Consider the following 55796-nt stretch of genomic DNA (forward strand, 5'->3'; position numbering starts at 1 on the left):
AGGGTCGTTGTCCTGTTGGAAGGTGAACCTTCGCCCCAGTCTGAGGTCCTGAGCGCTCTAGAGCAGGTTTTCATCAGGGATCTCTCTGTACTTTGCTCCGTTAATCTTTCTCTGGATCCTGACTAGTCTCCCAGTCCCTGACGCTGAAAAACATCCCCACAGCATGATGCTGCCACAATTTTATTTTTTTACATTTTTTTTTTTTATTCACCTTTATTTAACCAGGTAGGCTAGTTGAGAACAAGTTCTCATTTGCAACTGCGACCTGGCCAAGATAAAGCATAGCAATTCGACACATACAACAACACAGAGTTAAACATGGAATAAACAAAGCATACAGTCAATAATACAGTAGAACAGAAGAAAACAAAAAGTCTATATACAGTGAGTGCAAATGAGGTAAGTTAACCTGTTGGGTCTAGGGGGCAGCATTTGCACGTCTGGATAAAAAAAATGTACCCGATTTAATCTGGTTACTAATCCTACCCAGTAACTAGAATATGCATATACTTATTATATATGGATAGAAAACACTCTAAAGTTTCTAAAACTGTTTGAATGGTGTCTGTGAGTATAACAGAACTCATTTGGCAGGCAAAACCCTGAGACATTTTCTGACAGGAAGTGGATACCTGATGTGTTGTATTGACTTTAAACCTATCCCATTGAAAAACACAGGGGCTTAGGAATATTTTGGCACTTCCTATTGCTTCCACTAGATGTCACCAGCCTTTACAAAGTGTTTTGAGTCTTCTGGAGGGAGATCTGACCGAACAAGAGCCATGGAACGATGATGTCCCATTAGACACCTGGCGCGCGAGTTCATGTTGGGTACCCTCGTTCCAATACGTTATAAAAGAGTATGCATTCGTCCACCTTGAATATTATTCATGTTCTGGTTAAAAAAGGCCCTAATGATTTATGCTATACAACGTTTGACATGTTTGAACGAACGGAAATATATTTTTTCCCCTCGTTCATGACGAGAAGTCCGGCTGGCTTACATCATGTGCTAACGAGACGGAGATTTTTGGACATAAATGATGAGCTTTTTTGAACAAAACTACATTCGTTATGGACCTGTGATACCTGGAAGTGACATCTGATGAAGAGAATCAAAGGTAATGGATTATTTACATAGTATTTTCGATTTTAGATCTCCCCAACATGACGTCTAGTCTGTATCGCAAAGCGTATTTTTCTGGGCGCAGTGCTCAGATTATTGCAAAGTGTGATTTCCCAGTAAGGTTATTTTTAAATCTGGCAAGTTGATTGCGTTCAAGAGATGTAAATCTATAATTCTTTAAATGACAATATAATATTTTAGCAATGTTTTCTAATTTTAATTATTTAATTTGTGACGCTGACTTGACTGCCGGTTATTGGAGGGAAACGATTTCCTCAACATCAATGCCATAGTAAAACGCTGTTTTTGGATATAAATATGAACTTGATAGAACTAAAAATGCATGCATTGTCTAACATAATGTCCTAGGAGTGTCATCTGATGGAGATTGTAAAAGGTTAGTGCATCATTTTAGCTGGTTTTATGGTTTTGGTGACCCTGTCTTTGACTTGACAAAACATTACACACAACTCTTGTAAATGCACTGTCCTAACATACTCTAAATTTATGCTTTCGCCGTAAAACCTTTTTGAAATCGTAAAACGTGGTTAGATTAAGGAGATGTTTATCTTTCAAATGGTGTAAAATAGTTGTATTTTTGAAAAATGTGAATTTTGACATTTATTTGGATTCAAATTTGCCGCTCTTGAAATGCACCTGCTGTTGATGGAGTGCACCACGGGTGGCACGCTAGCGTCCCACCTAGCCCCAAGAGGTTAAGGCAATAAATTGGCCACGGTGGCGAAGTAATTACAATATAGCAATTAAACACTGGAATGGTAGATGTGCAGAAGATGAATGTGCAAGTAGAGATACTGGGGTGCAAAGGAGCAAGATAAATAAATAAATACAGTATGGGGATGAGGTAGGTAGATAGATGGGCTGTTTACAGATGGGCTATGTACAGGTGCAGTGATCTGTGAGCTGCTCTGACAGCTGGTGCTTAAAGCTAGTGAGGGAGATATGAGTCTCCAGCTTCACCATAGGGATGGTGCCAGGTTTCCTCCAGACGTTTCCTCCAGGTTTCCTCCAAAGAGTTCAATCTTGGTTTCATCAGACCAGAGAATCTTGTTTCGCATGGTGTGAGTCCTTTAGGTGCCTTTTGGCAAATTCCAAGTGGCCTGTCATGTGCCTTTTACTGAGGAGTGGCTTCCGTCTGGCCACTCTACCATAAAGGCCTGATTGGTGGAGTGCTTCAGAGATGGTTGTCCTTCGGGAAGGTTCTCCCATTTCCGGAGGAACTCTGGAGCTCTGTCAGAGTGACAATGGGATTCTTGGTCACCTCCCTGACCAAGGCCCTTCTCCCCCGATTGCTCAGTTTGGCCAGGCGGCCAGCCCTAGGAAGTGTCTTGGTGGTTCCAAACTTCTTCCATGCTGCAGACATTTTTTGGTACCCTTTCCTAGATCTGTGTCTCGACACATTCCTGCTCAATTGTGGGACCTTATATACACAGGCGTGTGCCTTTCCAAATCATGTCCAATCAATTGAATTTACCACAGGTGGACTCCAATCAAGTTGTAGAAACATCTCAAGGATGATCAATGGAAACAGGATACACCTGAGCTCAATTTCGAGTCTCATAGCAAAGGGTCAGAATACTAATGCAAATAAGGTATTTCCATTTTTTTTTTTTTATCTGTCTTTGCTTTGTCATAATGGGGTATTGGGTGTAGATTGATGAGGAAATGTTTTTATTTTATACATTTTAGAATAAGGCTTTAACGTAACAAAATTTGGAAAATGGGAAGGGGTCTGAATACTTTCCAAATGCATTGTATATAGGTATTATATGTACATAGGCAGGGAGCTCCTGTACATTTTGTAAATATTTGTATAATTAATACATTTTTATGGCTTTTTTGTTTTAAGGATGAACAGTTAATGTCATGGAGTCCACCATTTAAAGACTAAAGCTGGCAAGTAATTTGTTTGTTTGGCTAGCTAGCTAATGTCAGCTGGCTAGCTGGCAATTGTTTTGATTCAAATGCCAGGCATGTGTCCAGAGGTTGAGGATAGATAAATAAATACGGCTGAGGTGTGCAGTGATGAGGATTGTAGGGAGGCTTGAGTTACAAGGCTACTCTTGAATTATTATTGAAATGTGGTGTGCTTTCGGGTGCCACGTGACTGCCGTAGCTTCACCCAAGTGGGTGCTTCATTTTGGTAGTAGTGAAGGACTAGCTAGCTTTACCTACTGTGGAGTCCACGAACTGTGGTGCATGAGTTCAAACTTCATCCAAGTCCTTCTACAGTATGGAGAAGCCACCTTGGTCCTTGATGACACCGTGCTGCCTGCCTGCCCCCAGACTTGCTCCAGAGACCGTATTTGCTTGCTTTCCCCCTTTGACCACCTCCCCCCAATGATCACTCAAGCCATGAACATTCCAACCTTCTTACCTTCCATCTCATGATGTTTTTGATTTCTAAAATGCTTGTCTTTTTGTGTTGCTAAAGTGCTTTTAGATTATTTATGTAATGAATAGCACTATAAAAAGTTGAATAAATTATTATGATTACTTGAAAATGGTGGAAGCCCTCAATGGCAATGTCCATGCAAAAACAGGATCACTTTGGGGTCACATGGTAACAGAATGTGTAATTTTGCCCTATTAAACACAAAAAACTTTGTTCAAATTGAGAATTAGGCAGGTCTGATGCCATAAAAACAAAAGGAATTTATTACCTACTTCGCCCATATTTTTTTTTGGGGGGGGGGGCGGGGTTGCAAAAACAGTGTGTAGTTCCAGTAGTTAGCTGCACCGCTACATGGCAAAAAAGTTATTAAACTACTGAAAACACAAGCAATAATTTAATTTAGTTCAACTACCACCAAGCTACTGCAAACTGTAGTTGAATTAATGGTTGAACTGCATGTAATTCACTACTACCCAACACTGCTTATTATATAAATTGTATTTCTATGGTTGAATTTGCATTGAATCAAATTAATCAGATCCAATCATTTGCCGGGTTGCTGCTAGTAATTATATAATTTCCTAAACTGAACATGTAGACATCAGTGATGTAGCATTGCCCTCTAGTGCATGAATATGGATCTTAAGATATTTTTTATTTTATTTATTTTTATTTAACTAGGCAAGTCAGTTAAGAACAAATTCTTATTTACAATGACGGCCTACCAAAAGGCCTCCTGTGGGGACTGGGGCCTGGGATAAAAAATATATAAAAATACTATATAAATATAGGACAAAACACACATCACAACAAGAGAGACAACACAACACAAAGCAAGACCTAAGACAACAACATAGCAAGGCAGCAACAAATGACAACACAGCATGGTAGCAGCACAACATGGTAGCAGCACAAAACATGGTACAAACATTATTGGGCACAGTCAACAGCACAAAGGTCAAGAAGGTAGAGACAACAATACATCAGACAAAGCAGCCACAACTGTCAGTAAGAGTGTCCATGATGGAGTCTTTGAATGAAGAGCTTGAGATAAAACTGTCCAGTTTGAGTGTTTGTTGCAGCTCGTTCCAGTCGCTAGCTGCAGCGAACTGAAAAGAGGAGCGACCCAGGGATGTGTGTGCTTTGGGGACCTTTAACAGAATGTGACTGGCACAACGGGTGTTGTATGTGGAGGATGAGGCTGCAGTAGATATCTCAGATAGGGGGGAGTGAGGCCTAAGAGGGTTTTATAAATAAGCATAAACCAGTGCGTCTTGCGACGGGTATACAGAGACGACCAGTTTACAGAGGAGTATAGAGTGCAGTGATGTGTCCTATAAGGAACATTGCTGGCAAATCTGATGGCCGAATAGTAAAGAACATCTAGCCACTCGAGAGCACCCTTACATGCCGATCTATAAATGATGTCTTTGTAATCTAGCATGGGTAGGATGGTCATCTGAATCAGGGTTAGTTTGGCAGCTGGGGTGAAAGAGGAGGGATTACAATAGAGGAAACCAAGTCTAGATTTAACTTTAGCCTGCAGCTTTGATATGTGCTGAGAGAAGGACAGTGCACCGTCTAGCCATAGTCCCAAGTACTTGTATGAGGTGGCTACCTCAGATATGACAAGGAATACATATTTTTCCCACTTTTATTGAAGTGGTTTATTCTCTTTCAATCCTAAACAAAACCATTGCAGTTAAAAACTTTAGGTAAAATATTTACATATGAACAAGTGTCTGTGCAAAATGTACACAAACTATGGGAGACATGCTATGCTTCCAATACCCCCTTACTTTTATTTCTTTTTAAAAGACAAATATGAAAAGGTATCGAAAAATCTGCATCTAAAATCAAAGTGATCTGGGAAAGAAATACTACAGAGCTCTAGCTAGGGCTGTCCAATGAGGCATTGGAACAGAAATACTACAGAGCTCTAGCTAGGGCTGTCCAATGGGGCATTGGAACAGAAATACCACAGAGCTCTAGCTCTAGCTAGGGCTGTCCAATGGGGCATTGGAACAGAAATACTACAGAGCTCTAGCTAGGGCTGTCCAATGGGGCATTGGAACAGAAATACTACAGAGCTCTAGCTAGGGCTGTCCAATGGGGCATTGGAACAGAAATACTACAGAGCTCTAGCTCTAGCTAGGGCTGTCCAATGGGGCATTGGAACAGAAATACTACAGAGCTCTAGCTAGGGCTGTCCAATGGGGCATTGGAACAGAAATACTACAGAGCTCTAGCTCTAGCTAGGGCTGTCCAATGGGGCATTGGAACAGAAATACTACAGAGCTCTAGCTCTAGCTAGGGCTGTCCAATGGGGCATTGGAACAGAAATACTACAGAGCTCTAGCTAGGGCTGTCCAATGGGGCATTGGCACAGAAGCACAGATTATTGAGCAGATAAGAAAGCTTTAAATAGCATAACATCCTCGTTCATACTGATATTAAATATCATCAAAATCAGAATCTCACTAGAAAAAGGTACAACGTTTGCATGTTTTGAGGTTTAGAATAGAACATTATCCCTACTAATAAGTTAATTGAGGAAAGGGTAGAAGAATACATGCAATCCTTAAAGACGTCCTCTTGCGATTTTTGAACTTTTCCTGTTGAACAGCGATATCCCATTAGTGTAAATGCAGTAAAAGTACAAACATTAAAAGGTAAAAAAAAATGTTAAGTAAAATAGTGTTGTTTAGACACGACTGCACACTTGAAGGAGCTGCTCTGATGGTGACTTTGTGATGTCATCAGCCTCTGTCCTTATTTGAGGAGCAATAGAAAACGAGAGAGGCCACCCCCCTCACTTGACCCATGTCATGAGGATACCTGGACCACCTATTGAGATGTGCCTTTTGTTAAGTAAATCAGGTGTTAAATGAATTCAAGATAAGCTCAAACAGATAAAACTGATGAGACAAAAATCTACTGCTTCAGATTCAGCAGGAATCACTAGATTAACTGTGGTGCTGTTCAAGATCAGATACAAATATATGGCTTATTTTGTCAGGAAGGAAACTCAGTAGACAAGTGGTTCTGAACATTTTTTGGTTACTGAACCACCAACTGAATTTTGCTCTGCCTTAAGTACCCCTGAAGTACCCCCTCATGTGCATTTTACCAGTAGGCCTATGGTCTCATGAGTCTTCTCAAGTACCCCCTGTGGATAGACCAAGTACATCCTGTGGATAGACCAAGTACCCCCTGTGGATAGACCAAGTACATCCTGTGGATAGACCAAGTACCCCCAGGGGTCCCAGTACCCCTGGTTGGGAACCACTGCAGTAGACAAGCAGAAATCAGAATGTTCAAACTAATTCAGAGGCCAATAAAATAACTATCACAAAACAAAGATAATGTTCTTAACAACCATTAGAAACACAGCTGATTAATTCTTTAAAACATGTTTTCATATAAACAGACGTATAAAATTACTTGAAATGTAACTACAAAATGGCCTTCCAAGTAAAATGTATAATAATATAATGCAAATATTTACTTCTTTACAGTTTAATTAAAAGGGGACTCTAAAAAACGAAGTCACTAAAACCTTTATAAAAACCTAGAACATGTGAGAGAGTCCCAGGAATGCTCTGGGGGAAGATGGAGTGTAGAGGGAGCAGTCTGGCATAGAACTAGATGGAGAACGAAAGGACAACCAGAGTATACAGTGGAGACAAACGTTCCATTCACTGTGACCTGGAGAAGCATGACATCCTTTTATCACTGTCCCATCCCTCTTATCCAATTCTAGGGTAGATACCTTTTTGTCTGGGCTCTCTATTTGAGGGAGTTGCTATAGTGGAGGCGAGAGTGACAGCTCTCCGGTCTGTCTCTATGGGGTGTCTATTTAAGGAAGCTTCTCTAGATGAGGTGGGAGTGACTGGTGTCTCTCTCAATCTCCAGACAGAAGAGCATGTCCCTGGGGTTGACACGAGTGATGCTCTGGTGGGTAAATTGTCTGGACGCTCCTGAACTAGCACTACCCGACGCAGAGGGACTTGACCCCGAGCCCTGAGAGAGATAGGGGAGGGAGAGCGACAGTCAGAGAACAATAGAGGTAGTTTGAGGGGGGCAAGAGACAAAGGGACAGAGAGGTGAGAGGGAGTTTGAGGGCGAAATTGAAATAAAAACAAAGCGAGACAAAGAAGAGATTGTGTAAGGCAGCAAGTAAGTGAGCAAGAATGAAAGACAGCTAATAATGTGAATTAAATACAGAAAGAAACCTCATCACACTGAGGGAAGGAGGATACCATGTTACCTCAGCTTCAGCTCCATTTTCCTCATCTTCCTGGGGCCGACGGTTGCCAGTGCCATCAGGTTAGCTTCCTTCGATCTCAACTGACACAGCTCCTGCATCTGGAGAAACACGTGTGAGATACACACACACACCCCTACTATGGACACTCCAGTCACACACACAGTATTTTGTTATGCCAAGTTCTCATGTCCATCTCTAACCTCTTTGGCTTTCTGTTTCAACCACAGCTGCTCAGGGTCTTCCTGACGAGATCGAGATTGAAAGGACACCCAACAGGAAAGAGATCAGAGTGGATCAAGTGGGTCTCCAGAATAAACTCATTCATTTTCGCTTCTCCCCACTAGTGGCCCTGAAAGTCAAATATAAAAGGGAGTGATAGTGGAATTGGTCTGTGCTTCTGATACAAGTCCAGTACCTTTGCTGCCTTCATCAGAATCTCTCTCTCCTGCTCCTATTTCTCCATCTGACCCATCTGCTCAAAGAACTTGAGCTGGGCAGGCACGTCACTGGTCTGCTGGTACCGACTGTCCTCCTGTCAACACATACATTAAAGCACCACATAGTACCAGACCATAGGAAAAGATGGTCAAGACACCAAATGCTTACTTGGCAATTTCTCACATGAAATAACCTTTATTTCACAGAACAAGAATAGACTGACAAGTTTCAGAAGAAAATTCTTTGTTTCTGGCCATTTTAAGCCTGTAATCACACCCACAAATGCTGACGCTCCAGATACTCTACTAGTCTAAAAGGCCAGTTTTATTGCTTCTTTAATAAGGACAACAGTTTTCAGCTGTGCTAACATAATTGCAAAAGGGTTTTCTAATGATCAATTAGCCTTTTAAAATGATAAACTTGGAATACCTAACACAACGTGCCATTGGAACACAGGAGAAATGGTTGCTGATAATGGGCCTCTGTACGTCTATGCAGATATTCCAATAAAAAATAAAATCTGCCGTTTCCAGCTACAAGTCATTTACAACGTCTACACTGTATTTCTGATCAATTTGATGTTATTTTAATGAAAAATGTTTATAAAATAAGTGCTTTTCTTTCAAAAACAAGGACATTTCTAAGTGACCCCAAACTTCTGAATGGTAGTGTTTATTATTTGTTTCCCTGCATTATCATTACTATCTGCTAGTTGGAATCATTTTTCTATGGTACATTTCTGTACATTAGTGGAAAAATCCAAAGTATCAAAACAACATAAAAAGGTAGAACAAAAACACACAAGAAATAAAATAAGAACACATGAAAGTAAGTAAGCATACTATGTACAGGGTCAGTCAGTTCCAGTAGCATATTCACAATGTGCAGGGATACTGGAGTGATAGAGGTAGATCTGTGTAGGGGTAAGGTCCTTAGGCATCAGAATATACAGTGCATTCGGAAAATATTCAGACCCCTTGACTTTTTTCACATTTTGTTACGTTACAGCCTTATTCTAAAATTGATTACATTGTTTTTCTTTCACTAATCAATCTACACATAATTCCCCTATAATGACAAAGCAAAAAATAGGTTGTACGGCATTTTTGCAAATTCATTAAAAAAAACGGAAATATCACATTTACATAAGTATTCAGACCCTTTCCTCAGTACTTTGTTGAAGCACCTTTGGCAGCGATTACAGCCTTGAGTCTTCTTGGGTATGAGGCCACTGTGTTCTTGGGGACCTTCAATACAGCAGAACTTTTTTGGTACCCTTCTCCAGACCTGTGCCTCGACACAATCCTGTCACGGCGCTCAACGGACAATGCCTCTACGTCATAACTTGGTTTTTGCTCTTACATTCACTGTCAACTGTGGGACCTTATATAGACAGGTGTGTGCCTTTCATGTCCAATCAATTGAATTTACCGCAGGTGGACTCCAATCAAATTGTAGAAACATCTCAAGGATGATCAATGGAAACAGGACGCACCTGAGCTCAATTTCGAGTCACATAGTAATCGGTCTGAATACTTATGGAAATAAGGTATCTGTTTTAGCTTTGTCATTATTGGGTATTGTGTTTAGATTGATGGGGAAAAACATTCATTTAATCCTTTTAAGAATAAGGCTGTAACGTAACAAAATGTGGGGGAAAAAAGTAAAGGGGTCTGAATACTTTCCGAATGCACTGTATGATAAACAGAGTAGCAGGAGTGTATGATGATTGTATGTGAGTGGGTGTGCGTGTGTGTAGAGTCAGTATAAAAGTAGGGGCATATTATGTGAGCAAATGATGGTGTTTGTGTGTGTGAGTGTCAGTGTGTGTGAGTGTGTAGGGCCATGTGAGTATGCATAGAGACAGTGCAAAAATACAAATAAAATACAAAGGTCAACTCAGATATTCCATGCAGCCATTTTGTTAGCTATTTAGTAGTCTTGTGGCTTGGGGATAGAAGCTGTTCAGGAGCCTGTTGGTGTCAGACTTGATGCACCAGTGCCGCTTACCATGCGGAAGCAGAGAGAACAGTCTATGGCTTGGGTGGCTGGAGTCTTTGATTATTTTCTGGCCCTTCCTTCCTGGGTGGCAGGGAGCTCGGCCCCAGTGATGTACTGGGCTGTCCGCAGTACCCTCTGTAGTAGCATGCGATCGAGGGTGGTGCTATAACAAGCAAGGATGCAGCCAGTCAAGATGCTCTCAATAGAACAGCTGTAGAACTTAGAGGATTTGATTAGGGCAGGTTCCCCAACTGGCGGCCCATGGGCCAAAGGTGATTTGATTTATTTTGTGTGTGTGTTTGAGGGACTGTAAAAACACCAGCAAATCAGCTCCAAGTGATTTTAATTTTGGTAATCTGTTCCAAAGTATTCCCACACATAACAGAGATACATGTGATCGTATACAAAACGTAAAGTTTGACATTTTGGTTTTAGTCAAATATTACATCTGTTTGGGCTTCTTGCTGTCATTTTGCAGTCTACAAATGATTTGTAGTTATGTTCCGGCCCCCTTACCATCCACTCAATGGATTTTTTTATATATTTTTTAATCTTGATGACGATCCCTGGACTAAGGTCTGGTAGATATGACAGACTCTTTTGGTAACTTCAGAGGGTTTTAGTGAAGGTAGTTGATGCAAACTAGCCACTTTAGAAATTCATCCATGAAAAAGAACCTCCATGATCACCATCTTGCTAGCTGCTATTATGTTTCAAGAGGATGTGGGCAAGAAGTGAATACAGCAGAGACGTAGGCAGTGATGAGCCTATACTCCGGGAGAAAAAAAGTGTTCTGATTGTATAACATTTTAAAATCCAGTTGCAGGGAGAACACTGCTATCCCATTGTCACAGTTGGAGAGAGGAGATTATCAGCTTTCTGTAGATATACCTTTTATTTCTCAGCTCTCAATTTTGAGCTCAATAGAAACTATTTTACAAACTAGATATTTTATATGGCTATGATCCTTTACTGATGTCACGTGTTAAATCCACTTCAAATAAGTGGAGAAGACAGGTTAAAGAAGCCTTGGGACAACTGAGACATGGATTGTGTATGTGTGCCATTCAGAGATGTAAGTGCCTTTAAACGGGGTATGGCGGTAGGTGCCTACCCTCCATCAACTGCTGTTTTCAGCTCTAGCCATAGGTTATGGATGTGATTCAGATCTGGACTCATCGCTGGCGTTTCTTCTTCAACCATTCCAGGTTGCTTTTGGGTTGTCCTGCTGGAAGATCCATAACCTTCAACAGAGACACAGATCTTGGACACTGGGTTGAACATTGCATTCCAAAATACCTTGATAATCTGCTGATTGCATGATGTCTGGCACACATTCCAGGCTCCCCCAGTACCAGAGGCAGCAAAGCAACCCCACAACATTATCAAACCTCTCCCATGTTTGACTGTAGGGAGGGTGTTATTTTCTTTGAATGCTTCATTTGGTCATTGGTAAACATAGGAAGACCCCACTGCTGAAGGAGACACAAGAGACTGATTTAACTTAAACCCACATAAACGTGCCTAAATCATGGGGGAAATGTTCTGTGGACCAATGAAACAAAATGCCTATCTTTCGCAATACAGATCAGTGCTGCGTTTACTTTCGACCAAATTAATAATTCATTGAAAATACCACCCTCCCTAGAATCAAAGATGCAGAGGTTTGATAAAGCTGCAGGGTTACTTTGATGCCTCTGGTACTTGAACGTGCGCAAGATATGAAATCAACAGATTATCAGGTGTTTTGGAGTCCAATGTTCAACTCAAAAACTGAGTCTCCATTGAAGGCTGTGGGTTTTACAGCAGGACAACAACTCCGAACACACATCAAAAAGCACCCATAAATAGTTCAAGAAGAGATGCTGGACTGTTCTGGTGTGACCAGTTTAGAGTCCAGACCTGAATCCCATCCAAAACCTATGGCAAGAGCTGAAAACAGCTGGGTTGGAACTTCACCCCACAGGGATTCCGGGAATGCAGCGATTGGTGTTTCCTGATAATAAAGGGCAGAACAAATGGCTCCAAATATCATGACAAGGATGTACTGGGTGGAACTACAGGGAATAAAGAGAGTTGGGGAAATGGTGGAATGAACTGGATAGTACACATTGTATTTAGCGTATTTCCATTCATATTCTAGATTTGCTCTATGCTACTGTATATATTCGATTATGAAATTATGGTTAGCGACAGAATTTGGACCATACATTTATGCAAATTCCCCGTTGTTGCGCATCTGGGCCTCGAGCTTCAACAGCTTCCGCTGTTTTTGTTCAGGAAGTTTGGAGCGACACTTTAGAAATGCATTTGAGGGCGCCGTGGCCAAACCTTCTCTGCCAACAACATTTTAGAATGACGTCAAAACCACATGGGGACTGTCAACATATAGGAAAAGTTGTGTTCGGTGTGAAATACATTTATGGAATTGATAAATGATAAACTATTTACAGAATGTTCTGTTTTTGATGGCATAGGCTTGTGTAGGTTTATAGCCTATCCGTTTTTTCAGATTGGCCTACTGACGAAAAATAAAAACGCTTTTAGACGATGGAGAAAAATGTGCTAAATGTATGCCTAAAATAAAAAAATACATTAATACAACAATTGAAACAAATAAAAGCACAAATACTATAACAATAGGGCCAGTTTCCCATACAAATACGAAGATTTTTAGTTCATCGTTTTTTATTTTTGCCCACAAATAGACTATTCAAACATTTTTGGAAAAATACACACAAAAAAACGTAAAAGATTGGTTTGGTTTTTGCCTAACATTACATAGTGCATCGGGCACTAGACGCATGATCCCCATCAATGATAGGCCTATGCAATATGGATAGCCTAAATGTGTAGGTCAATCGAAAAATCAGTTTCTCGAGTTGTCAGAAAACGTTTAGGCTATTCCCCTAAATCCAACTAAAACATTGCTCTATTAAAGGGACTTGTTGTAGTGACACGATAATAATTTCATTTCACTCAAGCAGCAGGCTTGGCTAATGGAGGCTTGTCGCCAATTGGTTTTGTAATATAACGCACCTGTTTTCACAAATTGTCCACCTGCAGATACATTATAAATTCTAGTTTGGTGTCAGCCTTCGGGGAATGCGGAAACAACGGTGGCTTGTTTTGAGAATTCGAAATAAAATACTACTGTAACAGCAACAATGAGCACCGGAACACCTTATATTGGAAGTAAAATAAGTCTTATCTCCAAGGCCGGGATTCGTTATGAGGGCATTTTGTATACAATCGACACGGATAACGCAACGGTGGCTTTGGCAAAGGGTGAGCTTTCCCTCAATTGAGGAGTTTAAGCATTAGGTTTAGCCCCGACGTTTGATGTTCCACGTTTGGAATGAATAACTGGCATGCTGCGTTTGGGTCTACATGCTTTGGGTAACAATCCTACTTCCAAAGGTACAATCTTGTCAATTTCTTTTCAGTTAAATCATTCGGGACAGAACGACGACCTACAGACAGACCAGTGCCACCCAAAGATGACATTTATGAATACATAATTTTCAGAGGGAGTGACATCAAGGACATAACGGTGTGTGAGCCGCTGAAACCACACCATGGTTTACCTCAGGACCCTGCCATTGTACAGGTAGGAGACAAGGGCCAGTACATCAACTTCGTTAAGAAAAAAACATCACAGAATTGGCTTCCATGCCTATGATAAAGCACACATAACCATCAGCTCTAAGCATTCGTTTGCTTTTCCTTTTTGTAGTCGTCCATTGGGAGCTCCTTGTCCACATACCCATCCCAGGCCCCATACAGTCCCTACCGGAGTATGGTGCCTTCCTATAACCAACTGGCTGCCAACTCTCTACTCAACCAGCAGTATGCTGCTTCTCTGGGTCTGGGTGAGTGAAACGGTCGTGGAGACCCTTGTAAACACACAGCCACTTTCATGATGTACTGTATTTCCAGATTGTTTTAATAGCCCCTGAACTGCTGAGGCCCTTATGCTTAACTGCTATTTAGCACATTTTCTTGAACTTTGTCTCCATGTAGTGTCTTATCTCAAGAATTCTGGGAAACTCTCCAGATCTCTTAATGTCTTTCTCCATGTATTCTTGGGCCTTCCTTAGGAGCAGGACTTCACAGCCTTCCAGCAAGAAGAGGCCCGATGGTAGAACAGGCTGTCCAGACTGTACCAGCTGAGAATGCTGCTGAAAAAATAGCCCAGTCAGCCCCCCAGCAGCAAGGCAGAGAGTCTGGTCGGCTTTCCCAGCACTCTGGCAGAGATGGCCCTCCGTCTCAGAGGACTGCTTCCAGTGGTAAGCTCAGACAACCGGGATCAGGGCTTCTTGTACAGCGTGGGACGTAGTTGGAGTACTCAACATGAACTCCTTTGTATTCATTAGTTGGATTCTGTTGTGAAACATTTAATCTCTTGTGAAACATTTTGCAGTGGAAACTGTTTACTATATGAAGCAAACAGAAAATAACCAGCGGGACCTACCTGAATTTGTCATGGAAACAGGTTAGCAACGGTACTCAACTAATGCATACACCCATGTTCTGGAGTGTTTTTACTCCTGCTTTATGCATTCTTATCAATTGAGGGAGCAAGAACTTTCTTGCACTTGTCTTGTGTCATGCCGTCACATTACTCATAGTTGGCAATGCTGTCATGATCTTAAAATGGATGTTGTGATGCCCCCCTCATCCCTTGTCCATTAGATCAAATACTGCGTGGCACAGCCCAGGAACAAAGGCAAGGCAATGATGAGAACCGCAGACCACAGAGACGAAGACAAGGTCATTAGCAATGTCAATGTCTATTGTAGAGATTTGCTGTTATTTTTGTTAATGTCTTAATGTCTCAATGTATCAATATGCTCACAGGCAATCGTAGGGCAAGGAACCGTGGGAGAGGTCAGCTTCTTGTAGGAAACTCAAAAGCCAGAACCTTACAATTTGAGTCTGACTTTGATTTTGAAACTGCCAATGCTCAGTTCAACAAAGATGAACTCGAGAAGGAGCTTCAGGAAAAGTTGACCATTAAAGGTACCTGCATACAAAGTGAATTCTCAACTATTCCAAATTTGAAACCCAACTGATGCTCGGTGAAATACTGCATGTATAACATTGGTTGTCAACCTCAACACTAAGTTGCTAAACTGCAGAGATGGAAATGTAATTTCAATTTAACCACACCTAAAATGATTATAGGATTTTGAGTTGGTAGCCTTGCTCTTTTAATCCCTGTATAAGAATATGACCCTTTGTTTTCATTCAGACCCAGAGGAGAAGGTGGAGTCTGGGGATAGTGAGGGCCAGAACACTGAGGGCACAGTGGAGGATCCTCCTGGGGAGAAGTTCTACTATGACAAAACAAAGTGCTTCTTTGACAATGTCTCATCTGAGATGATGTCTAGGTAAAAAAAATATGTACCTTATTAAAAATGTGAAATGGTAGTGAATTAACAGGCTGTCTGATTCTGTCCCGCCCTGTCTCTCAGTAGGACCACCTGGGCAGAGGAGCGCAAGCTGAATGTGGAGACGTTTGGCGTTCCAGGCCGATTCCTGAGGGGCAGAGGATTCCGAGGGGACAATCGTGGGAGACGAGCAGGGAGGGCCAACCAGCGCCCCATGCCCAAAGTAGACAGTGCAAGGGTGTGAACAGGTGTGCAGTTACCTACCTCTTACTGTAATAATGTTAGCTTTTATTTGCGTTTTAGTTTCCTAGATGCTTTCCTACTACCATCACTTGGCATCAGTCTATTTTTGTTTTATCTTTTACTGGTATTTGTGAGTTGATACTGAAGTGTTCTATGATTCTTCCCTTCCTCTTGAAAGACTTGTTGTTGGCCCTGGAGCCCTTCAATCCAAATGACGGTTAAGATTTTAAGTTGCAGTTTCCTTTCATTTCTCATTTGTGCCTTGTCAAAGTTGTGTACGGAACTTCACTATTTGAGCAGGAATTGCAATTGTGTACATAGTTTGTGTTCAGAATCCATTGTCATTCATGGTAGTGTAGTGCAATATCTGTACATATTAAACATTTTTGATTTTGCCTTGTAAAAAAATAAAATAATCTGCAGGCATATTTCTTTAGGAAATGTTTACTTAGATTGGACCAAGGCGATGTACTTAAATTACTTATTTTCTATTATTTCTTGTAAATAAACTGAGTTGGCATGTCTATTGACTGGCCAAATATGTACACATGGCCCTTAAAGGGTGATTTTTCCCACATGTTAAAATTATGAACATTGGTTAGTTGTACAAAAGCAAATCTTTTTTCTCTCTCTGTACTGAAAATGTAATTGCAACTGGGAAACTTGTATGTTACTAATCCAGTAATAATAAACTACATGAGAAATTGCTTGTGGCCTGATTCAGTGTAATCTACAAATGGTAGACTAAACATTAATCTTTAATTTACATATTTTGATATGCTGTTCCAACTACTGTTGTAGAATTAGCCCTTAGCATGAATCAGAAACAGTCAGTATCTGGTGTCACACTGCACCAGGAAAATGTTTGTCATGTCCTTCACAGAGTTGATCAGGCTGATTGTGGTCTGTGGAATGTTGTCCAACTCTTCAATGGCTGTGCGAAGTTGCATGGATATTGGCGGGCCACACTGTTAAACATGTCAATCCAGAGCATCCCAAGCATGTTCAATGGGTGACATGTCTGGTCAGTATGCAGGTAATGGAACAACTGGGACATTTTCAGCTTTCAGGAATTGTGTACAGATGCTTGCGACATGGGGCCGTGCATTATGCTGAAACAAGTGATGACGGCGGATGAATAGCATGACAATGGGCATCAGGATCTCATCAAGGTATCTCTGTGCGTTCAAATTGCCTTCAGTAAAATGCAATGTTTGTTGCCCATAGTTTATGCCTGCCTATACCATAAACCCACCGTCAGCAAACCGCATACCCACACAACGCCATACACGTGGTCTGCGGTTGTGAGGCCGGTTGGACGTAGTGCAAAACTCTCTAAAACGATGTTGGAGTCAGTTTATGGTGGAGAAATTAACATTCAATGCTCTGGTGGACATTCCAGCAGTCAGCATGCCAATTGCATGCCCCCTCAAACTTGAGACATGTGGCATTTGTGACAACTGCACATTTTAGTGGAAAATCATTGTCCCTGGCACAAGGTGCACCTGTGTACTGTTCATGCAGTTTAATCAGCTTCTTGAGATGCCACACCTGTCAGGTGGATGGCTTATCTTCGCAAAGGAGAAATGCTCATTAAAAGGGATGTAAACACATTTCTGCACAACATTTGAGCGATTGTGTATGAAACATTTCTGAGATTTTATTTCAGCTCATGAAACCAACACTTTTACATGTTTGTATACAGTTGAAGTTAGAAGTTTACATTCACTTAGGTTGGAGTCATTAAAACACATTTTTCAACCACTCCACAAATTTCTTGTTTACAAACTATAGTTTTGGCAAGTTGGATAGGACATCTATTTTGTACATGACACAAGTAATTTTTCCAACAATTGTTTAGACAGATTATTTCACTTATTGCTTGACATGGTAAAATCAAAAGAAATCAGCCAAGACCTCAGAAAAAATTGTAGACCACAAGTCTGGTTCATCCTTGGATCAAAAATAGTACACAAGTATAAACACCATGGGACCATGCAGCCATCATAGTGCTCAGGAAGGAGACGCACGCGTTCTGTCTCCTAGAGATGAACGTACTTTGGTGCGAGAAGTGCAAATCAATCCCAGAACAACAGCAAAGGACCTTGTGAAGATGCTGGAGGAAACAGGTATAAAAGTATCTATATCCACAGTAAAACGAGTCCTATATCTACATAACCTGAAAGGCCGCTCAGCAAGAAAGAAGCCACTGCTCCAAAACCAAAACTACCATAAAAAAGCCAGACTACGGTTTGCAACTGCACAAGGGGACAAAGATTGTACTTTTTGGAGAAATATCCTCTGGTCTGATTAAAGAAAAATAGAACTGTTTGGCCATAATGACCATCGTTATGTTTGGAGGAAAAAGGGGGATGCTTGCAAGCTGAAGAACACCATCCCAACCGTGAAGCACAGGGGTGGCAGCATGATGTTGTGGGGGTGCTTTGCTGCAGGAGGGACTGGTGCACTTCACAAAATAGATGGCATCATGAGGTAGGAAAATTATGTGGATATATTGAAGCAAAATCTCAAGACATCAGTCAGGAAGTTAAAGCTTGGTGACAAATGGGTCTTCCAAATGGACAATGACCCCAAGCATACTTCCAAAGTTGTGGCAAAATTGCTTAAGGACAACAAAGTCAAGGTATTGGAGTGGCCATCACAAAGCCCTGACCTCAATCCTATAGAAAATGTGTGGGCAGAACTGAAAAAGCTTGTGCGAGCAAGGAGGCCTACAAACCTGACTCAGTTACACCAGCTCTGTATGGAGGAATGGGCTAAAATTCACCCAACTTATTGTGGGAAGCTTGTGGAAGGCTACCCGAAACATTTGACCCAGGTTAAACAATTTAAAGGCAATGATACCAAATACTAATTGAGTGTATGTAAACTTCTGACCCACTGGGAATGTTATGAAGGAAATAAAAGCTGAAATAAATAATAAATACTTCGCTCTACCTAAGACAGGGAATTTTTACTCTGATTAAATGTCTGGAATTGTGAAAAACTGAGTTTAAATGTATTTGGCTAAGGTGTATGTAAATTTCCGACTTCAACTGTATATATATACACATTTACATACGGTACACACACAGTGCATTTGGAAAGTATTCAGACCCCTTGACTTTTTCCACATTTTGTTACATTACAGCCTTATTCTAAAATGGGTTAAATCTTTTTTTCCCCCTCATCAACCTACACACAATGCCCCATAATGACAAAGCAAAAATATCTTTAAATACATTTTTGCAAAAACAAAAAAACTGAAATATCACATTTTCATACGTTTTTAGACCCTCTACTCAGTACTTTGATGAAGCACCTTTTGCAGCAAATACATCCTTGAATCTTCTTGGCAGTGTTGGAAAAAGTACTCAATTGTCATATTTGAGTAAAAGTAAAGATACCTTAGTAGAAAATGACTCAAGTAAAAGTGAAAGTCACCCAGTAAAATACTACTTGAGTAAAAGTCTAAAAGTATTTGGTTTGAAGTATACTTAACTATCAAAAGTAAAAGTAATAACCATTTCAAATTCCTTATTTTAAGCAAACCAGCCGGGACAATGTTCTTTTCTTTTTTTATTGACGGATAGCCAGGGGCACACTCTAACACTCAGACATCATTTACAGATAGCCAGGGGCACACTCTAACACTCAGACATCATTTACAAACAAATCATTTGTGTTTAGTGAGTCCACCAGATCAGAGGCAGTAGGGATGACCAGGGATGTTCTCAGCGCAAACTACCTCTAACCAGAATAGAAAGAGGAGTGGGAGGCCCCGGTGCACAACTGAGCAAGAGGACAAGTACATTAGAGTGTCTAATTTGAGAAACAGACGCCTCACAAGTCCTCAACTGCCAGCTTCATTAAATAGTACCTGCAAGTCACAAGTCTCAACGTCAACATTGAAGAGGCGACTCCGGGATGCTGGCCTTCTAGGCAGAGTTCCTCTGTCCAGTGTCTGTGTTCTTTTTCCCATCTTAATCTTTTCTTTTTATTGGCCATTCTGAGATGTGGCTTTTTCTTTGCAACTCTGCCTAAATGGCCAGCATCCCGGAGTCGCCTCTTCATTGTTGACATTGAGACTGGTGTTTCCAGCTACAATAGTCATTTACAACATTAACAATGTATACACTGTATTTCTGTTCAGTTTGATGTTATTTTAATGGACAAAAAAGTGCTTTTCTTTCAAAAACAAGGACATTTCTAAGTGACTGCAAACATTTGAACGGTAGTGTATATTTTTGCATTCATTGAAAGCAGTAAATGAATTCCCCTCAATATACTCTGAACATTTCATGACTCATGGACCAAGAATATTTTCTGAAGTTTCATAATTCTATTTGTTTGTTAATAATGGGAAATTATAGTATTTTTTTATTTCTTGAAAAGTTTATGTTTTGGAGATAATGTGTTTGGGGATGGATGTGTGCTCATGTCAGTTCAGTGTGGTAGTGTGGTGAAAGAAGTTGAACTGCATTCCTTCTTATGCATACATTTTTCAGATAAAATCTGCCTAAGGTAATGCATGTGTGGTGAACAATTAAACTAGCATGCCAAGCTGTCTCACATTCAATGAGTTTGTTTTGTATATGCACATTTGCATTAATTAATGTTTTGTGTGAAAAAGAATGCTTAAAATAAAAAGAGGTAGAAGTATTAAGTCTAACAGGTCCTGGTGGTAGGATGACCTGTGAACAGTGCACATCTAGCCTACAAGCAAGCCCAGTAGCAGGGTTCATAAATTACTTTGCATGCCAAAGTGTCTAGATTCACAGGAGAGCCACTGTTACAAACAGTAAAAATACTTTTGCACAACATTTTCACACAATACTGTAACGTCTGCTTCCAACTCACACCCTCAAACACGTAGATCCCCTGAACGCAGCTCACTTCCAGCTCACCTTCCAGCTCACACTCTCAAACACATAGATCCCCTGAACGCAGCTCACTCTCCAGATCCCATTCACCTGAATTCTGATCACCTGTTCACACACCTGTATGTCATTATCACACACTATTTAGTTCAGTGCTTTGCACCCCATCACTGTGAGGTATTGTTTGATTTGTGACACACATCTTTTGGAGCGCTGGGTTTCCTGTGATGTTATGTCTCACTAATGGTGCTTTATGCCTGTTCCCTGCCTGTACTTTAGCCTATCAGGTTTCCTGTTATCTTCCTATTGCCTGATCTCCCAGACTAGCTTTTTCCTTGCCTGTACTGTTGCCTTTTTAGACCCCCTGTGTATGACCTTCTGCCTGCCCTGGACCCAGCTAGCTTCCTCCTCCTGTGGTCCTTTGCAATAAACACCTGCAGCGCCCTGTGCTTGAAACCAGCTCTCTGTCTCCCCTCGTGTTCATTACAAATACCTCCACACACACACAAAAAAGGAACCAAAATAATTGTTTGCAGGGAAACAAATGTTATTTTTTTATTCCTATTTATAGTTAAAATAAATAAACCTTATGTCAGAGAATAACAGGAGACTAAGAGAAAGATAAAACAAATTAAAGCACCACTAAGCACTATGTACAATATGTCCTTATTTGTGGCAGGTGTTTTGGGTTGGTTGAACATTTTAGGGAATATGGGAACTAAGGGCCAGATTTACAAAGCATGGCAAAGTTGTGCACAGTTTATATGTTTCTCTCTAAAGAAAAAAAAGGTTAACCTGTCTTTATTTACATCTTACATAAAAAAAATATTAATTCTCTACATCTTTATTTTAGAAATTATTCAACCTTTATTTCAACCTGGTTAATACAGAATCGTACTTTTTACTAACACTCAGTTGTTCTGATCTGTAGTATAGTAAAGCATGCTTACACACAAAAATGTCCTTCCCAAAAGAGTACCACACATTGCCAGATCGTAATAGGATGCTAAATGAGGAAATACAAAGAAATGTCCTGTCGTCTACATGCCAGAAGTATAAATGGAGATAAGCAAGCTTGGAGAAGATTTGGCTTTTTATGTACAGTTCAGGCAAAACAAAATGAAGAGTAAAGAAAAGGCTGTGGAAAGTGTCAGTTGCCTTGCCAGTCGATGGAAGACATCTGTTTGTGAGTGTCCAGTTTAAGTGATACTTGTAAGAATCAGTAAGTCCAAAATGTTACTGAATATTGAAAGTGAAGGAAGGCGCCTAAGAAGAGAGGATAGACTGATCCTTCTCCTCATCTTTCCCTGGGGGTGATCCCATCAGCAAGACTGTGTCGACATGCACATCTTCATCATCTGATTGGACGACTTGGGTGTCCCGTCTGTCCTCATTGGTGTTCTGGCTGTTAGTGGAGGAGGTGGAGGACATTCGGAACTTCCCATCACAACCGTCAGTGTAGAGGAGAGAGCGTCCCTGGTTGATTACCTTATCGTTGTTGTTGTTGCCATGAACTACTGTAGGTGAAATGAAGGGGATATTAGACAAAAGATTCTCAGTGCTGCACTCAGTATTGCAGTTAGTGTTGCCAGCTAGTATAGGGAGGGTAAAAGCCTCGACTCTCTGCCAAATACTACACTATCAACATAGGACATCCTCAGACTGGTGTCTCCCTTCCACTCACCTTTACCTGGCAGAGGGGAGGCCAGCACCCCCTCATCCCCCCCAGAGCCGAGGAAGACATCCAGTGCTTCCTGGTCAGAGATGTCCATGAGGTCCATCTGCTCCAGCATGTCCACATTAACCTCCATGGACGAGACACTGCCAATGGGAGCTAACAACAACCCAGGAGACAACCATGAGGTTGATTAGAGGCATATCATGTCAGCTTCACATCTCAAAGGAAATGTTTAGCAACATTTAGAAACGTTCACGTGTGTATATTGAAAAAATATATAAACGCAACATGCAACAAAGATTTTACTGAATTACAGTTCATATAAGCAGATCAGTCAATTGAAATTGATAAGGCCCCAATCTATGGATTTCACATGGCTGGGCAGGTGTACAGGCCCAGCGAATCAGAATGAGTTTTGCCCGACAAAATGGCTTTATTACAGACAGAAATACCACCCCCCTCCCCTCAGACGATCACACAGGTGAAGAAGACAGATGTGGAGGTCCTGAGCTGGCGTGGTTACATGCGGTTGTGAGGCCGGTTGGACGTACTGCCAAATTCTCTAAAACAACATTGGAGGCAGATTATGGTAGAGAAATAAACATTAAATTATCTTGCATCAGTATGCCAATTGCACACTCCCTCAAAACTTGAGACAGCTGCAGCATTGTGTTGTGTAACAAAGATGCACATTTTAGAGTGGCCTTTTATTGTCCCCAGCACAAGGTGCACCTGTATAATTATCATGCTGTTTAATCAGCTTCTTTTTAGGCCACACCTGTCAGGTGGATGGATTATCTCGGCTAATGCTCACTAACAGGGATGTTAACAATTTGTGCACAGAATTTGAGAGAAATAAGCTTTTTGTGCGTATGGAACATTTCTGGGATACTTATTTATTTTTGTTCAGTGTAATATGGCGAGTGATAGAGAGCGAGTACTTGAATTGTGCGGACTTGGATATAAGGATATGGATAGGGTTTGGGTTGAGCTATGGTTTGGACATGAATCTAGTGTTAGTGTTAGGGTTTAGCCAGGGTGTGGACATGAATCTAGTGTTAGTGTTAGGGTTTAGCCAGGGTGTGGATATGAATCTAGTGTTAGTGTTAGGGTTTAGCCAGGGTGTGGACATGAATCTAGTGTTAGTGTTAGGGTTTAGCCAGGGTGTGGATATGAATCTAGTGTTAGTGTTAGGGTTTAGCCAGGGTGTGGATATGAATCTAGGGTTAGTGTTAGGGTTTAGCCAGGGTGTGGACATGAATCTAGTGTTAGTGTTAGGGTTTAGCCAGGGTGTGGACATGAATCTAGGGTTAGTGTTAGGGTTTAGCCAGGGTGTGGACATGAATCTAGGGTTAGTGTTAGGGTTTAGCCAGGGTGTGGACATGAATCTAGGGTTAGGGTAATGGCTAAGGTAAATGTAGAGCTTGGGTATAGATAGACATGTGTGATGTTGACTACGCTCACGTCTCTTATAGTCATGAATCTGCAAGTGGGCAGAGGACAGGTAGACATCCACATCGTGCTGAAAGACCTCCTCAAAGAAGCGCTGTCGCTCTCTCAGTTTCATCTGCTGGGCTACGTCCATTCCTGGGACCCTCTGAGCATGCTCGGTCTCCGCTGGCACAGAGAACAACAGAACATATGTCAGAAACTCTGGTCAAACAGGTCTGCAAGGTCAACACTGCCCAAAGCTGTACAAACAATGTGATGGCCAGAAAGGGGTAACACTGAACCATAGGAACAAGAAATGACAGGAAAAACTCAGCCTTTACTGTAATCTCAGGTTTTGGGGCTGTGAATTTTTGGCTTTTCATATCCTCTTGAAGACTTGGTTTCCTTGGTACCACTCAGTAGCAGACACTTTTAGCATAATGTAGACAGAGCATGCATGTGCAACATTTCTTACTAATGCTATACGGTGAAATATGATTGCATGATTGATCCTGTAAAACATATCATACATTCTCTCCTTTGTTTTATTCATGAAACAACAAGTTTTAGGAACTCAGTTGGGGTATCAACTTACTGTTGAGAGTAAGAATAGTAGAATAAACCGGGTGCAATTTAGAAATGTGGTTTTGCATCAGCAGTTGTGCATTTTCTCATGTTATGTCAGTCACTGACAGTCAATCAATTAGCCATGTCAGCTAAGAATCTTTAGATTGGTAAATTAGTCTCGGCAGCCATCTAAACTTGTAGTTATCATGGCCGAATCCCGACCAAGAACACGAGAAGTAGGCAAGCTACAGTGCATTCGGAAAGTATTCAGACCCCTTCCCTTTTTCCACATTTTGTTACGTTACAGCCTTATTCTAAAATGAATTAAATAAAATGTTTCCTCGTCAATCTACACACTATAACCCATAATTACAAAGCAAAAAATTTATTTTCTTTTCAAATGTATTAAAAATAAAAAACAGAAATACGTTATTTACATGAAGACCCTTTGCTATGAGACTCGATATTGAGCTCAGGTGCATCCTGTTTCCATTGATCAACCTTGAGATGTTTCTACATGTCACGTCCTAACCATAGTAAGATGTTATTTTCTATGGTAGAGTAGGTCAGGGCGTGACAGGGGGTGTTTTTGAATGTTTGTATATCTATGTTTAGGATCTAGTTTTCTATTTCTATGTTGTTTTTTGGGGATGATCTCCAATTAGAGGCAGCTGGTCCTCGTTGTCTCTAATTGGAGATCATACTTAAGTCGTTTTTTTTTTCTTCACCTGTGTTTGTGGGTAGTTGTCTTCTGTTTAGTTTTCTGTACCTGACAGAACTGTGCGCTTTCGTTTTCCCTTTGTTATTTTCTTTAGTGTTCTGAGTTAAAATAAATATTCATCATGAGCACTCAACACGCTGTGCTTTGGTCCCCTCTCTACGACAGCCGTTACACTACAACTTGATTGGAGTCCACCTGTGGTAAATTAAATTGACTGGACATGATTTGGAAAGGCACACACCTGTCTATATAAGGTCCCATAGTTGACAGTGCATGTCAGAGCAAAAACCAAGGCATGAGGTAGAAGGAATTGTCGATAGAGCGCCGAGACAGGATTTTGTCGAGGTACAGATCTGGGGAAGGGTACCAAAGAATGTCTGCAAAATTGAAGGTCCCCAAGAACACAGTGGCCTCCATCATTCTTAAATGGAAGAAGTTTGGAACCAACAAGACACTTCCTAGAGCTGCCGCCTGGCCAAACTGAGTAATCATGGAAGAAGGGCCTTGGTCAGGGAGGTGACAAAGAATCCGATTGTCACTGACAGAGCTCTAGAATTCCTCTGTGGGGATGGGAGAACCTTCCAGAAGGACCACCATATCTGCAGAACTCCACCAGTCAGGCCTTTACAAAAATGTCCAAAATGCACAACTTAATTTTTATGCTGATGATACTGTTATTTATTGTTGTGCCTCGTCTCTTACAAAAGCTTTCCAGAACTTGCTAAATGCTTTTTATACTGTTCAACATGTCAATTGAAGCTTATTGTCACGATATTCTCCTTCGTCTGAGGATATCTCAAAATCACTGTCAGAAAAAGTGGACCAATACGCAGCAGATTGCGTGCTCAACATCATTTTTAATAAATTATGATGTACACGGACAAAACAATAACCACGAATGAACCGGTGACAGTTTTACATGCTGTACATAAATCTAGCAGTGTAAAATAAAACAACCCACAACCCCAAGAGAAAAACACACACCTAATATATGACTCCCAATCAGGAACAACGATATCCAGCTGTTCCTGATCGGGAGTCACAAGACTAACACAGAAACAGAACAACTAGAAACTACATACAACACACAACTTCTGCCACGTCCTGACCAAATACTAAACAACTACTCCCTCTGCTGGTCAGGACGTGACACTTATCCTCAATACTGACTAAACTAAACTAATGGTGTTTTCTAAAGCAAGAAATAGACCTCTGAACTTTTCACCTATTATTACCTGTTCAGGCATTGAGATTGAGACTGTAACCTCATCTAAATATCTTTGAATTCTAATTGATGACGGCCTCTCTTTTATATTGCATATTCAACAACTTACAAAAAATTTGAAGCTGAAATTGAGATTTTATTTTAGGAATAAGGCCTGTTTTTCTTTTGAAGCCAGAAGGAGGCTAGTATCAGATACATTTATGCCTTTACTAGACTATGGGATAGTTTATATATGAATGCTTCCGCTCAGTGTTTGAGATCAATTGACACCCTTTACCATGGCACTTTGAGATTTATTTTAAACTGCAAAACCCTTACGCACCACTGCACTTTGTATACCAGGGTTGGCTGGCCTTCTCTAGTCACTCGTAGGCTCAGTCACTGGTATACTTTTATTTACAAAGCCATTTTGGGTTTACTACCTTTTTATTTGGGCATTTTTATTGTTCAGAAATGTGGTGGGTACTCTGTTCAGAGAGAGGTTTACTTAAGGTTTAGGGTAGGGCTGTTATGGTGACGGTAATATGTGACCTTTTAGTCACGGTAACTAGGCTTCTCCAAAACTGCTCTCTGATGGTGCTTATGGTCATTAGTCGAGTACCAAACTTTCTAACTGCCAGTTGCTTATGTTCTGGTACTCAGCACTCTGTCTCTCTAATCACACTGACATCAATGCAAATGTAATTAAAAATTGAATCAAAGACTTCATGAGTGTCCATGAGCTCATGTTGCGCAACATTTCTATAGGCATGATAAAACTGTTTTTATGGCCTCTTTTAAAAAGAGGATCCAATCAGCTTTCTATAGGCTAGGCCTACTATGTTTATTTCACAACTTTCCAAATATTAAGCACATTGCTTCAATTTACAACAGGAGTATAGCCTACCTGACTGGTATGAAAATGAACCATGGGAAAAGCTCACCTATTCCGACAGGTGCATGAAAATGGTCCATTCTAAATCATAACACATTTCCCACATATATTATTTAGTATATGTAAAGACAAGATTAAAATAGTCTGATGAGTGACAATATTATCACTTGTGAATGATTTATTATCACTTAATGATGCCCTGCATGTGCAGTAAGGTTCACCTTCCAACAGGACAATGACCCTAAGCACACAGCCAAGACAACGCAGAAATCTCTGAATGTCCTTGAGTGGCCCAGCCAGAGCCCGGACTTGAACCCAATCGAACATCTCTGGAGAGACTTGAAAATAGCTGTGCAGCAACGCTCCCCATCCAACCTGACAGAGCTTGAGAGGATCTGCAGAGAAGAATGGGAGAAACTCCCCAAATACAGGTGTGCCAAGATCGTAGCATCATACCCTAGAAGACTCAAGGCTGTAATAGCTGCTTAAGGTGCTTCAACAAAGTACTGAGTAAAGGGTCTGAATACTTATGTAAAAGTGATATTTCAGTTTTTTATTTTTAATAAATAAGCAACAATTTCTAAAAACCTGTTTTTGCTTTGTCTTTATGCAATTTTGTGTGTAGATTGATGAGGGGAAAAACCAATTTAATCAATTTCAGAATAAGGCTGTAACCTAACAAAATGTGGAAAAAGTGAAGGGGTTTGAATTCTTTCCGAAGGCACTGTATATACAGGGTCAGTTCGAACAGCATATTTACAATGTGCAGGGATACTGGAGTGATAGAGGTAGATATGAATGGGGGTAAACAGAGTAGCAGCAGCGTATATGATGATTATATGTGAGTGTGTGTGTAGAGTTATTATAAATGTGTGTGCATGTTGTGTGAGAGCAAATAAAGTGTGTGTGTGTGTGTGTGTGTGTGTGTGTGTGTGTGTGTGTGTGTGTGTGTGTGTGTGTGTGTGTGTTGGAGTATCAGTGTGTTTGAGTGTGTTGAGTCTTGTGAGTGTGCATAGAGAGTGCAAAAATAAAATACAACAGTCAACTCAGATAACCAGTGTAGCCATTTTGTTAATCTATTTAGCAGTCTTGTGGCTTGGGGATAGAAGCTGTTCAGGAGCCTGTTGGTGTCAGACTTGATGCACCGGTAAAGCTTGCTGTGTGGAACCAGAGGGAATACTCTATGGCTTGGGTTTCTGGGGTCTTTAACAAATTTCCCAGGCCTTCCTTTCACACTGTCTGATAAAGGTCCTGGATGGCATGGAGCTCGGCCCAAGTGATGTACTGGGCTGTCCGCACCACCCTCTGTAGCACCATACGATCGAGGGCAGTGCTGTTGCCATACCAAACAGTGCTACAGCCAGTCAAGATGCTCTCATTGGTGCAGCTGTACTTTTTGAGGATTTGAGGGCCTATGCCAAACATTTTCAACCTCCTGAGGGGGAAGAGGTCACGCCTTCTTCACGCCTGTGCGGGAGTGTGTGGATAGTTTTAAGTTCTTGGTGATTTGGACACTGAGGAACCTGTAGCTCTCGGCTCCACTGCAGCCCAGTTGATGTGGATGGGGGCGTGCTCACCCCTCCATTTCCTGTACTCCATGATCAGCTCTTTTGTTTTACTGACATTGAGGAGAGATTGTTGTCCTGGCACTAAGCACACACCCCTGTGGAGTCCCCGTGTTGAGGATCAGCGTTGCAGAGGTAATGTTGCCTACCCTCACCACCTGGGGTCGATCCATCAGAAAGTCCAGGAACCAGTTGCAGAGGGAGGTGTTCAATCCCAGGGTCCTAAGCTTGGTGACGTGCTTGGAGGGGACAATGGTGTTGAATGCTAAGCTGTAGTCAATGAACAGCCTTCGCACATACAGCTGAAGTCGGAAGTTTACATACACTTAGGTTGGAGTCATTAAAACACATTTTTCTACCCCTCCACAAATTTCTTGTTAACAAACTATAGTTTTGGCAAGTCGGTTAGGACATCTACTTTATGCATGACACAAGTCATTTTTCCAACAATTGTTTACAGACAGATTATTTCACTTATAATTCACTGTATCACAATTCCAGTGGGTAAGAAGTGTACATACACTAAGTTGACTGTGCCTTTAAACAGCTTGGAAAATTCCAGAAAATGATGTCATGGCTTTAGCAGCTTCTGATAGGCTAATTGACAGAATTTGAGTCAATTGGAGGTGTACCTGCAGATGTATTTCAAGGCCTACCGTCAGACTCAATGCCTCTTTGGTTGACATCATGGGAAAATCAGAAGAAATCAGCCAAGTCCACAGAAAAAATTGTAGACCTTCACAAGTCTGGTTCATCCTTGGGAGCAATTTCCAAACGCCTGAAGGTACGACGTTCATCTGTACAAACAATAGTGCGCAAGTATAAACACCATGGGACCACGCAGCCGTCAAACCGCTCAGGAAGGGGATGCGCTCTGTCTCCTAGAGATAAACGTACTTTGGTGCGAAAAGTGCAAATCAATCCCAGAACAACAGCAAAGGAACTTGTGAAGATGCTGGAGGAAACAGGTACAAAAGTATCTATATCCAAAGTAAAACGAGTCCTATATCGACATAACCTGGCCATAATGACCATTATCACGTTAGGAGGAAAAAGGGGGAGGCTTGCAAGCCAAAGAACACCATCCCAACCGTGAAGCAAGGGGGTGGCAGCATCATGTTGTGGGGGTGCTTTGCTGAAGGAGGGACTGGTGCACTTCACAAAATAGATGGCATCATGAGGGAGGAAAATTATGTGGATATATTGAAGCAACATCTCAAGATATCAGTCAGGAAGTTAAGGCTTGGTCACAAATGGGTATTCCAAATGGACAATGACCCCAAGCATATTTCCAAAGTTGTGGCAAGGACAACAAAGTCAAGGTATTGGAGTGGCCATCACAAAGCCCTGACCTCAATCCTATAGAAAATTTGTGGGCAGAACTGAAAAAGCATGTGCGAGCAAGGAGCCCTACAAACCTGATTCAGTTACACCAGCACTGTATGGAGGAATGGGCCAAAATTCACCCAACTTATTGTGGGAAGCTTGTGGAAGGCTACCTGAAACGTTTGACCCAAGCTAAACAATTTAAAGGCAATGCTACCAAATACTAATTGAGTGTATGTAAACTTCTGACCCACTGGGAATGTGATGAAAGAAATAAAAGCTGAAACAAATCATTCTCTCTACTATTATTCTGACATTTCACATTCTTAAAACAAAGTGGTGATCCTAACTGACCTAAGACTGGGACTTTTTACTAGGATTAAATGTCAGAAATTGTGAAAAACTGAGTTTGAATGTATTTGGCTAAGGTGTATGTAAACCTCCGACTTCAACTGTAGATATTCCTCTTATCTAGGTGGGTGAGGGCAGTGTGGAGTGCAATTGAGATTGTATATGGATCTGTTGGGGTGGCAAATTGGAGTGGGTCTAGGGTGTCTGGTATGATGGAGTTGATGGGTATCATAGCCAGCCTTTCAGAGCACTTCATGATTACAGATGTGTGCTACAGGGCGCTAGTTATAGTGGCATAAAGCCTTAGAGTTCTCGGGAACAGGAATGATTGTGGTCAGCTAAAGACGTGGGGATTACAGACCCGGACAAATAGAGGTTCAAAATGACTGTGAATATGCCTGCCAGCTGTTCTGTGCGTCCTCTGCGAATGCGGACCTGTATACCATCCAGCCCTGCTGCCTTGTGAGTGTTGACCTAATTAAAGACCTTACTCATATCGGCCTCTGAGAGCGAGATCACTCAGTCCTCTGGCTTGGTGGGGGCTCTCACGCATGGCATGGTGTTGTTATTGTTGAAGCGTGCATACAATGCATTGAGTTCCTCTGGTAGAGAGACATCATTGGGCAGAACCCCACCGTAGGCAGATCTCCACCGTCAATAGGGGGGCCACTAAAATGTTTTTCTGCGAGGTGTGGGGCCACCCAACCAAATCTCGCACAGGGCCTCCAAAATGCTAGAGCCGGCCCATTCAACATAATGCTAATGCTTTTACTGTTGCAGACCCATAAATTACCTGACCAGTGTGGATGGCTTGAGAAATCAAAACATACAATATTCACACAGTACCACAGTGTACTGTATTAATCACTCAACACCCACCAATTGCTTTGCAAATGCCAACTGTCAATTCCCTAAGTTAATCTTGTTTGGGATACAATGCAATCACATTTCCCACCTCATCAGCACCATTGTAATAAAGCAAAGTGCTGCTAGAGCCAGAGGAGGGGACAGCACACAAGTGTGATACACAGGAGACAGGAAAGAGAAATGCAGGAACCCAGAATAACCTGAGGAATGCCAGTGTGTTCATGGCTCAGAGTAATTCAGGTTACACCACCTTTTATGGTGGGCTCCCTTCCTGAACACATCACGTATACAGACTGACAAGACATCTTCTTCCATTGTCAACATAAAACTCAATCTGTAAACACAGTCACTAATGGATTAGCGATGGAATATGGACATCATAAAGTGACATGTACACACATGTGAGCAGACAGCAGATTGATATACATTGGAGACTTCAACACAGCTCTGTAAAAGTGTTGGCCTCGCTCTCTCCTCCCACCACATCCATATATTGACCCCCTACTCTGAAAAAAAGTGTCTGGGGATTTAAGCATAATGAGAAGCTACAGACAGGGATTGGGCTAATTGGATGAGGTTTTTACGCCTGGTCTAAATTGGGAATAATGTAAATATTATCTGGCTTGTGCTGTGAGCACTGATCACACACAGGCAGTGGTGCTATTAGCAGCACAGTACTTAGGCTCTGAGCAGCTGAGGACAGCGAGGGATCAGGATAGAAACAATAACAAGGGAAAGAGGAACTAGGCCTCCGACCACGGGGCTGCAAGCTCCAAATGGGTGTCTGATTGTATTTCCACATCTTCTTCATAAAATGTTTTTTTTTATCCTTGCTTAGTCGTGACAAGGAATCACAAGCAGTGTTGCTTCTGTTTGTGTATGCCCATGCTTCTCAGTAAGCAAACGGTACAGTATAATGATAATACCAATGGTGTTCCTGGTTTTCCTTTGTATGCAGAATGATTCAAGGCCATCTGAAAAGGGCAACAGGCTCCCCACAGTCCAGTCTGCTGTGTCAGCCCCAACCTCCCTGTGGGTCCTGTGGAGTCCTCTGTCTAGTGATAGCAGGAGGCAGGCCTGTCACAGTAACTTCCTGTCTCCTTCAGTCTGACAGCCCTGTCCTGGGGCTTCGAGTCAGCCGGGGAGGAGAGGGGAGACGCCTCACTCATCCCCTGGGCCTGTCTGTCTGTCTGTCTGTCTGTCTGTCTGTCTGTCTGTCTGTCTGTCTGTCTGTCTGTCTGTCTGTCTGTCTGTCTGTCTGTCTGTCTGTCTGTCTGTCTGTCTGTCTGTCTGTCTGTCTGTCTGCACCACTGGGCATCCGTGGGTAAACACTAAGACACTGAGCCGTGTGATGGAGAGCCTCTGACACCAGCCCAAGAAAACTCTCAGAGCTCCAGAGGCACAAAACCAAAATGACACAGCAAAAATACAGAGCTGGTGAGATGTCTGCTGTGTCCTGCCAAACATTAAATGAGTTATGGTGGTTCATAACATTGGTATTCTGTGTGCTCTATGGGTTACACGTTTGCAGTCATGGAATTAGGCCACAACTGTGCTTCATCTTAGATTCTATTGCCCCTGATTTGGTTGCACTTTCTTTGAACCCACCCTCATTTACCCAAAACATATCAGACCTCATTAGCTGTCACAACCGCTATGTGTATGTATATGATGTAACTCGTTACATTGAGCAACATACTTTCATCTGTCACTTCTATTTTCTAACATAACCTGCAATGGTGTGCAGGCTAACAGCTATCTGACCAACTAAGCTAAACTGAGGCATGTAACAAACCGATATAATTAGAGATATGTCTTTCACTCCTGAAGCAGTCTCTACTCTCCTCTCCTTTCTTGTCTTCTCTTCTCTTATCATCCCCTTTTCTCTACCCTCGTGGTCATTGTTAACATCAAGTGATGAAAAATCATTACCCAACCTTTATAACTTTTTTCATTGTCATTTCCAACTCTGTATTTTCTAAAGGTCAAGTCTCCCAGAGCTGCTTTTTATGGAACCAACAGAGAGAGAAGGATAGTGTCACTCTTTTTACTCCCCCACAGAAAGCAAAGCATGGTGTGAGTGATGGAGTTACGATTACGTCATGAAGTCGTACGACTGAGCCCACTGAAACACTCTCGCCATGCAGGCTGCTCTTTTTCAGCCTCAATCTGGGAGATCATGTGAACTCATGGTCTGGGTCTACAGACATATACAATAGAAAACTCAATGGAAATCTAATGCATGATCGGATTTCTCAATTTTCTCAATGCTAGGCTGAAAAATAAGCCTATTGCGATGTTTACTGCATCACTAGTATGTACGGAACCCAAAAGCATCACAATGTGATGTCATAAAGTTATTGCCTGTAATGCATCATTGGTTTCTATGGAGACCTACAGATGTCGGATCTTAACTTGATCACTCTTTTGTTGCTCATTGGGATCAAGGCTTGCAATCAAAATCATTTTCTCTCTCACTTGCTCAAATGCTAGGCCTAGGTCCTATTACTGCAACATTCAAATGTACAAAAATGTATCTGAAATGCAGCCATACACATCGACAACCATCATTTTATATAGCTTAAAACCTCTTCAGCGTCTGATCCCGTTAGCGGGATCAAAATCCAGCGAAAAATCATATCGCCAATTAGCATTAAAAAAAATAATAATTAAAAAAAATATATATATATATAGATACACCTCTCCTGAATCGACCCACGTCGTCCGATTTCAAAAAGGTTTTACAGGAAAAGCAAATCATTAGATTATGTTAGATGAGTCCATCGTAAAAAGCAGCAACATAGCCATTTTCCGACCAACCACTTGCATCACAAATAACCAAAAAACAGCTAAATGCAGCACTAACCTTTTACAAACTTCATCAGATGACACACCTAGGACATCATGTTACACAATGCATGCATTCTTTTGTTCAATAAAGGTCATATTTATATATAAAAACAGCATTTTACATCGGCGCGTAACGTTGACTGACTATTTTCCCCTCAAATGCGTCCCGGGAAACAATGCTACAATTCCCTAAATTACTATTCGAAAACGATTTTTTAAATTTATATTGTCAATCTAACATTTATAGATGAATATCTCTTGAGAACACCTGTCATACCAGATTTTAAATTAACTTTACTGGGTAATCACACTTTGCGATAAAAGGAGATGCGATACACAGAAAATGAGCTAATAAACCGAGCTCGGCGCCATCTTGGAACAATCGCATGTCACATCTCATCTTGTATAATATTGTCAATAATCGCCTACCTTTAGTTGTCTTCATCAGAAAGCACTTCCAGGAATCCCAGGTCCACAACAGATGTATTTTCGGTCGAAAAAGTCCATCATTTATGTTCCATTAGCTTTCTGTTGTTAGCGCATCTGAATGCTGTATCCAAATACTCTGCCGTTTCGAAATAAATTTTTTTTTTCCCATTTAGGTTCGTTCAAACATGTCAAACGTTGTAAAACATTAATCTTCAGGGCCTGTAACACCAAGAGAGCCAATCAGATTCGACGGGGACGGTTGTAGAGTGTTTTGAAACGTTTCCAAAGGTGGGGGTAGACAGGGCCGCCGGCGTCATAATGGTGATGGCCCATCCCCTGTGACCAATTTCCAATGCGTCTCATTCACTGAGTTTCGACTGTATAAGGCTCAAACCACTGTGAAAAGACTGGCGACATCTAGTGGAAGCAATAGGAAGTGCTCACTGAACCATTGTTAACGGTGTGATTAATAGGGAAAGATGAGAAGTCGAGTCCACAATTCAGAATTCCACTTCCTGGTTCAATCGGTCTCGGGGTTTTGACTGCCACTTGAGTTCTGTTATACTCACAGACACCATTCAAACAGTTTTAGAAACTTTAGGGTGTTTTCTATCCATATATAATAAGTATATGCATGTCCTAGCTTCTGAGTTTGATTAGTAGGCCGTTGAAAATGGGAACTAATTTTTTTCAAAATGCGCTGTGGCGCCCCCTATCCTAGGGTATCCTCAAGAGGTTTTAATAACACAAGATAGACATTGGTCTTCACGACATGAAAATATCTAGTGCATCCTAAGGGTTCGAATGGAGTTTAATTGGGTGGTCTAGCGGTTAAGGCCAGCACGCACATATAGGCCTACTGTATCAGTGTGGGTTTGATTCTGGCCCACGCCTTTCTGGCACAAATAACTCAATCCCGTGATTGACTTGATGTAGTTACACATCTCAAATATGGACAGTCCAGGGTTATTGTACCCCCGAGCTTGATAAGAGATGCCCATACCAAACACTTTTGGATAACATAAATAGTAACAATCAGTAGGTTACACCAACATTAGTTCCCATTCAGACAAAGCGTCGGGTAAATTGCAATCGTAGATTTGCCATGATAAACAAGAAAATACTTTATTTCTACTGTACGGAATGCTTGTCAAACAGATAAAAAGCCCTTAGTCTGTTGAAAAAGGAGCAATATGTTGAGATGACAATACCAACTAGAGGGCGAACATATCTTGAAAGACTTTGGTTGCAAGTAGGACACCGACATAGGCGGTGTTCGAGAGGATCAAAACCATAATGTACCATGGGTAAATTATGACTGACTGATTGACCTACAAATAATAATACAAATAATAATGTCCAGTTATTTGTGATGCAAGGTTCTTTGTAGATCAGTCAGTCGGCAGTTGCCTGCACTGTCGGCTGCAATGTCGAACAAGCCCATCATCTTTTAGGAAGCTATAATGAGGTGAACACTAATGGTTGCAACAGCTGTACGGGTGAATTCAGCGCAATATGGTTTAACGAGACATCAGCTGGCAATAATAAAGGGCAGAATTTGTAGGACGTCAAAATAGGCATGTCCCAAATTCAGTGTCCCAATCCTCCTTTGCCGGGGAGGCTATCCCATAACACCTTGCGGTGAATTAATGGTTGACAGAAGTCCCCGCTTGGGATAACATTTTCCAGAACAATAAGGAATAACTTTTGAAATGTAAGTATAACATTTATTTACCAAATGATGTTCAATAAATTGCTTTCATATAAATTTGCAAGTCAAATGTTGAGTAACTGTCGTTTTGCCAAGCAAACTAACTAGCTAACACGTCGGACATGATAGCTAGCTAGCAGGCGATCTCATCCTGCCAGTGGGCTGTTTTAGAGATCAACTAAACTAACTCATTGTAGCATCAGCAATGTGTCAATTGTGACCGTTTTTAAATTATGAATTGGTGAACTTGCTAGTCAGTTAGACTTGTAGGAAATTCGTTTTTCCCCCATTTGTTTTCAGGGACTAAAGTGGGCAACTGATCGCATTTCACTCCATTGCATTGGTTTGGCAGGAAAAAACAGTCCTGCCCAATTCTTTTGGAAGAAAGACATTTTAACAGCTGATGAAAAACATAGGAAATACAGCCAGCGGCGTTCGGGATCAATCTAGGCTTGTTAGCCAGCTGATGAGTCTGTTTTGCTAGCTAGCTAGCATGCAGTGTCTGTCTACCAAGCTGTAAGCAACTTAACCATGACAAAAAATATACAGAACTGTTGACAAAACGATTGCATATTAATAAAGGTAGTTGTACCTTCAGCAACTTGAATCAGCACTGAAATTTGAGTAGTGAGGTTAATTTCTTCCCCCTTGTCTGCTTGTTCCAGGTGGAAGGACATGACACCCTGCAGATGTAAAGAACTTGTGAACCTCCCAGCCACCATGACAGTCACCAATGGATGTAGCTTACATTAAGAGGAAGTAGCCTAGGCCTTCTAATCTAGTTTGCATCATATCACCTTTCAATATTACTTACCAACGAATATAAAAGCAGATCTTCAACATCGGTCTAATTGAATAATATACATGGGTGTGATAGTTGTATGAATTCATCCCAGTGCAAGCCTACTCATTAGAAATAAAACGTTATTAGCTTTAATGCAATATTAGCTTCACAGTGAAACACCACTATTCTGGCTATTAATCATTCTTAAACAGTCACTAAAATAGATTATTTAGCCATCACAAAAAATTGTAGCCTGTATGATATCATGCATGCAAGCTTACCTGTCATGTCTAAAATGATGCAGCAGCAGACCAAGCAATATGCTAGAGGACCCTATACTGTAGGATAATTATTCTGGTAGGTGTCAACATTCATTCATTAGGTACCGAGGAGATCGATATTGTTAGTTGTTTACTTGTTATTCATGTCATATTTCCATTTTGGGATAGTTGTTCACTGAATTGCTCATCCTGCTACAGTGGCTACAAACAATGTGTATGGAGAAGGAAATGCATTGTCAATGACCAAGGTGTACCCTTCTATGCATACTAAATGTTTGGGGGGGGGGGATTCTTATGACTTTGCCAGCAGTAAGATTTGAGTTCAATATCTAAAAATACAAGGGCTGTCACTTTCTATTTCTGACAACACAAAATAGCTGTGCCCAAAACAAGTCCTCAGGCTTTAACAGGGATCCAACATCTGTAACACATGATAATGGTTACATCCATATAAAAGCCCATTGCTTTCAAAGCTTTGCTCACATTGCTTTCAGAGAGCGTCTCAGGAGTTTTTGTCTATTGCTTTTCGTTGTACAAAAACTCAAGACCGACACGATTGATAGCCCAATCTACTAAAATAGGTAAATCCCAGAGTGACCCGACTGCCCCTGAAGGGCAAACTGATCAGGAAAAAGATGGGGTAAAATGAAATAATAAGAAGACCAGTTCATTCATGTCTTCCAGTCTACTGCTGACCTGCTGTGGGGTTGGCTCTGGCAAGAAGGGAAAAACGACCAGGATCAAACTCCTCTGAACATAGAAATCTAAATGACAACCACAGTAGACCAACATCGTCTGTTTCACATGGTAGGTCTATATTTGCCTCAGGAAGATGAAACAGAAAAAAGCCACCCAACCAGACCTCAAGACCCCAGAACCTGACCATGGAAAAAGAAGGAAAGATGCTAAGGACCAAGAATGCTGACCAAACTCCTACAAATCAACCAGATCTGCCTCATCCAGAGGAAGCGGGAAAAGAAAGCTCCAGATCAAGCCTCTACAACCTGCACACCAGACCTTGACTATGACACAGCCAATAACAAAAATCTATGGACTGAAAATCTGCCAGATCTCTGACATCAGATCCTCCCAGTCTCAGCAGATCAAAGACTCCCATCGAGGAGATCAGGAGTCTTTCAGACTGGTCTCCTTGTCCCGTGGTCACTGTCCTCACTATCCTCACTGCCATACGCCAAAGTAACCCAGATTCTTCCAGAGTCAACTACAACTCCAACCTCCTCACGGTCATGGCCTCACAACTGCCAATCCTGCTCCTCAACATCATTCCTGAGGAACAGCAAAGGTCCCCAGGAATCTCTATTGGGCTGGCAGCTGCTTGGTGTGCCATCTCCATCACCTACCCTTTCGGATGAAAAAAGAACCAAGACCACTGAGGAGAAACCATCTGGCAGCCCTGACAGTGTACATGAAGTGGAGAGAGTTTCTTCAGCGAGAAGTTCCATGATGCCTGACATCACAACCAGGGCTGAGACACCTGCGCTTAACAGCAATACAGACAACTGCATCTCTACGGCAACATAAACTCATGATCAGACCCCAATCTCTGTTACGCCTAGTAATTTTAACCTTTGTAATTTATAAATAAATGCATATTATCATAACAATATAAGATAAGTGTAAGATAAAATAGGCACAACAATACAAACTGTATGTTAGCTCAAGCTCTTAACATTTGTCAAAAAAAGAAAATAAAGAAACCTCAATGGATCAGGGTCTCTTTAATATGTCCACCATCAGGTATAGATGGCATTCAACAAGGTCACTGGAGAGGTCTGCATGCTCAGACCAGAGCTGTTCAGTGTAGGCATGGGGAAAGAGTGACTCCTTTTTCTCTTCTCACAGTCTTACACAACCAGATATGCCACTGTGTTCTCTCATAAGGGCACAGTGGAAGCCATGCTGACAAAGCAAGATGCCAGACAAAATTGAGGCCAGGCATCTGAGGAGGATGTCCAACATTAACTTTAATTCGTTTTGATTTCTGGAATATCAAAACACGCCAGGGTGCATCTCAAAATTCTGGTGAAATGTCTGAGGGCTCTTTTTTAAAATGTCTTAGATGTAAAGTCCCCTGTTTTGGGGTCCTGCGTGGTTATGGTTCCGGTTCCAACCGAAATTTCAGTTATATATTGATTTGTTGTCACCATAGATCAAAATGGCTTGCAATGAGCGGTAACCCTAATTCTCACAGGAGTATGTTTCTTCTGCCTTGTGTGAAGGCCATCAACTCCTGGCTGAACCCTACATCACAGCATATGCCTGGAATCCTTACATTGTAATATGGTTTCGCCACTGTAGCACATTCAGAGATCGATTTATAGCCAGTAATCAAAAAAATGTATGGATTTTAAACAAAAAACACTTTCTGTTTGTCATAGACGAACATGATTAATATGAGATGAAAGGCAAGTTCCTAACAAGTTCAGGAAGCCAAGTTCTGTGAGACGTTCACAGCAATGGGGGCAGATGTTTTGATCAAGAGACCTTTAGAAAATATGAATATTTTCTCTCAAACTAAATATACTAGGTGTAATCTAATAGTTAGTAATTTTATGAATTGATTATACTATATTTAGAAGTAATTTTAAGCCTTATTCATAAACTCAGCAAAAAAAGAAACGCCCTCTCACTGTCAACTGTGTTTATTTTCAGCAAACTTACCATGTGTAAATATTTGTATGAACATAACAAGATTCAACAACTGAGACATGCACTGATCATTGGGCTGGCAGGTTCCACAGACATGTGACTAACAGAAATTGAATAATGTGTCCCTGAACAAAGGGGAGGTCAAAATCGAAAGTAACAGTCAGTATCTGGTGTGGCCACCAGCTGCATTAAGTACTGCAGTGCATCTCCTCCTCATGGACTGCACCAGATTTGCCAGTTATTGCTGTGAGATGTTACCCCACTCTTCCACCAAGGCACCTGCAAGTTCCCAGACATTTCTGGGGGTAATGGCCCTAGTCCTCACCCTCCGATCCAACAGGTCCCAGACGTGCTCAATGGGATTGAGATCTGGGCTCTTCGCTGGCCATGGAAGAACACTGGCATTCCTGTCTTGCAGGAAATCACGCACAGAACGAGCAGTATGGCTGGTGGCATTGTCATGCTGGAGGGTCATGTCAGGATGAGCCTGAAGGAAGGGTACCACATGAGGGAGGAAGATGTCTTCCCTGTAACGCACAGCGTTGAGATTGCCTGCAATGACAACAAGCTCAGTCCGATGATGCTGTGACACACCTCCCAGGACCATGACGGACCCTCCACCTCCAAATTGATCCCGCTCCAGAGTACAGGCCTTGGTGTAACGCTCATTCCTTCGACAATAAATGCGAATCCGACCATCACCCCTGGTGAGACAAAACCACAACTCGTCAGTGAAGAGCACTTTTTTGCCAGTCCTGTCTGGTCCAGCAACGGTGGGTTTGTGCCCATAGGCGACGTTGTTGCCGGTGATGTCTGGTGAGGACCTGCCTTACAACAGGCCTACAAGCCCTCAGTCCAGCCTCTCTCAGTCTATTGCGGACAGTCTGAGCACTGATGGAGGGATTGTGCATTCCTGGTGTAACTCGGGAAGTTGTTGTTGCCATGCTGTACCTGTCCCGCAGGTGTGATGTTTGGATGTACTGATCCTGTGCAGGTGTTGTTACATGTAGTCTGCCACTGCGAGGACGATCAGCTGTCCATCCTGTCTACCTGTAGTGCTGTCTTAGGCACGTGCACGCAGATGAGCAGGGACCCTGGGAATCTTTCTTTTGGTGTTTTTCAGAGTCAGTAGAAAGGCCTCTTTAGTGTCCTAAGTTTTCATAACTGTGACCTTAATTGCCTACCGTCTGTAAGCTGCCACTGTCTTAACGACCGTTCCACAGGTGCATGTTCATTAATTGTTTATGGTTCATTGAACAAGCATGGGAAACGGTGTTTAAACCCTTTACAATGAAGATCTGTTAATTCGTAAAAATCCAAATAATTTATCTTTGAAAGACAGGGTCCTGAAAAGGGACGTTTCTTTTTTTGCTGAGTTTAGTTTGTTGAATAGGAAATACATAATATAAAATGTAATATTCTCATATTTTTATCATATTTGTACTGTGTACAAAAGTGACTACACCTCAGCCATTTATAAATATTTTTACCAGAAAGTGAGATTTTAACTTTTCTTGGAGTATGCAGAATTACTAGGTATTGTTTATGGCCCTCTCATAATAAATAATTACTTTTGGGGATTAAATAGATGACATTTTTTATTACATTTATTTAAATTGAAAAGGTTAAAGGTCCAAGGTTAATCACAATATCAAATAATTTCTGGGTAACAATTAAGTACCTTACTGCAAGAATTTTGCTAGGACTGTCTGGGAGTAGTCGGAGTGGGGAAAATATGCTGTTATTGGCAGAGAGGTTTGGAAAAAATGTTATCGGTCTATTAGCTAATTTACAGCCTGGTGATGTCACCAGGCAGACCAAAACTCCATCCCACCAAAACAGGCAGAAATTTCGGGCAATCTTTTCAAACAGCTTTTACACTAAAAGTGCGTTATCATAATTTTCGAAATGTCTGAGTATTATTCCTACCTCATAGCGTGGAAGATATATAAAACAAATGAAAATCAAATATTTGACTGCATAGGCCTTTAAAAACCTAATGCAATGGCAATGGTAAATCTTAGCGCTGGCAATAGCGCTATAGGTCTGGGTGTGTCAAAAATATTTTGGGTAATTTCACAGTGGGGAATTATGGGCGCAATAGCTGATAGCCCAAAAAGGCTGGTTTCTGATGAATAAATAAGTTGTAGGTGTGTTGATGCTTGGCCCTTCACTGGTCAATCAGAACATGCTCCATGGCTAAATATGTGTCTTGCTTGAAATTGTGTATTTACAGTCTTTTGTTATCAACTCCAATTCAAATGTTTCTGTTCTACACTGAGTATACAAAACATTAGAAACACCTTCCTAATATTGAGTTGCGCCCCCTTTTGCCCTCAGAACAGCCTAAATTTGTCGGGGGAGGAACTCTACAAGTTGTCGAAAGTGTGCCACAGGGATGCTGGCCCATGTTGACTCCAATGCTTCCCACAGTTGTGTCAAGTTGGCTGGATTGCCTTTGGGTGGTGGACCATTCTTTATACACACGGGAAACTGTTTAGCGTGAAAACCCAGCAGAGTTGCAGTTCTTGCCACACTCAAACCAGTGCACCTGGCACTTACTACCATACCTCTTTCAAAGGCACTTACATCTGTGTCTTGCCCATTCACACTCTAAATGGCACACATACACAATCCATGTCTCAATTGTCTTAAATCTTTCTTTAACCTGTCTCCTCCCCTTCATCTACGCTGATTGAAGTGGATTTAACAGGTGACATCAATAAAGGACTATAGCCTTCATAGCTTATGTCATGGAAAGAGCAGTTGTTCCTAATGTTTTGTACACCTAGTGGAAATAGCCAACTGAAACAAAATAACAAAATGTAGGCCTATCCCATGTTTGCTAAACATGTTGCAGTCCACATTTGTTATAAGGAAAAACATTTTTTTAAAACACAGCATTAGCACTGATATAGGCCTACTGTACTCTAAATCGCAATTATGTCTGACATGGAACCCAAACCGGCTGTGCGCATGCGCCATCGTGCATAAATGTATTTTGTCCCCCACACCAAACGCGATCACGACACGCAGGTTAAAATATCAAAACAAACTCTGAACCAATCATATTAATTTGGGGACATGTCGAAAAGCATTAAACATGTATGGCAATTTAGCTAGCTAGTTTGCACTTGCTAGCTAATTTGTTCTATTTAGCTAGTTTGCTGTTACTATCTAATTTGTCCTGGGATATAAACATTGAGTTGTTATTTTACCTGAAATGCACAAGGTCCTCAACTCCACCAATTAATCCACACATAAACGGTCAACCGAATCGTTTATAGTCATCTCTCCTCCTTCCAGGCTTTTTCTTCTCTTGACTTTATATTGCGATTGGCAACTTTCATAAATTACATGCATTACCGCCACCGACCTATTTCGTCTTTCAGTCACCCATGTGGGTATAACCAATGAGGAGATGGCACGTGGGTACCTACTTCTAAAAACCAATGAGGAGATGGGAGAGGCAGGACTTGCAGCGCGATCTGCGTCAGAAATAGAACTGACTTTTATTTTAGCCCTTGGCAATGCAGACGCTCGTTGGCACGCGCAATAATTGAATAATATAGATTTCTAAATTTATTTTGCAACGCTCGTGCACGCGACGTGAGCGGCGTAGTCAGCCTGTGAGCCATGGACATGCAAAGCGTTGACATTAAGCATGATTAATTTCACTTATGACAAGACCTAAAAAGATGATGAATAATTATAATAAAATGGAACTTGTTTTAAATAATCTATGTCTAAATACGGTGACAGGCACCAAAATTGCTCCCCATGGGCATATGATATTGAGACAATGTAGGCTATGGAGGGTTTTATGAATATCTAAAAGCTGGAAAAAAGCCAATATAAAGGGCAAAGGGGAAAGTCCACTCACTGTTCGATTGCTTCCAATGGTTTCTGTCGTGGAGACTGCATTCACGGTAAATGCTGCATATGTCGGCTCAATCGTAAATTACCATTCATTTCAATCGCTTCAGCTATACAAATTGAATATCCTGTTATGGCTAGGGGGCAGTATTTTCACGGCTGGATAAAAAACGTACCCGATTTAATCTGGTTACTACTCCTGCCCAGTAACTAGAATATGCATATAATTAATGGCTGTGGATAGAAAACACTCCAAAGTTTCTAAAACTGTTTGAATGGTGTCTGTGAGTATAACAGAACTCAAATGGCAGGTCAAAACCTGAGAGATTCCTTTACAGGAAGTGGCCTGTCTGACCATTTCTTGAACTTCTTTGCCATCTCTATCTTTTACAAAGGATCTCTGCTCTAACGTGACACTTCCTACGTCTTCCATGGGCGCTCAGAGCCCGGGAAAAACCTGAATGTCGTCATCCCAGCCCCCGGCTGAAACACATTATCGCCTTTCTCAAGTGGCCGATCAAGGGACTGTGGGCTTAGGCGCGTGCCCTGGCCGCCCCCGTCTTTGTGATTTTTCCTCTGTTTGCCGAAAAGGAGATTCCCGGTCGGAATATTATCACTTTTTTACGAGATAAATTGCATAAAAATTGATTTTAAACAGCGGTTGACATGCTTCGAAGTACGGTAATGGAATATTTAGACATTTTTTGTCACGAATTGCACCATGCGCACGACCCTTCTTTACCATTCGGATAGTGTCTGGGACGCACGAACAAAACGCCGCTATTCGGATATAACGATGGATTATTTTGGACCAAACCAACATTTGTTATTGAAGTAGCAGTCCTGGGAGTGCATTCTGATGAAGACAACAAAAGGTAATCAAACTTTTATAATAGTAAATCTGATATTGGTGAGTGCTAAACTTGCCGGGTGTCTAAATAGCTAGCCCGTGATGGCTGGGCTATGTACTTAGAATATTGCAAAATGTGCTTTCACCAAAAAGCTATTTTAAAATCGGACATATCGAGTGCATAGAGGAGTTCTGTATCTATAATTCTTAAAATAATTGTTATGCTTTTTGTGAACGTTTATCGTGAGTAATTTAGTAAATTGTTAGCAAATTCCCCGGAAGTTTGCGGGGGTATGCTAGTTCTGAACGTCACATGCTAATGTAAAAAGCTGTTTTTTGATATAAATATGAACTTGATTGAACAAAACATGCATGTATTGTATAACATAATGTCCTAGGTGTGTCATCTGATGAAGATCATCAAAGGTTAGTGCTGCATTTAGCTGTCTTCTGGGTTTTTGTGACATTATATGCTAGCTTGAAAAATGGGTGTCTGATTATTTCTGGCTTGGTACTCTGCTGACATAATCTAATGTTTTGCTTTCGCTGTAAAGCCTTTTTGAAATCGGACAGTGTGGTTAGATAAAGGAGAGTCTTGTCTTTAAAATGCTGTGAAATAGTCATATGTTTGAAAAATTGAAGTTTTTGTATTTTTGAGGAATTTGTCATTCGCGCCACGCCTATCATTGGATATTGGAGCAGGTGTTCCGCTAGCGGAACGTCTAGATGTAAGAGGATATGACCCGTCATGTTAGTGCAATAGATCCTACAACCTGGTTGACATTGATGCATTGTATTTTTCTTAGAGGCCTGGGACCTGGCTTATTCATGAGCTAAAGGGAGAGTAGTTAAAGATGCTTTTCTTCCTATTCCATTTTGTTACCATCTAGTCACCTTAATCAATAAGGTCTGGGAAACTCACAACTGACCTTTTTACCTCTGATCAGTTCCCTAGGTCACACAATGATGTGATCACAAATGTCTTGGCTTGATGAGATCACTTTTCCGGTCAGTCATTCTCCATCCCCTACCCAACCCCCCCCCAGTTCACACCACAAGCGATCTAGTGTGACAGCCAGCAGGCAACACAGAGTGGCTATTCAGGAGGGAGGAAGAGGAGGGAGGGCAATGAGAGAGGACTGGGACAAAAAGGAGGAAGGCAGATTGTCTGACTTTCTTACAGAAAGGTTTTTTCACAGTTTTTACTCACTCCCTCCCTCCCTCTCAGTGAATGTTGTGGGAGGGACAGAGTGTAGGATTAGGGCTCAGTACCAGCTGGATGTGTGAAATGGGTCGGATTCAGACAGAGCCGGACATGTCAGCGTGCCCACTCTACCTTCCCACACAAAGACAAACACAGATCTGACAGTAAAAACAGAAAGAGCCCTTTCAGAAATACGAAAGCAGGGATGTGAGGGAGTGGCCCTGGGCCTGATTCTGAAGACCTGATGTGAGTGAGAGGAAGTTATTTTACTCCATGGGCATGTAGGGAAGGGTAGGAAGGGGTATCCCATTATATAAACAACGCACTGTCCCTCCCTGTATTCATCCTCACCTTAGTGCTAGCCAGATACTAAGACGGTGATGACCGGAAGAGCCTCAGAACAACAAACAGTGTTTGGGAACAAAACATGGATGATTAGCTTTCCAGATGATCCAGATGCTTTTGGGTTTTAGATCTTCACTCGGGCTGCTGGTTTGTGGCCCTGCAAGAGCAGCTCTGAAACTAAAACCCCTATGGGAATAGCCACTTCCTTCTGTGCAAACTGATTATAGACTAGTTTGCCAAACTCTCATTTTGAGGGAATTCTCTGCCATACAGCAAATTAAACCAGTGTTAAACCAAAACCACAGGCATCATTCTCATATTTCCCAGCATGCTCTATTGCAGGTAGATTTCTTTAATTGTTTGTTTCAATAACCATATTTTTGATTAATTAATCTTATGCTACTTATGTATAACATACATTTTGCTAAACTAATCCAATCTGTTACTTGGATTTATTGCACCCGTTACTGAAATGGTTGTTCCAGTTTACATGCTTTAGGTAATCTCATATCTTACTCTTTCCAACCCGGTAGTCATTCTCAATTTGGAAAGAAAATTCAAAATATTGGAATTACAAATCACTTTGCAAGTCTCTCACCCTCTCTCTTTCTCTCTCCCTCTTGCCCTCCCTCCCTTCACCAGGCAGTGACTCCTGACCAGATGCATCAGGACCAACAAGACCTGATGTAATGCTGTTTGGGGAGATGAGACTGACCTTTTAATGTTGCTGACGGTGTGGGAGGGTGACAGGAAACATTTTATTTTAACATGGACCATCTCATCACTTGTTCTGGAGTTTGAGAGGAGTGAAGTCAGGAGGGAAAGTGGACAAAACACAGAGAGGAGTGAGAAAGGTCAGCTAAAGAGTAAATGTTTCAATAGAAGTACAAAGAAGGTGGGAGAAAGAAGGAATATAATTTTTTATTTAACCCTTATTTTACCAGGTAAGTTGACTGAGAACTGGGGATGATTAGGTGGCCATGATGGTATGAGGGCCAGATTGGGAATTTAGCCAAAACACCAGGGTTAACAGCCCTACTCTTACGGTAAGTGCCATGGAATCTTTAGTGACCACAGAGACTTAGGACACCCGTTTAACATCCCATCTGAAAGACGGCACCCCACACAGGGTAATGTCCCCAATCACTGCCCTGGGGCATTGAGATATTTTGGGGGGGGACCAGAGGAAAGAGTGCCTCCTACTGGCCATCCAACACCACTTCCAGCAGCTTCTGATCTCCCATCCAGGGACCGACCAGGACCAACCTTGCTTAGCTTCAGAGGAAAGCCAGCAGTAGGATTTTAAAGCGAAGGAAAAGGATTGGGTGTGGAATAGACAGGGAGAGCCGAGAGAAAAAATGTGACAACTCTGATTGGGGCCCGTTAGCTGAGGATGTCTTGCTGTTTTCACAGAATGTATTTTCTGCTGCTCTCATCATCACATTCCACTCTCAGCAGTCTAGTAGCTGGCTAAAGCTGGCACTATGGAGATCACCAGCTGGCCATGACTGCCTGTAACTGGAAATTCACTGGATAAACTGCTGCGAATCAGGGGGCAACATTTAAACAGCTTCAGAAAAACTAGCTTTATCATCCGATTATATGAAGCCCTGTGCAATTACTTAGTTCAAAGAAGAGGTTTGGTAGGTGGTAAACTGACCTCAGTGGCAGGCAGCAGCCTCCCTTTCATAAAACAGAAGATGCCTCATCGTTTTTTCTTTACACTGCTTATTTTGGGTAATTTTTGTGTGTCTTCCTGCTCTCTCTCCTGAATCTTCCATTTGGGCTTGGTTCCAATTGCAAAGAGAGTGAATTATTGATGGTGAGAGTTGAGCTGTGTGTTTGTTTGGATTGTGTGTGTGGGGGAAGCTTTTTGCAATGGGTTGAATCACAGCCTGGCACCACCACATACCCCACTCTGTAAACACCACAATGACTTTATGAACCCCCTCCTTCCCCCAGCACAAACACACACCCCGAACAGACAATAGGGTCGTTTATGGGTCAGTCAGCCTCAGTCTCCTGTCCTAGTGCCCTCTATATGGTCCATGAGCAGACTACTGGTCCACAATGGACCCAAGAAGGTGACATCTGAGAAATGTCTCCATTGGACTACACTCACTCACCATGAATGTGCAGGTTTTGCCAGGAGTGTTGTGAGGGAGTGGATGTATGTCTCGGTCAGCTGAACTCCCTCCATCGTGAGTTGAAGACTCCTAGTCATAATCACATGATAACTCATTACCAGCCCTTTGGCAACACATAAACTATCCCATTGTTCATCTTCCCTGGTGTCCCTGGAACCTATTTGTTGTGGATCCTCTTTTTGTGAGGAATAGTTTACATTGCTATTTTCATATCATTAGGGAGTGTCACTGAAATGTTTGGCTAAACGCAATAGAATAGTTCTGGCCTTGCACTGATCTATTCTGTTGTTGTTAGCATTTCTCAAATCTTGTGCTGTCATGAGCCTGCCCAACTAGCACATACCGTTCTGAGAACCATATGTTTCTTATAACTTGTTGAGAGCTTGGTTGTCCTATGGTTATTTTGCATACAACTATTTCACAATGTTCTGGGAATGGTGCAGGATACCCAGCTAGCACATAATGTTCTGAGAACCATATGTAGGAATTTAGGTACTTCAGCATAATGTTTTCTACAGGTTTCCTCATGGTTCTATTTAAAGTAATGTTCTTTGAACATTAAGAAAACTTTCCATGAAAACCACAAGAAAACATTAGTAATGTTCAAATAATAATATTTTAAAACATACACTACCGTTAAAAAGTTTGGGGTCACTTAGAAATGTCCTTGTTTTTGAAAGAAAAACACATTTTTTTGTCCATTAAAATAACATAAAATTGATCAGAAATACAGTGTAGATATTGTTAATGTTGTAAATGACTGTTGTAGCTGGAAACGGCAGATTTTTTTATGGAATATTTACATAGGCGCACAGAGGCCCATTATCAGCAACCATCACTCCTGTGTTCCAATGGCACGTTGTGTTAGCTAATCCAAGTTTATCATTTTAAAAGACTAATTGATGATAAGAAATCCCTTTTGCAATTATGTTAGCACAGCTGAAAACAGTTTTTCTGATTAAAGAAGCAATAAAACTGGCCTTCTTTAGACTATTTGAGTATCTGGAGCATCAGCATTTGTGGGTTCGATTACAGGCTCAAAATGGCCAGAAACAAAGATCCTTCTTCTGAAACTCGTCAGTCTGCTCTTGTTTGGAGAAATGAAGGCTATTTCATGCGAGAAATTGCCAAGAAACTGAAGAACTCACACAATGCTGTGTACTACTCCCTTCACAGAACAGAAACTTGCTCTAACCAAGTTTGCACTGATTTATGAATAATGAATAATAACTGTATTGTTGTATTTAATTAGCTGAAGGCCATGAGGCCGATACGTAAAGCATATTAAATATCAGTGATACTATCAACAGCAGTGTGCAGTTTCCTTTTTCCTTCATCTTGTTCAACTGTTACCATGCACCTGCAAAAAGATTGCTCAGATGTGCGAGTGCCTTTTGAATTTTGTATTTAATTAGCTACAATATGCCTATAAGCATTAATATGTACCTGGTCTGAATCCGGGGTTGTTTTTCACCAAGCAGAGGGTGGGATTTTTAAATATTTTTTATTACACCTTTATTTAACCAGGTAGGCCAGTTGAGAACAAGTTGTCATTTACAACTGCGACCTGGCCAAGATGAAGCAAAAGCAGTGCAACAAAAACAACAACACAGAGTTACACATGGGATAAACAAACAGTCAATAACACAATAGAAAAATCTGTATACAGTGTGTGCAAATGAAGTAAGATTAGGGAGGTAAGGCCATATTGGTGAAGTGATTACAGTTTAGCAATTAACACTGGAGTGATGTGCAGATGAGGATGTGCAAGTAGAAATACTGGGGTGCAACAGAGCAGAAAAACAAAACCAAATATGGGCTGAGGTAGGTAGTTGGTTGGATGGACTATTGCTTGGGGGAAAACTACAGTATCTACACTGCAGCTGTAGCAGTCAAAGTTAAAATGAGTACAGGTGAACTAAAAACACAGACTTGTGTTGTGACCATCTCTCCATCCTACAGTGGGCTGTGTCACTATGAGGACAGTACCAGGCTGTGTCTGCCTCGGTGGGAGGCTGGCTCCGTTTTAAAGGAGCACTCTGGCAGCAACCATCCTGTCTGTGACCATTCAATACCAACTGCTCACTCCAATAATTCTCAGCCCGTCATCTAACTTTTCAACAGTGTGACAACAGCTGTTCAGTCCTCCAAGCCAACCCAAACCACTGTGCCTCCAAACATAACATTCCCACACAATGCAGTCCATACAGGCAGGGCACTGGGAACCGGGACTGGTCAATGCAACAGATGGAAGATGTCTTCTCTCACAGTCATGTTCTGATCCAATTTAGCCCCAGTAGGTCTCTCACTGACCTACTGACAAATTAAATTACCCCTATCTGGGTTTCTCTGTGAGAGCACCGTCTGTAGGACAGTCTGTAGCCCTATGTCACTGCAGTCAATCTGTTCCCATAGGAGATAGACACACAATCTCATTAGGAGTTAGAGATTTACATCAGTGAAACCAATGGATGCCTTTGTGGCCCCTAACCAAAATTAGAATATATCCCTTTAAGAACCCTCAGCGGCTTGAGTAGAGTCCCACTGATTACAGCGGGACAGTATATATGGTGATGATTCAACATTCTTGTCTTTATTTGGTCAGTAAAGCATGTCTAGTATGCCAGGATTAGTAACATCAAAATCTGCAGGTCCTTACCACATCGGCTGAACATTCAAAGCAGCCAACACAGACACTGACACACACACACATTCTTTGTTTTAAATGCTCAAACATCACCACCACCAACAACAACAACAACACCAACAACAACAACATCAACCACAACAACAGGAATCAGTATTTCACCCATAATTACTTCAACAGGTTCTGTTGATTGTGGCTTGATTTATGTTTCTCTTCCCTAAATATTGAATGTGTTTGTCTGTCTGTAAAAGCTAAAGCAGATAACCAAATATGGACAGGAATTTATTCTATGTATCTTTCTGCTCAGCAATAGGGGGATTACAGTAAATGAACCTATGTAGAAAGTTAATAAAAACAGTACAGTACAGAATAAATGACAAGAATTATCTGTAATAACTTATGGCGTATTCACACAGTGACACAGTCTTTCCAACTCCTACACATTCAAGCAGTTGTTGAGAGAGCTAAAGAAGCTGTAAAGTTACTCACAGGGTAGACGCTTGTTGTGGAGGTTTGCTCCAGATGAGCTCATGGTGCTGGCAGCTTCGGACAGAGAGCTGCAGAATCAGATAAGATGTGCTGTTGAGGAAGACTGGAGGGTCAGTTCACACAGTCAGGCACAGAGATTCGATGAGGTGGGGAACAATCAGCCCTCCAGAGCTTTAGCAGGACAGCTCATCGCCCTCCTCCTCTCCTGGGACAGACAGACAGAGTCAAAGCACTCCCAAGAAAGTCACTGGCTCTCTCAAGCACACGCAGGACCCTTCTCCCTTAGTGTACTCACTCAGTCAACTAAAGTATTTGGATGAGGACAGCAGGTTATGGCTTGTGGAGCATACCAAGTGGTCATTCACAGAGGGAGGAGCTTGGTGTGAGAGGGGTGGATAGGCTATAGCGCAGGGTCTTTTATGTAACAGTGGAAAATACCAAGTCAGTAGACAGACACTTGCTTTTATTTTTGTCGTCCTCGCCCTCTCTCGCTCTTCTTTCTCCTCTGTGTCCTTCTCACTTCAAGGGTCAATTGATGTGCACCAAATGTAACGCGGCAGGATACGAGATCTTCTTGCCATTAATGGAATAGCATTGATGTTATTGAACAAATCAAAGGCTCGCCCTTTTGACAGAGCACACACTGTTCTTCAGAGGAGTAGTTGATTTCAGAGGCTTTATGTATAATTTAGTTCATGGCATAGGTTCCATTTTTTTCAACAAAAAAATAGAATTAGAAGCTAACACCTCTAAAATATCCTATTGTGTTTAGCTAGACTGCAAAATATTTATTATAGGAATATATTTTAATGAAATCTTTGTAGCCGTAAAAGCATACAATTACACTGAGTATACAAAACATTGGGAACACCTTCCTAATATTGAGTTGCACCCCCTTATGCCCTCAGAACAGCCTCAATTGAAAGTGTTACACAGGGATGCTGGCCCATGTTGAATCCAATGATTCCCACATTTGTGTCAGGTTTTCTGGATGTCCTTTGGGTGGTGGACCATTCTTGATACACACGTGAAACTGTTGAGTGTGAAAAACCCAGCAGAGTTGCAGTTCTTGACACAAACTGGTGTGCCTGGTATCTACTACCATACCCTGTTCAAAGGCACTTAAATCTTTCCTCTTGCCCATTCACCCTCTGAATTGCACATGTACACAATCAATGTCTCAATTGTCTCAAGGCTTAAAAGTCCTTCATTAACCTGTCTTCTTCCCTTTATTTACACTGTGACATCAATAAGGGATCATAGCTTTCCCCTGGATTCACCTGGTCAGTCTATGTCATGGAAAGAGCAGGTGTTGCTAATGTTAATTGCAATGCAGTTTTGATACCGTACTATATACTGATAATGCAAAAAGTATCATGTAAAAGTAGGTATTTTTGATGTAAGGGTAGTACAGTCCCAGCAAATGTATATGTTGCCTTGGACAATGTTAATGGTAATTCATGATTGCTTGCAAGTACATAAATAATGATCACTCAGCAAAACAGCATTATGTGAATATCAAAGTTATTGACACCATCTAGTGGTGAAAATATATATAGGCTTTCTTTTCCTTGCAACCTGAGCTGTTGGAAATAGATCATTATTATTCCAGCATCCAAATAGCTCATATGAAATGTTTTATTAGCTTGACGTGAATAGGCCTTATATATGGTATATAAACGGTAATGTCAATGGGGTTTCATTGTATACAATGTTTTCCTGTGAGGTAGCTTTCAACTGAAAGCACACACACACACACACGATAACACCCAGAGAGAGACATAAAGATAAAGAAATGGAGAGAGGGGAAGGACATATGAATAACTCTGTCCTTGTATATAGTGGAAACCTTAACAATAACAAGTCTTGGCATCCATGCATGGGTGCAGATGTAAGCTACTGACTGCAGATGCATGCATAACGCTAATGGCATGTCCTGTACTGTCTGAGAAAGTGTGTGTGGGAAGAGGAAGCATGATGTGACTCAAAATGAGAAGCTCTTGTCACCTCTCTCGAATGTGTTTGTGGGATTCATCATGATTGGGGTTTCACCCTGCAGAGAATAAAGCATTTGCAGCTAAATATGAATCAGATCAGGCCATCATCACTTTTTAGTCTGTAAAATGAGAGTGTAGGGCTGAATAGAATGTAATATCAGAATATAAAGAAAGGAGAACGAAGGAGAGTAAAAGAAGGAACATATATTTTAGTGTCATGAGTTCAAAATAATGTTTGTTCTGAATGTATCTAGGTCTAAATGCTGATCTTTTTAACTGTTGAATAGAAAGTAATTATGGCTGATCATTTTCTAACTTTACTGGCATTACTGACTGGCGTTATGTTCATTGGATCGGATGTATTGGGTGTCTCTCAAAGGTATGCCGCAGTGAGAGAATTAAGAAAAGACTGTTGGTGTTCATAGTAATAGAGTGATAGACATGTGGGAAGTGAGAATTGGCTGTGGGAATTTTCAACAACTGAGAATTGCAATAACTGTGAAGCCAACGGATGCACACTACATGACCAAAAGTATGTGGACACCTGCTCGTCGAACATCTCATTCCAAAATCATGGGAATTAATATGGAGCTGGTCCCGCCTTTTCTGCTATAACAGCCTCAACCCTTCTGGGAAGGCTTTCCACTAGATGTTGGAACATTGCTTCCATTCAGCCATAAGAGCATTAGTGAGGTCGGGCACTGATGTTGGGCGAATACGCCTGACTCACAGTCTGTGTTCCAATTCATCCCAAAGGTGTTCGATGGGGTTGAAGTCAGGGCTCTGTGCAGGCCAGTCAAGTTCTTCCACACCGATCTTGACAAACCATTTCTTTATGGACCTCGCTTTGTGCACTTGGGCATTGTCATGCTGGAACAGGAAAGGGCCTAACTCAAACTGTTGCCACAAAGTTGGAAGCACAGAATCATCTAGAATGTCTTTACATGCTGTAGAGTTAAGATTTTCCTTCACTGGAACTAAGGGGCCGAGCCCAAACCATGAAAAACAGCCCTAGACCATTATTCCTCCTCCACCAGACTTTACAGTTAGCACTATGCATTGGGGCAGGTAGCGTTCTCCTGGCATCCGCCAAACCCAGATTTGTCTGTCGGACAACCTGTCTCCTCCCCTTTAGCTACACTGATTGATGTGGATTTAACAAGTGACATCAATAAGGGATCATAGCTTTCACCTGGGTTCACCTGGTCAGTCTATGTCATGGAAAGAGCCGGTGTTCCTAATGTTTTGTACACTCAGTGTATAGTCCATAGGAAAGTTTTGCATTCCACCTGGTTGAACACTCAAGAAAGCTAAAGGTGTGTAATGCCCGGAACATTCGAAGCTATAGTTTCCTGCCTTTACCATGACCGAGCAGAGTGCCACGCCCATCAGGTAGCTATACCCCAACTATCAGCTGACGAGTCTCACAGCAGTCTCATGTCTATTTATACACCCAGAGGGAGAGAGAGAGAGAGAAATAGGGAAAGAGTCGGAAACCAGAGAGAAGATAGAGAGAGAGAGAAAGAAGAGTTGTTAAAGGGAAAGAAGGGAGGGAGATGGAGTGAAGACATAGCTAGAAACATAGAGAGAGAGAGACAGAGCCAGAGAGAGGGAAAGTGGGAAATATGTTAGAGAGGTTGAGAGGACTAGAGATGGTGGCCCAGCTTACACATAACGTTCTGACAATATGTTTCTTAGTGCTTGGTGAGAGCGTGGTTGTCCTGAGGTTATTTTGTATACAACCTTCCCACAACATTCTATGAATGGTGCAGGATACCCAGCTAGCACATAACGTTCTGCACAGGGTGCACCTGTATAATGAACATGCTGTTTAATCAGCTTCTTGATATGCCACACCTGTCAGGAGGACGGATTATCTTGGCAAAGGATAAACGCTCACTAACAGGGATGTAAACAAATGTATTGATAAGATTTGAGCGAAATAAGCTTTTTGTGCGTATGGAGCATTTCTGGGATCTTTTATTTCAGCTCATGAAATATGGGACTAACACTTTACATGTTGCGTTTATGTTTGTTCAGTGTATTTAAAGTGTATTTATTCTCAGAACATTAAGAAAACTTTCCATAAAAACCACAAGAAAACCTTAGTAACGTTCAAAGAACCTTCTAAGAATGTTATTTAA

General features: G+C 41.5%; 2 protein-coding genes across 7 annotated transcripts; one reads left to right on the forward strand and one right to left on the reverse strand.

The window, feature by feature from the left end:
* The first annotated feature begins 13293 nt into the window (after positions 1–13293).
* LOC106582791 (protein LSM14 homolog B) lies at positions 13294–16544 on the forward strand. 4 transcript variants are annotated; one of them, XM_014166218.3, is made up of 9 exons: positions 13294–13539; positions 13698–13861; positions 13988–14123; positions 14358–14540; positions 14675–14746; positions 14947–15024; positions 15112–15273; positions 15506–15644; positions 15729–16544. In XM_014166218.3, exons 1-9 carry the CDS (start codon positions 13419–13421, stop codon positions 15886–15888), a joined length of 1215 nt encoding a protein of 404 aa, XP_014021693.1. In that variant the 5' UTR covers positions 13294–13418; the 3' UTR covers positions 15889–16544. The 4 variants fall into 4 exon arrangements, with proteins under 4 accessions (XP_014021693.1, XP_045561552.1, XP_014021694.1 ...); XM_045705596.2 differs by having other exon boundaries at positions 13295–13539; positions 14352–14540; positions 15732–16544; XM_014166216.3 differs by having other exon boundaries at positions 13297–13539; positions 14352–14540.
* A 5066-nt stretch (positions 16545–21610) lies between these two features.
* On the reverse strand, positions 21611–51972 carry LOC106582913 (dysbindin). Of its 3 annotated transcripts, none has more exons than XM_045705484.2 (5): positions 51656–51972; positions 36955–37045; positions 23910–24062; positions 22458–22601; positions 21611–22284 (listed from the first exon to the last, which is right to left on the reverse strand). In XM_045705484.2, the coding sequence occupies exons 2-5, from the start codon at positions 37037–37039 to the stop codon at positions 22034–22036; spliced, it is 633 nt and encodes a 210-aa protein (XP_045561440.1). In that variant the 5' UTR covers positions 37040–37045; positions 51656–51972; the 3' UTR covers positions 21611–22033. The 3 variants fall into 3 exon arrangements, with proteins under 3 accessions (XP_045561440.1, XP_014022012.1, XP_014022013.1); XM_014166537.3 differs by having other exon boundaries at positions 22452–22601; positions 51656–51969; XM_014166538.3 differs by lacking the exon at positions 36955–37045 and having other exon boundaries at positions 22452–22601; positions 51656–51968.
* Between the last annotated feature and the right edge of the window lie 3824 nt (positions 51973–55796).

This window comes from Salmo salar, chromosome 22 (assembly GCF_965601325.2).
Source record: "Salmo salar chromosome 22, fSalSal1, whole genome shotgun sequence".
Taxonomy (NCBI): Eukaryota; Metazoa; Chordata; class Actinopteri; order Salmoniformes; family Salmonidae; genus Salmo; species Salmo salar.

Excerpts from the sequence above, each read along its gene's own strand:
- LOC106582791 (XM_014166216.3), top strand. The coding sequence starts at position 13,419 with ATGAGCACCGGAACACCTTATATTGGAAGTAAAATAAGTCTTATCTCC. Across the intron at positions 13,540-13,697 it reads AACGGTGGCTTTGGCAAAGG|TTAAATCATTCGGGACAGAA; the intron begins GTGAGCTTTCCC and ends ATTTCTTTTCAG. Across the intron at positions 15,645-15,728 it reads TCATCTGAGATGATGTCTAG|TAGGACCACCTGGGCAGAGG; the intron begins GTAAAAAAAATA and ends CCTGTCTCTCAG.
- LOC106582913 (XM_014166537.3), bottom strand. The coding sequence starts at position 37,039 with ATGTCCTTCCACCTGGAACAAGCAGACAAGGGGGAAGAAATTAACCTC. Across the intron at positions 24,063-36,954 it reads GCTGATTCAAGTTGCTGAAG|CGGAGACCGAGCATGCTCAG; the intron begins GTACAACTACCT and ends TCTCTGTGCCAG. Across the intron at positions 22,285-22,451 it reads CTCCCCTCTGCCAGGTAAAG|TAGTTCATGGCAACAACAAC; the intron begins GTGAGTGGAAGG and ends TTTCACCTACAG.